Raw genomic sequence first — 54,748 nt, forward strand, 5'->3', positions numbered from 1 at the left:
TCCCAGTAATTACAGTAATGGCATATGGAGCAGAAATACTTTTAAATTTAAACAATTAATAAACAACATTTGACCTGTAATAGGAGTATAGTAAATGAAGGATTGAATCAATATTTTGATGAAAATGTATATTTTTATTTTCATATATGTATGAAAGGAGTTGAATGCAAAATTTTTTTACACATACTCTGCAGTAAAATTCATTGTTTATTTTGTTATTAATATAAAAATACAATACAATACACTCCAACATAATTCAATATAATAATACAATACAAATTAAAATGCAATATTCAAAGTATTTAAAAATACCAATAATATACATAAAAAAATACACTACAATACAGTCCAACATAATTCAATATAATAATACAATACAAATTAAAATGCAATATTCATAAGTATTTAAAAATGTTTAATTTATCATGTAATAATATTAATAAAAAAGTCCTCCCCGACTGGGAATCGAACCCCGGTCTCCCGCGTGACAGGCAAGGATACTGATTACTATACTACCGAGGACATAACACAAACGGATTTTAAAATTGACAGTTCTGGGTCATACAGTGATTTATTGAGATTATTATTTTGAAATATGTACAAAAGACTAATATAATTATGAACATTTAATAAATAATACAAAACATATCACATAAATAATAATATTAATAAATAGTTTATATATTATATATATATATATATATATATATATATATATATATATATATATAAAATATATATAATATTAAATATATATATATATATATATATATATATATATATATACAAATGGAACATTTTTATATTCGAGAGAGGAAGAGAGAGAAAATATATCTTCTGTCTCTCTCTTACTCATTATCTTACATATGTAATGATTTCACAGATTCACTCCCATACAAATTTCTAACGTGGAGCGCGCGTATAGAAGTATAACTTCAAAAACGAAGAGGTCAAGAGAAGAACCAAGATGACTGGCGTCATCGAAAGGATAGCCAGACTAAAATGGAGATGGGCAGGACACATAGAATAACGGATCAGCGAGGTTATTAGAATGGAGACCAAGGGAAGACAAAAAAGCGTCGGTCGTCCACCTACATCATGGATTGACTATTTAAGAAGACAAAATAAAAACTGGATGAGAATGACGCAAGATAGATGGGGTTGGAAACACGAGGAAGGGGCCTACGTTCAGCAGTGGACTTTTGGTTCAATATATTTTCCTTACTAAATTGAAACATAGATCTCTGTCCAAATAGATGTTCACGGACGGCTTCGATAAATAGTATTCTAGAATAATCTTTAAACAAACTGAGTCGCCGATGCTCGGTCCACAGCCACATTCAACACATAACAAAAAAGTTAAACAAGTAATTTTAAATATATCGTATCTAATTAATATTTGAATGTCTTTCTTGCTAATTTCTCAGTTCTACTTTAATCTTATAGCTTTGATATATCTTTTCTCGTGGTATCTGTGTTTTATTCACGTTGGCACGTTGGATAAAATATATGGAAGTAGAAAGGTTTTATGTTTTATTTATTTACACATATATAGTTTTTTTAACTCCGCCTACATGATCATTGAGTAGATTTACTATTTAAATGATCTTGTTGCCGGTCCCAGGTCCTTGTCTTAAAAAAAAGATATCCTGTTTTCGGTGCAGACGGTGAAGATTATAGTGAATTAAAAAGGTCAAAAACGATATAATTGAGAATGGAGACTACCCAATATGAAAATAAACAGAGAAACGTCTCGTAAAACCTATGAAACTTTTAATAAAACTGGTGAGAAATTAGACGACCCAACATGAAAATAATCAGAGAAACTTCCCGTAAAATCAATGAAATTTGTAATAAAACCGATGAGAAATTAGAAATGTTTAGAAAGGGTAAACATTTGTCATTTTGCCCTTGAAGTTCTTTGACGATATTAGTGAGTGAGTTTGTTTTTGGTACTACTGATCCTGAATTGTAAATAGGAAACCCTCTGTATTGGAGCAGATAATGCTCTATTGTTGATCTAGGTATTCTTGGCTGAGTTCATCTATACTTATCAGAGCTTTTGTTTTACTGGGATTTAGTTTTATTTCTGTTTAATTAATTCTTCCACCTTCAATTTTAAATTTGTTTTTTTTTATGAGATATCAAAATTATATCTTGAGCATATTTCAGATCATTCAGGTATATCTATATATTTTAATAGATCCTTTTTTTTTTAGTTTTACCTATATTTTCTGAGATGGTACAGATCCTTTGCATTAAAGTAAGCAATTATGTTGGTTTTGAGGTTGAGTAGACATATCTACTTTTAAGTCGCCAACAAAAAGGAAGTGAGGCACATCAGGCTGTGTTCAAACAAGGAGAATCTACTAAGATGGAAGATAGTTGCAACTTACAGTTCGGATTGCTTCGGAAATGCTCGAAGTATTAGTTTCATAGGCGTCTGATTTTTTTTAATGGACAGTGGAAGTGTGACGTCACAACTGTCAATTACTTTCCAAACAAAAGTTGAAATGCCCAATCTCAAGACTTTTTAATTTCTATAAAGTTAACATTTTGCTTCCTCTGCTGCTTTTTTTTAAGTATAGTGTTTTTTACAATAATACTATCATAATTTAGTGTTCTATTTATATGAAATATAGTTTAAAAGTTTAAATTAAAGACATTCTAACCTTACTTTATTGATACATTCATTTTATTGTTATTTTTATAAAACAACATGCTTTATTATTTACACAACCTTGTAAAATTATTGTAGTAACTATTAGAATAGTTAGATATTGCAAAAAGCGGAAAGATTCTGTAAAAAAACGAAAAAATAACGAAAAATACAAATTATCCACACTAAACAAGGTTTGTTTGGAAAGTGAAACTGACAGATGTCAATAAAATCTACGTCATCACTTCCACGGTCCATTTAGAGGTGTTTATTTTAAATAAAATAGTTCCACGTTTTAACACTTTTCATAAAAAGCGCCGAGACACAGCAGACTATCAAAGAATATAGACGCATTTAAAACCGTCATGAAATATACAGTTAGGGTGAAGTGCGAAAAGAGTACGAACGGAGCTATTTATTTAACTTATACGCTTAATCAAATTTCGACGCCATTGATTTGCAAACTGTCTTTTTTTGTTCACAATAAAAGTTTTATTTTTAATATATTCAATTTTAGTTTCAAATTAAGTTTTAATTTTAAAACTTAAAAAGGTGTGAAATTTACAATATTAAGTATTTATTTTTTTATTTCATGGAAATAAAATTTTATAACTTTAAATTAAAAATAGGTTTGTTCCAATACTACGAAAAACCGTCACGTAACTTTTTATTATACTGTTTTCCTGTCCAAAAATTAACGAAACATTTTTCAAACATTTCAAAATTTATTCAATCAAAAATTTCATTTTCTCAGGACTTTTCATTAAGCGTTTTAGACTATTTTCGAAATTATTTCATTAAACAATTGTCTTGTTCAAAAAAGTATTCAATGAAAATTTTTACTAAATTTTGAAATTTTCCATTTCGCCGAAACTTACAAACTTCCATTTCATCCGTAATCTTTTAATAACAAAAAGCATTCTTGAATTATTTTTGAAATATTTAACAGTAACTTTTAATGAATAGTCCATGTGAAAATTGTTACGCTGTATGGGTACTATTTAATCTTGTTTTAAAATAACAACTACTAGTAAAACATAATTTACACAATGAATAAATATTGGTGAAATTATTACAAATAGTCTTAAACTGATTTATATTTAATTGAAACTAAACTGATGACATTAAATAAAAATAAAATAAATTTTATGTATAAATTTATGACATTTACTAAAATATAATCTGGATATTATTTGGATCAATTATATTTAAGTTTGCTCCCTCCCACAGGCCCTCCATCTAGTGACTGATTAAATTTGCTTGAGCCCGATGGTATTCTCCCGAAGTCTTTCTTATCCTCGGGTGTTGCTGATTTGGTTTTCTTGGGATTTGCTATGGTTCATGTCCCAGCAGCCATGTTTGCCTTTTTTCTCATCTACCTTTGTTGAGCTCTAGTGAGGCGTTATTTGAGACTTACTTATTTATTTGTTTTAATTTAAAAATCCGAAATTATACTTCACAACTTCGAATTTTCAAATTGTAAAAAATAATTCTTTGATGTATTTGCAAAAAAGCTATTCTAGCGTACTAACAAGATCAGCAATTGTTTTTTGATCGAAACACCTTACAATTTTTTGAGCTTTCTCTTTCGGTGATTGACTTTTATTTAATTTTATTTATAGTTTATAAGAAGAGAGTTTTAGTTATAATATTGGTAGATTTGTACATATTTGAATTAAAAATTTGAATCATATTTTTTCAAAAAGATTCATTTATTAAAAGTTAAAATAATATTTTATTTTCTTCAAAAAATTTTATAAAACGCAAAAATTTATTGCTATTAAAAATATCTAAAGTTGCATTTGTTACCCCACTCTTTCTTATTTTAGAAGCAGTAATAGCGCTGACATGACCGTTCCTTAGTTGTACAAATCATGTATCAACTTCTGATTTTGTGTATAACCTTTGCCGACGCTAAAAAATGACAGTGAAAAATTCTTCTATATGGATCTATATTCTTTGATATTATCATCTTACTTTAGAAACATCTAATAAAATGCCTTTACTGTTTAAATTTTTTTATAATACAAATTTTCCATTAAAGATTCTCAATTTTTTGTTCTAATCACCTGGTCCTAAAACAACACAGCATATTTAAGAATCTTAGGGAAATTAAGGAAAAACCTTTCAAAAAAAATGTGTGTGCAGTTTTTTTAATCTTTTTGGGAAAACTACTTAAAACAAATGTTACATATTACGTAATTTAAAAACTAATTAATAAAAATTTATCATTTTAAGATTTTTCTTCAATGTGCAAACTCATACAATGTTTTTTTCGTAATTTTCTTAATTAAGAAAATTGCTTTAAACAAATTTAACAATTGTAACGCATCTCTTCAGTGTGCAGTCTCAAATACTTTTTTAAATTACCTTTTATTGCGAACTGTTTAAAACAAATTTCACACTTGTATGGTTTTTCTCCAGTGTGCAATCTCATATATTGTATCATACTACTTTGTTGAGAAAGGCGCTTTAAACAAATTTCACACTTGTAGGCATTTCTGCAGTGTGCAGTCTAAAATGTTTTTTTAAACTACCTTTTACTGCAAACTGCTTAAGACAAATTTCACAATTGTAAGGTTTATCGCCAGTGTGAATACGTGTATGTACATCTAAAGAACATTTATGAGTAAATTGCTTAAAACAAATTTTACACTTGTAAGGCATTTCTCCAGTGTGCAGTCTCAAATGTATTTTTAAATTACCTTGTATTGCGAACTGTTTAAAACAAATTTCACACTTGTATGGTTTTTCTCCAGTGTGTACTCTCATATGCTGTTTCATACTAATTAGATAAGGAAACTGCTTTATACAAATTTCACATTTGTATAGATTTTCTCCAGTGTGAAATCTCATATGTTGTTTCATAGTACTTAGTTGAGAAAACTGCTTTAAACAAATTTCACATGTGTATGGTTTTTCTCCACTGTGTAATCTCATATGTTGTTTCATATTACTTAGTTGAGAAAACTGCTTTAAACAAATTTCACACTTGTATGGTTTTTCTCCAGAGTGCACTCTCAAATGCTTTTTCAAAATTGTCTTTTCACTAAAATGCTTAAAACAAATTTCACATTTGTATGGTTTTTCTCCAGTGTGCAATCTCATATGTTGTTTCGTAGTACTTAATTGAGAAAACTGCTTTAAACAAATTTCACACTTGTATGGTTTTTCTCCAGTGTGCAATCTCATATGTTGTTTCATAGTACTTTGGTGAGAAAACTGCTTTAAACAAATTTCACATTTGTATGGCTTTTCTCCAGTGTGAATGTTCATATGTTGATTTAATAAACGTTTATGGGCAAATTGCCTAAAACAAACTTCACACTTGTAAGGCATTTCTCCAGTGTGTAGTCTCAAATGTGCGTTTAAATTACCTTTTAGTGTGAACTGTTTAGAACAAATTTCACACTTGTATGGTTTTTCTCCACTGTGCAATATCATATGTTGTTTCTTATTACTTATTTGAGAAAACTGCTTTAAACAAATTTCACACTTGTATGGCTTTTCTCCGGTGTGAATTTTCATGTGTTGATTTAATGAACGTCTATTGGCAAGTTGCTTAACACAAATTTCACATTTTAATGTATTTTCTTCAACTGATTGACTCAAATGGTGTTCTTTATTATATGTATGTACAGGTATTGTTTTCATACTTTCCAATGTATTCTCCTCTTGGCGAAAGCCTAAAATAAAAACTAACATATATTTTTTCGCCAAAAAATATAGCTAAAATATATTAAATCTAAATATTATTTACTTATTTACAGGCAAGTCCAATTCTATAAAAAGAAAAAAAAAGTTTTACAATAGAGCCGAAATACAATTAAAATAACAGCCTACAAGAATAATATTAAAATAAATTAAAATATCAAACAAGACAAAAACGTTTTAAAATCACAAAATATGATTATTTAAACAACAACACTGTTATTGTTAACAGTGTTTTTAACAACAATAGCAGTGTTGTGTAAATAATCATATATAACGGAAGAAATTATTTTTCAATGAATTATATTTTTCAATTAGTTCCAAAAATAGTGTAGTCTCCTTGTTTTCTTCAGCTCTCAAGAAAAAGGACGGTGACAAACAATGTAATCTATATTATATATATATATATATATATATATATATATATATATATATATATATATATATATATATATAAACTAAGGTACACTCGAGGAGTGGTGGGTTTTTTCGGTCAAAGTGGAGAAATAAAAGACAAAGAAGGTGGCTACTTCATCTATTTATTGAAGACGTTTCGCTTTCTGCTCAGAAAGCATCATCAGTTCATCTAAAAAGAACAATATGAAACCAAACATCCATAGAGAAGTTACAACAAAAGTGTGTTACCTTACAAAGACATGTAGCAGTCAATGATGTTAAAAATATGAAAAAGCTTACGAAACTGGACATTCAGAATTAACGTTGTATAAAACAATTAATTGAAACTAGGTATAGTTTGTAATTTAACAAAATTAGCACAGCAAAAGAACATGTGATAAACATACATGTATATAAAAAAGTTATTATAAAAACTTAAGTAAAAAACATTAAGGTTTATTTTAAAGTGTAAAGAACTAGAAAGATCATAAGAATGCACTTCCAACAAATTTATTTAATAAATTAGATTTTAATTTTAACTTTAGGTAACATTATAAGTTATATAAGATTAATAGTAATAAGATAAAATGAAGTTACCAGTCTTTAGCTTACTGAGTCTCGCCGATAAATGAATTTACAGGTTTAACACCCACGCAAACAACGTGAATAGAAGTGGCCTTGAGGTCAAAATGACATAAACAGCAAGGCAACCTACCAACCTCTATATAATAAGGCGGTATATTCAAAAAATGTGATAAATTTGGTTGACAGCTTGTCGTTAAAAAACCAAACAATGAAAGGAAAAGCTGTCAACCAAATTTATCACATTCTTTGAATATACTGCATTATTATATAGAGGTTGGTAGGTTGCCTTGCTGTTTATGTCATTTTGACCTCAAGGCCACTTCTATTCACGTTATTTGCGTGGGTGTTAAACCTGTAAATTCATTTATCGGCGAGACTCAGTAAGCTAAAGACTGGTAACTTCATTTTATCTTATTACTATTAATCTTATATAACTTATAATGTTACCTAAAGTTAAAATTAAAATCTAATTTATTAAATAAATTTGTTGGAAGTGCATTCTTATGATCTTTCTAGTTCTTTACACTTTAAAATAAACCTTAATGTTTTTTACTTAAGTTTTTATAATAACTTTTTTATATACATGTATGTTTATCACATGTTCTTTTGCTGTGCTAATTTTGTTAAATTGCAAACTATACCTAGTTTCAATTAATTTCATACAACGTTAATTCTGAATGTCCAGTTTCGTAAGCTTTTTCATATTTTTAACATCACTGACTGCTACATGTCTTTGTAAGGTAACACACTTTTGTTGTAACTTCTCTATGGATGTTTGGTTTCATATTGTTCTTTTTAGATGAACTGATGATGCTTTCTGAGCAGAAAGCGAAACGTCTTCAATAAATAGATGAAGTAGCCACCTTCTTTGTCTTTTATTTCTCCACTTTGACCGAAAAACCCACCACTCTTCGAGTGTACCTTAGTTTATTTTGGATTGACGGTCGTACTCCTTTTCTCGATATATATATATATATATATATATATATATATTGTTATGATTCATTTTATCAGCCAACGATAAAATTAAAATTACTAAATAGACCATCTAAATAAATTTTCAAATTATCCTGGAGGGTTTTTATGCTATGTAAAAATAGAAAATAATATTGGTTTGCTCTTAATATATTTCAAAGTATAAAATATAATAATTCAAAATATTTCAACTGATAAACTATAAAAGATATTTCGAAGAAATGAAAGTCCATTATCTTTGGATTACCTGTAGTAAACAAAATTTAAAGATATGCATAAATTATTTTCTTTGTAAAATATATTTGAGTGAACGTAGTGAAATAATGGAACAATGAGTGGATTTTCCAAATAGACTTGTACGCGATAAGGTGAATAAGACAATAGAATCGAAATATTTAAAATGTATAATTCTCCGTTAGTTTTTAAGAATTTGTAGAAACGATTAGCATGTTAATAGTTTTTAGGAAATTTATAATTGGAGGTAAAATTGTTTGTATGTTATCTAAATGGTAGATGGGGATACGTATGACGATCTTTGATTGAAGGAGATTAAAAAAGGTGGAATAGCTATGTAGGAATGAGAGTTTAGCTAGATTTTTGAGGGAGAAAAGATAATCAGTTGTTTTCCAAGGGTGCAAGGCGAACAGTGATTGGATAATGGAAGAAGTATTAATGGAATATTAAAATTATATAATATATTTGGTGATTGGATATTGGTATATTGAAAAGAAGAATAAATATAAATATATAATATATTTGGTGATTGGATATTGGTATATTGAAAAGAAGAATAAATATAAATGCTGTTTGCTGGTTTGCTTGGTGGTTTATAAATGCTTAAGAAGAAATATATTTTAAATTGGTGGAAGCTGATAATTGGAAAAAGTAATTTCACAAAAACAAGGATAACCGAAGCACGAAGACATTGAGTGGTGATTAGAATCTATATAGTGGAAAACAGTTCATTTAGGCATTCAGTGACAGAAAGGTACAAAATTTTGTTAATATAATTTAGTTAGTGTCATAACAATTTCAATTTTGAAGATAGTTTGTTTAAATTTTACATTGTCTATAGAATTTAATTAGTTTCATAAGAATTTCAATTTAAAGATAGTTTATTTTAAATTTACATTGGCTAGGTTAGATATATATGTGTGTTTCATAATAGATATAATAAAGATAATTTAAAAAAGTACTTACAAACTAATTCTTTGAGAACCGCGATAAAAACCCTATATTATTAAAAAACATTCATTGCTCATCATTCACAAACAATACATCATAACAGTATATATATATATATATATATATATATATATATATATATATATATATATATATATATATATATATAAAGGGACAAATATTTTCAACTTTTTTAAACCTCCTAATCTAGTTTAGCCTTTAGTCCAGATTATATTTTTTTAAGTTACGAGTTATTCCCTTTACGAAACCCAACTTTTTCATCGGTTTTTGTCGTACGCTGAATCTATATGACTATTAAAACTAAGAGAATTATAACATAGTAATACTTAAATCCCTGATGTTAAAGCATTTAATTATCTTTCCTGGGCTGTGGAATAACCTCGACGTGATGGAAAGACTGAGTAATTGCTCTTGGTCCCTACTAATGTAAGAGGAGCAAGACCGATGAAACCAAGAACAGTCCAAATAGCGTCCGGCGTCGATGCAGCGGATGGCCGCCGGACGCTGAAAGGCGCAGCAATCGTTCCCTATTACTGTGTTTTCGGCAACTGTTGCGAAAATCTGAAGCCGCTTAGGCCGTCACTTCCACCTTCCAAGTCTGCTGCACAATTTACAGCCACCAAATGGTCAGTGACCAGGACCAGTAACATTAGATCCGAACTCCGAGTACAATCAGAAAATATCATCGACTCCCTATCCATCCTTTATCCTTCCATCTCCCCTGTAGGATAAACAGCTATACTGAGGACCACCAGGCGATATAAGAGCGTTGCTACCACTAGTTCAGTCGATATGCCATTTAATCTTGCATGGCGAACTACCGAAAATTTTATTTTCTAACCTTTAGGTCTGTCAGTAGGGTCAATAGTAGCATAAATTTAAAATCGCGACTGAATTGAGTAAAAAAAGTGAAAAGAATTGAAATTGTTGTAAACGCAATTTCCTAAAATTTCTTCTTTGAAAATGCTTTCGTGTGGTCGATATTTTCCGAGTTAAGGGGGAAAATATTGACAATGCATACTAATTGAATTATCTCGTTTATTATCAACTTTACAACATAAATGTACATTAACACAAATGGAGATAAATATTTTATAAAATTTTGATCTTTATTTTTTTTGTTAAAATCAATACTTAACGTCGTAGGTAGGTAAGCGGTAAAGGCGCGAGCCTAAGACTGCAGGGATTTGTTTAAATGGTGCGCTCGTTTAAATGGATTTTCAAAGAATCCAGAAATTCACGGATACGAAGCACGAAGAATTCACGTGTTTTTTTTATATTGAGAAGTTCCTTATTTAAGTAATTTTAAGAAGTTATTTTGGGGAAGAAAACGTATTTATTTTTAGCCCTTAGTTTCAGTAAGTTACTATTTGATTCTTGCTCAGCCATCTGACAATTTTTTAAAACTTCGTTCTTTTTGCCATTTTATAAATTTTATTTCCTGTAAAATCAGTAACTTGGCATTTAGTTAAGTGCCAGTTTTTTCTGAGATTTTCTCTCTTTTTGCCGATTATTTCTATTTCCCTACTTTACAAAAACCTTTTTCAAGCGAGGAAGTAATAAGAGAGTAAATAAAAGGTTTATTTTTAGCTGGCCAACCCAGGGTACTGAAATCACAAAATTTAACTTGTGGATAAATTTGGGGAAAAATGTTTTTTATTTTTGGTTCTTATATTCGTTTGGGGATTTCTCCACTAATGATTCAATCCGACTTCCAGGCCGAATGAGCATCTGTCTCCTTTATGATCACCCCGTGATAAAGGAGATTAGACTGTGCCATTCCTCACCATTCCACCCCGGAATCGAGAGTCCTACAGGAACATATCACTGTTTTATAGTTATTAGTTCTATTTTTACCGGATATATTGGTCCTAGACGGTAAATGGTTGTGTGCACATTAGTCCGTTTCCGGAATTCAGTTTTTTATTATTGTTTTTTTATTAACGTAACTTGACTACACTTAGTACAAAAGTAGAACGCTGCAAATTCGAACCCCGCTTATCCAAACCGAAAGTCCGAAAGTAAAAAAAAAATCCAGACAAAAACTTAAAAGCATGTTTATTATACAGAGTAAAACCAGAAAATTGAACAATATACGATAAATAGGACTTTGACATTTAAAATTTCGTAAAAATGAATACATATGTACTTTATACGTAGTGCTTATAAAGGTTAAACATAAACTTATATCGGTTCTCTTGTAATTAACTTGAGTCCAAAAATATTGTCCACACTCTTGCGAAAACATTTGCAGCCCTAAGACCCATTCTTAAAGAAGTCGGTCACTTTCTTCTGAGGCATAGAGGTGTAGCGACTTGACGCAGCGGTGTTGAACCATTTACGCATAAACATTACATCGACCGGAGCCGAGTTCTGCTCCACGTAACATATAGCCACATCCAGAGCTTTAGTGGCATCTTTGTGTGACACTCGATCTGGCAGGGAAACTTCTTCCTCGCTTTCTTCTTCTTCATTAGGGTTGCCTTGAGGTTGAACCAAGTCTACAAATATCTTCATTCGTAAATTCCTGGTGCCCATTGTTTTCAGCTTCAATCCATTATGCAATTGTACTTTCTTCTTAATTGTTACATCTTGGAAGTTATTGTAGAGATTCTAGGTCATCTAGTAATGGAGCTTATTGAAATTGTAAATCTGGCCACAACCTCTTCCATGATTTTTTAATTAAAGTCTCAGGGCGGTTGTCCCAGGCCTCAGCCACCAAATGAATGACATCTTTTATGGTGATTTTTTTCAGGTTGTCAGTAATGGAACTTTTCTCATCTTTTAATACAGTCCCCAACAAATTTTTTCTATACTACAGTTTTATAAATTTTTCTATAGTACAGTTTTATAAACCGTGTAGCATTTCGATGTATCTTGTATATGTTAAAACACCGAAAAATATTCTCAATCTGTTTCCGTCGCTGAGATTGATAATATAAACATTTTTAGGATGTTTATATTAACACAAATTGCATTTGTTTGATCTTCATTCCGAATATTAGATTTTAACGGATCAAATAAACAGGACTTTTTCTGTTTATGTTTTGTTTATACCGAGTTGGTAGAATGATGTCGCTTTTCAATGAACCACGATAGGAGTCGGTTTCGTTGTTTATTCCAGATTTTTTTCAAATTTGTTATTCGTTTTGGTCATCTGAAATTCAAGTGTAGTGTAGTAGCAGTTAGTTAGAGTTGGGAATTTGGATTCGAAAGAAATAGCTTTCGGCGTGTAGTTCTTCAAAGGCTGGCAATTTTTTTTGAGTTGAGAGGTGAATTTGAGCTCAAGATGCTATTTGCCAGTCTTCGTTGAGCTAGTTAATAACCGATTTGTTGTGATCTGTCCTATGTGACGAATTTGTAAAACGGCGTTTCCAACATTTTGAGAGGTCCACATGGTTAAGCACGAATTGAGCGGCCGAGTTTTGAAGAGTGCATTTTGTTGTCATCCAGGATAATCCGAAGCCCGTTTCAGTGTTCTACCTATCCAGGATTTGTCCATTTTGTGTTCCATGGGTCGTCCCAGACCATTTGAAGTTTGTGTGATACAGTGTTTTTTGATTCAATTCCAATCACAAGAATTTTCTTAAAGGAAATACCAGCCAGTGTAATACAAGGTACTTTTTATTAAAATTATTCCAAGTAAACTAAACATTTTTTCGTTAATAAAAACATTTGCTTTCATGACAAACTAAAAATTATAAATAAATAAAATTATAAGTTTTATGGATCAGCTAATTGTCATATTTCTTTTAAATAAAGTTAACTTTAATATTTAATAAATATTTCAAAAAGGTTTGATATTTCATTTCGACATATAACAGTCAGTATTATCTTTTTCTGACGTTTGGTACATAACCATGATTTTGAATTCTGTTTTGTTCAAATGTAAACCCTAAGTAAGATCCGTTGAAAAATTTAGATATTTGTCATTTCTAATAATGATTTAAATAGTTACAACTTGTTATAAAATCGTTACAACTGTCGCCCCACTGTAAGATTTGTTGATAAATTTGGTTAATATTATGTTTAATAACTTTTGATGTAAAATAATAATAAATAAGTAATGCTTCTTTTTAAACCAGGAGTTTAAAATTATTTCCTTTAAAAGGAATTTCACCTTTTAAAATTTTTGAGGAAAGAAAAGCCTTTCTTTTTGTCCAGCAAGAGTGGCCGTTCGCAAACGTTTCGGTTTGTTTGCTTACCCTATTCCAGCCCAGTAATTGCTCAGTCCCCACTTTCAACCCCCTATAAGAAATTATATATTTGGGTTGCAACAATGAGGTCACATTTGGTGATAGGAAAACAGTTTTAATTTCATCACATACAAGTTCCTTTACTTCAGGGTGTGATGTAGCATTATCTAAGAAAAGTAGGACTCTGCTGGAAAGCCCCACTTCCTTATTTAATTTTGAAACGGATCGAACAAATTGTTTTTCAAATCATTCTTTAAAAAGTGCACTATTCATCCATGCTTTCCTTTGGGCCCTATAATAAACATGCACAGCGTTTAAGTTAACGTCTTTCAAAACTCGTGGTTTTTTAGATTTGCCAATAACCATTGGCATTTAAAGCCAGGTGCACAAGCTTCTTCTTCTGAGGCAAGATTTTTGGTATGCAGCAATTTGAAATTAAGTCCAGTTTCATCTGCATTGTAAATTTATTGCGGCTAATAATTGTTTATATCTTTAAATTCCAATACAAATGTGCTAGCGGCGGTGACGTCTGAGGATAACTTTTCGCCTGTAATTGTAAGTTGACGCGCACCATGCTTGTTTTCCAGCGACTTAACCAAAAATTACTTGTGGTAAATGAAGGACCGCCATTCATGAACTCATTAAGTTTCAATGCCTTTTCTTGTATGAAAGGACCACTAAGGGTGGCTCCCTTTTTGCCTTTCCTGAGTAAACCACAGGATAACTGCTTCGTCAACGAAATCGTGAGCTGGCACAGCAGAATTACGTCGTTTTCCTAATGTTTTCTCACTTGTAGTGCTTGAAAACTTTTCAATTTTTGCTCTGTTTTTCTTTCAGTCACTTATAGTGGCTGTACATACTCCCAATTCCAAAGCTATGTTTGCTGCACTTTATCCGTTGTCCAATCTCTTTAAAACTTCCAATTTTTCTTTCAATGTACAAAAGGTATGTTTCCGTTCAGCGGTGACCAAAAGTATCTTCTGTAGCAGTGCAATAAAAAATCAGTACCAGTGAAAAACAATTTTAAGTAAGATACAAGATGAACACAGTAACTACAGTATTAAACACTGCAACACTAATCAGTGAATAAAAACGTAATGAACTGTACAGCGCAGCGAGTTAGCGACTAAACACAAACAATGACACTGGCTACGTATCAGCATGTTACAATGAACACAAGGTATGATATTGCACATGACATTTGACAGCTGACCCAGGCGTGTGACGTAGTCAAGAACACTCGAACCCATTATTTGTATCATAGTTAACGAGTTTTCTTGACATTGTATCAATTTACCGAGTTTTTTCTTCAGTTGAAGCATTATAGTATCTTAAAAAGTACCTGTGGTGTTTATTTACTGTTAAGTTTATTATACTGTATAGTAGTTTTTTTGTAAAAGTATAAGTTTTTGATCCATCGCTATTTTTGAATGTCTGTTATGTGTTAAAAATAGGTGCTTTTAAAAAGCACCTATACTACACTATATATATATATATATATATATATATATATATATATATATATATATATATATATATATATATATATATATATATATATGTTACGAGCAATGTCCGAAATTGGACAATCCTAGCATTGTACAAAAAATCTTGTCCACTTCTAGCATTGTACCCCTTTACTGTACAATCTCCGAAATATATATAATCGGCGGACTTTGTATAAAAGAATTGCTGTACAATATTCGAATTTCAATAAGTATGCGTCAAAGTTTAAGATAATATATCAGATATCGATTCATATCGATTTTTACGATTATTCCCCATTTGTTATTAACGACAAACAAACATCAATTGAGGTTATAAATCCATAATTAACCAGCGTTATTGACTTTTGGATTCGTAGAATTAAATTATTTTAAATTATCATACATATCTCTAAAAAATCTAAGATGTTTTACAAACATCTTCCCTATATTATAGTGATGTATCTATCTCTTGAAGCTTTGAAATGTTTCACTAACAATATCTCTATTGTAGAACAATTTTTTCTTCGATTCGATTTTTCAATTTTTGATTTGGTGTGTCGCTTGTCAATAATAATCGATTCGAACCGATTAGTTTCGACAATTATTTTGATTATTTCGGACATTGTACAGTTTGGGGGTACAATGCTAGAAGTGGACAATAATTTGTGTACTTAGGATTGTCCAATTTCGGGCTTTGCTCGTAACATATATATATATATATATATATATATATATATATATATATATATATATATATATATATATATATATATATATATATATATATACTGTGATGATGTTTTGATTGTGTATAGTTTTATGAGCAATGAGTGTTTTTAAATAATATATATATATATATATATATATATATATATATATAGCGTTTTTATCGCGGTTCTCAAAGAATTAGTTTGTAAGCACTTTTTGAAATTATCTTTATTATATCTATTATGAAACACACATATATACCTAACATAGCCAATGTACATTTAAAACAAACTATCTTTAAAATTGAAATTCTTATGACACTAATTAAATTATATTAACAAAATTGTGTACCTTTCTGTCACTGAACGCCTAAATGAAACTGTTCTCCAAAATAAAGATTTTAATGACCACTCAATGTCTTCGTTCTCAGCCTCGGTTATCTTTCTTTTGTAAACTTGCCTTGCCAAATACTCCACAATGTTTGAATTATCAGCTTATACCATTTTAGAATATTTTTCTTCTTAATAGTATTTAAAAATCAGTAAAATATTGTTCTTTCCTCTTTTCTATTTATTCTTCTTTCTAATAATTTTTCTTTTCTCTTCTAATCACCAATCACTATATATTAACTTCAATCCAACATACATTAACTCCAATAAATATATCTCCAATCACAATATACATAACATAATTTTTAATCTTCAATAATATTCTCTTTGTTCTGTTTCTTAATCTTCATTGGACTTACTATATTGAACATCTGGAGCTTCTGACTGACTATCTTGAAAATCTGACTAACTGACTGAATTTCTGTCCTTACTATCTTTAAATTACTGAACAACTGACTTCACTATATTGAAAATATGACCGACTGACTTTATACTGACTTCATACTGACTGCTTACTGACTGCCTGACCTTTCTTTCTAAATCACCGAGTATTTATATCTTTTCAATGTTCCAGAATCATCTGGAAAGAAATCATATTCGAATTGTTCTATTTGCTAAATATATGAATGTTCTCGAATAGTCTATCTCGCAAACAGGGTTAACTTCTGTGTTCTAGAGAATTCTTTACTTTTCTATCGAGAATTTTATTGACATTTAGGCTTTTCAGATCAGAATATAAACTTATATGTAAATTAAACACCCCAAACTAATAAATCACACTATTTCAAATCCGCCATTATATGCAAACCAAACACCCCAAATCAATAAATAACCCCATTTTACACTCGTAACCACTACTTAACTGTCACTTATTCAGAGTATATTTGGTTGCCTATGCACATGGCTCACTTAAATATATCATAATTATTAAAAAAAAACTGTTTACACTTATTATATGCTAATTTCTTAAGAATACCCTCATATAAATAATTTTTATAATATTCTCTAGTATATAACTTATTAAAATAACCAGATACTTTCTCTAATTATCTAGTATATAACTTATAAATTATTTCTTTAATCACTATTAATTAAAAATCATAATATTATTATGCTAATTTCTTTTATATTTATTATTATCTCAATATGTATATATATATATATATATATATATATATATATATATATATATATATATATATATATATATATATATACCGATTCGGCAAGATTTCAACTACCGTATACGTTATTCAGTATGTGGAACAAAGATAACACTTAATTGTTTGAATACGAGTGAGACACAATCTACGCATGTTGGAGTAGCGAGTCTAATTTTTAAACAGTGTTGCGAAATTTCTGTAACATAACTCCTTCTAAAACATTAGTCGGATACATGAGTGTAACATAATGTTTAAATCCACTATAGTTCATTGTAGAATGAAAATTAATATTGCCCCAACAAACCTTACATCTTACATGAAGTAATCATGTAAGTGTTATTTTTTAAACGATTATATCATTACTTGATTAATTAACAAAGAATACTGAATTAAGAAATTGAGATGCGACAACAGCGTGAGCTAAATAAATAACGCACTTCAGTAGACAGACAAATAGTATAAACCATTTGCCCTCTCTATGACTTCTCCTCAAAAGAATAGGCGGTGCTTATCTGTACAGCAGGTTTAAGGTCAACAAGGTAAGGTCTATTTCTTTGATTTTTAGCTGTCCTGGTAAAAGGTTGAAAACAAATAATTAACATGCCAAGCGTATAAATTAAATTCCAAGGGAAAAACCAAATATTTTAAGTTATAGAGGTTTTAAGTTATCAAGGATCTATGTTGTGATGGATTAATATAGGTCAGAAGTTCATTAAAATATAGGCATTTATTGTACACTACATTACTACATACACTACATTCATTTATTATATTCGTTACAAAAAGTTAAAGCAATAATTAAAGGTATAGTCTACTAAAAAAGTCTGTGATTTTCTTTTGTTTTAAACAGTTCATAGATTCTAAATCGATTTGATTTTCAATAACATAGAGAAGAAAATACGTTATCTTTTATGTTGCTACACTGCTCTATAAATGATCGTACAGTCGTTATAGCACTCTTGCTTCGTTGATTGATATGCTCTTAAATGAAGTTTGTGGGTCGTCATTAAATTCATCGTCTTTATCACTTTCAATACAGTTGTTAACTGATTCGAATATTTCTTCCTCTGTTAACGTCCCTGCTGTGACTACTTTATCATCACAAGTAACGAAGTCGTCAAAAGTAATCCTTAACGCAGACATGTGGTTATTCCATTATTCAGGATCATTATTATCTTCCTCTTCAAAATGATTTCTTGAGGTTCTGAAGAAAAACCACAGGTTCTAAAGCAGTTTTTCACTGTGAGGAGTGTTACGTTTTGCCATGTTTTGTCCACCATCCTCATTACTTGAAGAACATTGATAGAAGAAATCCTATTTTGCTCCATATCAGCTATCATTCTTCTAACAACTTCTTTTCTGTATAATGTTTTAAAAATTTTAATTATACCCTGATCCAAAGGTTGAAGTTGTGATGTTGTGTTTGGTGGAAGAAATTGTACTTTGATTGCCTTTAATGGTGGTATGTCCCCGTTTGCTGTTCAGTTGTCGATGAACAGAATAATTTTTCTATTTCAAGTTGCCCTTTGCTAATCTATATTAATCAGCCATTTTTTAAAAAGTTCTGCTGTCATCCATGCTTTTTTATTGGCTTCATAATCCATGGGTAGTGATTTTAAACCTGCAAAACACCGAGGTTTTTTTGACTTACCTATATAATTAAAGGTTTGAGTTTTTCTGTGCCCGTAGAATTTGCACAAAGCAGAATCGTAAGTCGTTCCTTGCTGTGTTTTTCTCCATGACATTTTTCATTTTTGAATGTTAATGTTTTTTCGGGAAGACATTTGAAAAACAGACCAGTTTCATCAGCATTAAAAACATCATTGGGATCATAATTATTCACTAAATTATTATGCAAGTCAGATTTCCATTCTTGGCAGACTGATTTGCTTACGCTCGTACTTTCGTCGCACATTTTTTTTAAGGCTAAATCATTCGTTTATTGAAATTCTCTAACCAGCCATTGCTGGCTTTAAAATTATCGATTTTTAGTGAGTTAGCGAACTCTACAGCCTTTTCTTTCAGTATGGGTCCACTGATACTGATGTTTTTGTTTCGATACTGTTTTAACCTCGTAAACAAACTGTAGTGTCGTAAGCTTAGACAGTGTGAACCCGACCTTAGGGTGTTAGCTGACGGCTGTCTGGCAACCGTCAGCTGTCAACCTAAAAAAAGGACTTGTAAAATTGCTGTAAAAATATAAACATTTGTGTTCACCCTTTTAGCGGGTAATTTAGTAAAATAAAACTATTTACCGTAATTGTCGTATTATTACAAGGATACTACAATTATTTGGCGACGAGAAAAGTTGTGGAAGTTTGGGTGAAGCACAAAATATTGTATTTTTTTACGGAAAGTTGAATTTGGAATTTGCAAGTCATGTCCTTGAACCAGGGTAATTCAGAAAACGTGGTTTTGCCAATCCAACCGACTGTTACAGTGGTTAATACTGGGAACATTTCGGCATTAGCAGTTTTCAAGCAAGGTGATGATTTTGAAGTATTTGAAGAACGGCTAGACCAATTGTTTATGGCAAATATAATAGAGGGTTGAAAGGTTGCTGTTTTACTTACCTTGTTAAGTGAAGAGGTATACAAGATTTTGAGAGACCTATGTAGCCCTGAGAAGCCGAATGGTAAAGACTTTGATACTTCAATACAGTTATTAAGACTACATTTTAAACCAAGAGTGTCTATCTATCGCAGAAGGATTGTTTTCGATTCATTAAGACAGGGCCAAGTCTCTTAATGATTGGTATTTAAGGGTTAAAAATGCAGCTACACAATGTGATTTTATGGACAAACTGATGTATAGAGTCCAAGATAAATTTGTAACAGGCATGAGGCCAGGTCATATATTGGACCGTTTGTGTGAGGAGAGTCCGTCCAAAAGTTTTCAAGAACTGTTAGAGATAGCTTTGAACAAAGAAGCAGCCTTGAGAGAACAGTCCAGAAATAATGCTGAAGTGAATAAGCTACAAGAAGTTTGACAAAAAGCAAGTAGTACTTCTAGTAGTAATATTTCCAGAAATGGTGAGAAAATAGTGGAGAGACATAGTGATAAAGAGAGACATAGTGATCCAGAAGACTTAAGGTGTAATTTCTGTAACAAAACCAAGCATAATTTTAGTAAATGTAAGTACCGAACATTTATTTGTAAAAAATGTGGCAAAAAGGGTCATATTATGGCAGCATGCAAATTAGAGCAGAATCATTTGGTGGAAGAGGAAGAAAATGAGAATATACTTTCATTGTACAACTTAACAGACATTCAACAAGTTAATTTTATAAAGCCACTGTATATTCCAGTTGTAGTAGATGATAAGGTGTCCACACAGATGGAATTGGATACTGGAGCAGGTATTTCTTGCATGCCTCATAAGTTTTATTTAGATAATTTAAGCTACATTCCTTTGAATAAAACAGGTATTAAATTAAAAACCTACTCTGGAGAAATTGTGAATCCAGAAGGGAAAATTACTGTAAAAATTTCTATACAGAATGTTTCAAAAATTTGTAATTTTACAATAGTCAAGAAAGCTACTAAAATGTTGTTAGGTCGCGATATAATTAGTAAATTTAACATGTCTTTAAAAAATTCCAAAATAACAATTAATGACCTAGCTATTCAAAATAAAAACAATGAATTGGATAAAATATTGTCAAAATATTCAAAGCTGTTTCAAAGGGAGTTGGGTAGGTACAATGGGGAAAAAGTTACTTTAGAAATAGATGAAAATGTAAAACCAGTTTTCCACAAACCTCATCCCTTACCATTTGCTTTTCGGGAAAAGGTGGAGGTGGAACTAAAGCGGTTAGAGTCAGAGGGTGCTATTGAACGGGCAGATAATTCTCTGTGGGGAACACCATTAGTACCAGTTATGAAACCTAATGGCAAAGATATTCGTGTTTGCGCTAACTATAAAATCACAGTAAATAAATATTTAAAAGATTTCAACCATCCATTGCCCCGTATTGAGGACATTTTCGCCACGTTACAAGGAGGACAAAAATATTCAAAACTCGATTTTCTCAATGCTTATAACCAGTTAGTACTAGATGATACAACTAGTGAGTTATTATCTTGGAGCACACCTCTAGGTATATATAGAATAAAGCGGTTACCTTATGGCACGAAGCCAGCCTGTTCTATTTTTCAAAATGTAATTGAAAAGGTTTTGCAGGGGTGTCGGGGTACAGTAAATTTTCTAGACGATGTAGTAGTAACAGGGAAAGACGATAGAGAGCATTTAGAAAACTTGGAGGAGGTGTTAAAGCGACTAGAAAGAGCAGGGTTTAGATTAAACGGAAAAAAATGCGAATTTTTCAAAGAAAACATTTATTATTTGGGACACAAAATATCACAAAATGGGTTGGAAAAAGACGAAGAAAAGGTAAGGGCAATCATAAGTGCTCCTAGGCCCAAAAATATTACAGAGGTTAGGGCTTTCGCGGGAATGATAAATTATTATTCTCGTTTTTGTGAAAATTTACAAGGGAAATTAAAACCCTTATATGAGTTAGTAGGGAAAATGAAAAAATTTAAATGGACAAAACAATGTGAAAATGCTTTTCAATATGCAAAGACTGAGTTAGCTTCACAAAAGATTTTAGTACATTATGACCCAGATAAACCAATTCGTTTAGCGTGTGATGCGAGTGATTATGGAATCGGAGGAGTTCTGTCTCATGTTTTACCAGATGGGAGTGAGAGGCCTATATGCTATATCTCGAGGGTATTAAACAAAGCAGAGCGAAATTATTCTCAAATTATGAAGGAGGCTCTGGCTGTCTACTGGTCGGTATCTAAATTGTACCAATATTTGGCGGGACGGAAGTTCGAAATATTAAGTGATCACAAACCATTGAAATCGATCTTTGGTGAATATAAAAGCCTACCGTAAATGGCGGCGGGTCGAATTCAAAGATGGTCTTTATTTCTAGCTGGTTTTGATTACACTTTTAGGTTTATCAGAGGAGTGGATAACTCAAGAGCAGATGCGTTGTCACGATTGCCTTTACAGGATGATTATGAAAATGATGAGCCTGAATATGATTATTTAAACATGGTTGAGAGTTTAATACCTATAGATTCAATAAAACTGAGATCAGAATCAAGAAAAGATCCAATTTTGGGCAAAGTGTTCAATTTTATTAGATATGGATTTCCGAAGCATACAGAAAATGAACTATTGAAACCATTTATAGCTAGGAGGCAGGAGCTTTTTATTGAGCAAGGAATTATAATGTGGGGGTATCGCGCGGTAATTCCTGTTGCACTGAGAGGGCAGTTACTTAAAGAATTGCACAGTAATCATGAAGGTATGACGAAGATGAAGTCCAGCGCCCGTTCCTATTTCTGGTGGCCATCGCTAGATAACGAGATTGAGCAGCAGGTCAATAACTGTAAAGTTTGTTGCCAATTGCGGCCAGATCCGCCTAAGGCTAAGCTGATGAAGTCACTGGGGTCTCACTACATTTATGAAAAAATACATGCTGATTTTCTAGGGCCCATTAGGACAAAGACAATTTTAATTATTGTGGACACATACACTAAATGGCCAGAGGTATTCGTGATGAACACACCTGATTCAGAAAATACTATTAGTAGATTTAGGGAATGTTTTTCACGTTTTGGTAAACCGCGTATAGTAGAAACGGATAATGGGACCCAATTTACATCCGAAAACTTTATTGATTTTTTGAGTAATAACGGAGTTAAGTTTGTAACATCTCCACCCTCTCATCCCTCAACTAACGGGTTTGCAGAAAACTGTGTTAAATCGGTTAAATTAGGATTAAAAAAAGCTCTTTCAGATGAAAAAAATAAAAATGTGCAACTGGAAACTTTGATTTACAGATATTTATTTTCATATAGAAATTCGATACATGCTACTACTGGTATGTCACCTAGCAGTATGATGTTTAAAACTAAGGTACGTACACGTTTAGATTTATTGTCTCTAAAAGGGGTTTCATCAAAAGAAAAAGCTGAAAATCAAATTTTAAATTATAAAGGAAAAAGAGAAGATAGTTTTGTAGAGGGGGATAGAGTTTGGTGCAGGGACTATCGAAATCCAAATAGAAAAATATGGGTAGAGAGTGTAATAGATGAAGTTTTAAATGATAGGATTTATTTGTGTAAACTGATTCATGAGAATTTGATTTGGAAGAGGCATTTGAATCAAATTCGGCGGAATCAATCGGATGTAGTGGAGGATCAGGTTGAAAAAGTTTATAAGGAAGGTCTTGAAAATAAGTGGTCAAGTGGCGAACAGGGGCCTAGTGCTATACATTTGAATGTCCAACCAAAATTGTTATTAAACGAGTCAATAAACGAGCCCTATTCTCAAACCAATGAGACTCTGGGACAGGAAGAAATTAAAATCAATGAAAGTTTAGCTGATCAGCCTTATCCTCAGACTGCATCTGAAGTTACAACTGAAAAGGGTCAGGTTAATATAAGTGAACGACCAAAGCGTAATATTAAACCACCCCAGCGCTTGAATTTGTGAGGGGAGGTATTGTAGTGTCGTAAGCTTAGACAGTGTGAACCCGACCTTAGGGTGTTAGCTGACGGCTGTCTGGAAACCGTCAGCTGTCAACCTAAAAAAAGGACTTATAAAATTGCTGTAAAAATATAAACATTTGTGTTCACCCTTTTAGCGGGTATTTTAGTAAAATAAAACTATTTACCGTAATTGTCGTATTATTACAAGGATACTACACAAACACTGTTCCAAATTAGGGAATTCGGCAATTGTTGTCTCCTGATTCTTGTTTTTTCAATAGTTCGGTTTCTTTTTTTATGATGATTGATAATGTACTCTCGTGTATTCCAAACTGAGCCGCAACTTCTTTTCTTTTGAATCCATTTTTCACTGCTTCTATAGCTTTTAATTTATCAGCATATGTTAGCGTTGTTAATTTTCTTTTTGAACTCATTTTAAGCAAGGTATCACACAGTACCTAAATCGATGTTTCTAGAACAGTGATCAAAACTTATGATACAGTAAGCTGTTCAGCTGTCATTGGTAAACAATTTTATGTTATAGAGATTGTGGAAACATTTCTTTAAGTTACTGAGGGCCAATATTGATATTATTTATTTAAGTTATCGAGATTGTGTATTTTAAGTTGTATAGGTTTTGGGCTCCGATGGGAAGGGAACATATAATTTTTTGAAGTTATAGAGGTTTTTAAGTTATTGAAGTTTGACCTATCGAGGTTGTACTGTATTTTCAAGAAGAAAAGATTCAAATGGTGAAATGGTATGCAACTTGCGGTCAACTTCGATGATGTTAGGTTTCAACAGGATGGTTGCCCAGCACATAATGCCGAAGTTACAAATTATTTGGAACAAACATTTCCTGGACGAATAATTTCTACACGAGGAACAATAAAATGGCCCCCTAGATCACCAGATTTAGCACCTTTGGTATTTTATTTCTTAGGAATGCTAAAATCAAAATTATATCGGCATAAATTCGAACGAGCCACCAATTTAGCAGAATTGTAAGAAAAAATTGTTCAACTTTGTAGTCGAGTACCGTTCGCGTCATAAAAAACTGGTATAAGTATTATAACGGAAAATCGTGTTTTTCAAGTTGTGTAAGTTGTTCTTGTCACATGTGTCATTCTAATTTCTAGGGCACTGTTGCCAGTTAAACGAAAATATTATATGAAACCAGCTAAAAGCAGGGCTGTGTGACAGACCGCCAGTTTTGAGTATTCTAAAAACTAAAACATCGAGCATTCCCGATCAGTCAGTCACATTAAATTTGTTTAAACATGCATCCTAAAAAATTCTTATATTAATTTTGTAATTTTTCATCATCTCAATTAAGTACCCATACATTGATTTGTGTTTTATTATAATTGATGAAAATATTTTAATTCAAATATAGTGATAGATAAAATCAATCTAGACATAACTTTAAGTTATTATTAATAAAACATTACAGTGAGGTATTGGATTGTAACTGTCACGTTTTGAAAAGCGTTTTTTCGCCCCGGATAATTTATAGTTTGTAATCTACGTAGGATAAAGTATAATGTTAGTTTTTGTTAATGTTATCGTTCATGTAATAAATAATAAATTAATCTTGGTAGTTGGCCTGTTACTAAACTTATTGACACAAAATACAGTTCGTGTTCGGTAGGTAATTAAAGTAAAATATTACATTGATGCATTCCAATGTTCCCTGTGCCAATAATCTAGCTTTAAAGATCCTTCAAACATTTTGGATATTAGCTAAACCCTATCTCCGGTTATTAAATTTATTAGATACGGTTTTTTGTTGTTAATGATAAAAATAATGCCTATCTAAAAATTTTATACATTTTTAAACGTTATTTTTTTTATTTAGATTTAGTGCAATTCCGTTATCTATTATGGCAACAACGAATTAATTCACGAACCATTGTATCCAGTCTGAACCCAGGTTTACATTGGAAAAAAAAGTGTATCAGTTTTATATGACGGGAAGTGTACAACCAAATCAGTTAAATGCAATGAGACTTGCTTTAATTGATAGATTCGGATTTTGTTTAGCTTAAAATGGTGGTTTGTTTGAACATTTAATTGGTTAGAGATTTTTTAAAAATGCCTTTAATTTTAACTATTTAGAATAATTTTTTAGTTGGTTGTTTTCTTATAAAAATAATATTTATATTAAGTTAATGTTTGTTAAGTTAATTAATGTTTTATTTCCTAGCTACCACAGCTAAAAATCTACAAAAATTACATTTAAAACTCGAATACCTATAAGTGTTTGAGTTTTTCTTAAGATTTACCGACGGAAAGTTGGCGACGAAATAGTTTTATGCAAAGAACTGCACTCCCCATCAATGTCCGATAATTACTGTCGGTCATCGGTGTATTTTTATGCCGCTTCGCACTGTAAAAGAAGGCGATGCTTAAAATGTTACAACTTTTCAGGGGAATAATGCTTTGTTGCCACACAAAAATTACTTAAATCAATGTTCTTTGTTAACTAATTAAGTAATTGATAAAATCGATTAGAAAATAACAATTACGTGGCTACTTTATTTGAATTTTTTGGGACAATATTAATTTTCATTCTACAATGAACTGTAGTGGATTTAAATATTATTTTAGACTCGTGTATCGGACTAAAATTTTAGAAGGAAAGATGTAACAGAAATAATAGCAACACTGTTTAAAAGTCATACCTACTCAATCGAGATGGTGACTGCCTCTCACTTCTATTCAAACAATTAAGTGTTATCTTTGTTCCACATACTGAATAACGTATACGGTAGTTGAAAATTTGCCGAATCGGTATATATATATATATATATATATATATATATATATATATATATATATATATATATATATATATATATATATATATTATCACTTATCAAACCAGTGTCGTGGCGCGCTAACTCTACTTTACTTTATCTTTGTTATCTTGCATTTTTAAGCTGGCAACCCTAATTTGCGACCATTTTTTCTCAGACAACCTTATATCATATTAAGAAAAAAGCTTTTATTTGATATAAAACATTCACATACGTCATGAGCAGCATATTTTATCGCGACTGGTAAATTTTGAATGTATGTAAAAATGTAAGTTTGATTAATGATCCTGCAGTGGGATCTTGTACTATAATATTAATATGAGTTTGTATCTGAAATTGCAACATTTTTTATATTTAATTGTTGCAACAACGATGCTATAAAAACATTACCTAACCATCTAACCTAATCCCTTGTTTGCCTAGCCTAACTTTACATCACCTGACACAATCTAACCTAATCACACCAAACTTAACTCAGATCTCATGGCCTACTGTACTGTTTATTGCAGAGCAAGGATATCTATTGTATATTATTCCATAGTTTGGTCTAAGTTTCTTAAAGCTTTCTGCTCATAAGTACCTCTCACCTTATTTGTGCTTATTTTCCAGTTTTCCATAGTTGTATTCCTTTTCCTTGCCGTTTTAATATCATACCTCCTTAGTTGTTTTCTTCTACTAGTTTCTTAGCAATTTTACTATGGTATTTTCTTTTTAAGTTGTTGTTTTTCTTAATCCCATATTCATTCCTATTCAAGATCAATTTCTTGTAGCCTATTTTTGTCTGTTTCCCTTTGCTTTTTTCTTCATTTGCTATTTTAATTATTTCTTTCTTTATTTTCTTTTCTTTTAATGACAGATCATTATTTATGTAAATGCAATCTTCATGGTGCTTCAACTTACTTTTCGTATTTAATATCTCAATTTTATCTGTGAAGGTTTCTGTTTACAAGGAGTAGAATGGAATCTATGAACGCTTCCATGCTTTCTTTTAGTTTCTAATCAGCGTTAATATATATTTTTAAACAAGATATAATTAAACTTTTCTTTTAACTTGTTTTCTTCAGTTGTTACATTTTGTCTTGTAATTATATCACATTGTTTTTTAATTTTCTGTCATGTTCCTTTATCTCCTTTACTTTAACATAGTTGTTTATTACTTTCCATTTGTTCTTTCCTTGTTTTATTTCATTCATCATTTCTTCATTTTTGTCTATTAATTGTTGCATCATATTAATCATGACATCCTCTTTCAATTCCATTCTGTCTGTTAAGAAGGTGTTCACATTGTCATTTTACTACTGCCAAAATATTCTTCCTGGTCTCTTCTCTTGAGTTTCATTTCTTCATCTGTATCTACTTCACTTCCTGTTCCTTTGTTACTGCTATTCACTTTTCCTATTTTAATCTATTAAATTATGATATCAATTATTTAATTAAGTATATTTAATATTTTAATTTAATCGTAATCTTGTTTGTGATTTCTTGTTTGCTCTATCTGCTTTCCATATTCCAAGTATCAAATGCTGACATATAGGGCCTTTTATAAAATTTTTTAGCTCTCCACCATTGAATCAGATATCTGTATAGATGGTTGCCTACCTAGAATATTAACTTTTATCAATCTTCAACTCACCCACAATAATACATAATTTACATTTTTTCCAACAAACTGTCAGGGTAAATCACACTCTAAATTCCAACATATTGATGGTTGCTACTATTATAATACATCAAATTTTAAAACATTTAATTATACATAATGTTGGCTACAGTCACATTTAGACACATACCTCTGGTTACATCTACTGCTTTGTTCAGACTTCTGTCTTAATATCTCATTTTATTCAGTTGCTATTAAGAAGTCCTCACAGATACTTTGTCTAAGGACTAGCAATCCCAGTAGAGTAGCACTGATGATGAAATAGTGATTGCGAAAACATTCTGTGATGTAGCTCGATAGGGTTTTTCTATTAATATACCTTTTATAAAGGAATCTTTTAGAGAAAGTTTTTTTTAGTTTGAATAGTTTTCACAGTATTAATTATTAATTTACGAAAACTTGAAATGGTTAAAATGGTTCAACCTTACTTGTCTGATGTTATTTCTTTAACCCCTCAAAACCTACCGTCTAAATATTCATACGCAAAACATACCATTTTTGTTTAACATTGCAGCGAAAATACCGTGCTGGTTTCTGTTTATTGTGTCAAATATCAATTAAACAACGTAAGGTGTTTATATTTTACCGGTTATTTGGTGTATTTAGTTAAAAATATGGCTTCTAAATCAAATCAAAATGACGTGACAACTAAATTCCGTCAAAAGTGGGAGAGGAGGTAAGTCTTTATACAAAAATATTGATAAGTTGTTATGTTTTTAGTCAGATTCTTTGTTTATTTTTTCATTTAGAGGTTATATTACACTACTGTTTATATTTAGTGGTATACAGAATCACTTTGTGTTACCGAGGGTATTCAAAAATTAAGCGTATGAAAATTCATACGTTAGGATTTTATGACCATTAGTTTAGTAAGGCATTGTAATTTTATATTTGTTTTTTTTAGGAGACCACTCACTACCGAAGAGCTAATAGCATGTCTGGAAGAATCCGATAGTGACGATGAACTTGCCGGTGCACAATGAATAGACATACATTGTTTCCCCTTGAACACGACGGAGACACGGATATCGATGAAGTTCCAGAGGAAGAAAATTTGGTGAATACTAATAGCGTGAATTTATTGGGCCCTGGTCTACTAGCAGAGTGCTCTCAGGTGGAAATAATTACACACGACCGTGAAAGGATGGAATTGAATTTAGAACCCTCTACTTCAAACATGAGAACAGGATCAGCAAAGAACATACCTAAGAGGATTCTAATTTAAAAACAAAAAATCAAATTCAAAATCGACCTCAAATCATAAATGATATGATCGAGTCAGGAGGTCGCCCAATTGATTTTTTTAAGCTTTTCTGGCCATTGGAATTTGTTCAACAAATTTGCGAAGAGTCCCAAAAATATGCGAAGTACAAAAATGGAAATGAATCTTTTACAATTGCTTCTGAAGAGTTCTATAAATTTTTGGCTATTTTGTTGCTTTCTGGATATGTGAAACTTCCAAAGCGAAGAATATATTGGGAGAAATCGGCTGACACCTACAACCCGGCTGTGTCAAATGCTATGTCTCGTGATAGGTTTCTGGTTATTTTTAAATACCTTCATTTTAGTGATAACAACGAAACTGATCCACAGGATAAATGCAGAAAAGTAAGACCCATTTTGAAGCATATGTCATCAAAGTTTCAATTGTATGCAAACCCGTTACGGTCGTCATCATTTCAAACAATTCATTAGGGGAAAGCCCATTCGATTTGGGTTTAAGTTTTGGTATTTAAATACTCCTAATGGATACTGCGTTAAGTCTGAACTATATGAAGGGAAAAGCCAAATAAATACTAATATGCCTTTAGGCAGTTCTGTTACAAAAAGGATGGCTTTAGGATGTGTTCCTGAAGGAATTGAAATTTTCCTAGATAATTATTTTAATTCCTTTATTTTTTATTATTTTCCAAATTTATTTTGTTTATAATTTTAAGTTTTCTTTGTAAACGTTCTTAGTTTCGTTTCTATTATTGTATAATTTCTAATAAAAACATGGTGTTGTGAAAGCCTAGCGTATGAATATTTAGACAGCTATTTACGACCACCTAGGTATATTTGAAACAAAAATGCCTGAAGTATATTGTATCTTAATCCATTTTATTGTCAAATTAAAAAGAAAAACATTTTTGAATAAGTTTTAAGGGGGTTAGGTTTTGGGGGGTTAATATGCTACCATCACCTGTATCCACTAACTTTTAAACACTTGGAACTCTGTTGAATTATCTAACTCAAAATTCCCCAATTATTTGAAGTGTATTACTAAGTGAAAACTACTGTTGTAACTGTACTGTAAGAGAATATATTTTTTGGGCAATGCTACTATTAAAAAACTGTATCGAGTATGATAATTCATGATAAAAAATAATCTGTTAAATCAGAGGTGTTTTAACTCTGCAATTTAACAGCTGTGATTAGAAAATAACAATCACGACCTGTGAATAACAACAAAATATACTATGACTGTGATTTCAGACTTTTTCTAAATGTGAGACGTGTAACAGGATAACAAGAAACGAGATAGAGATAGTCTATGTAATGGCAGTATTGTGAAATCTCTTTCTAATGAGGAATGTAAAGGCAAAGATAACATTATATCATCTTTAGAGAAATATGATAAGTTTATTATTAGTATGTAAACAAATATTTGAACAAAATGAAAACAGTAATTAGAATTTCAGTTTATTGAGTTTGTGTAACTCATCTTAATAATTTGTATTCTCATACATTTTAAAAATGCCACCAGTACCAAATAAAAAAAGAAAAGTTTAACATATACATACAACTATTTCGTTGCTCTGTTAAATCACAATCACAGGTAAAAATCACGATCACAGCTATACCTGTGATTGCAAAAGCACAGTTTAGCCCATCACTAGAAAACTTATAAAAATAAATCACTAGCTGAAGCAGAATGCATGGATTATGTTTCAGGTTCATAGAACTCTAAACCTAGTACTCTTGTGGTTTACTTACCCCTTGGATTTGTTTGTCTTTCTAATGACGTAAGTTTATATTCCTCTGGTTCTATTTCAATCTTTATGGGAATTTTCGTAAAGGCTACATAATCAAATGTATCCTGTGTACTTTCTCTTTCAGGTTCCTCCTTAATTTCAATTTTACAAATATCCAAACGACCATCATCAACAGCATAATAATATTTTTCTGCTTGACACGTCTCATCACTATCTTCTTGTTTTACTTCCATTTGTATAAACGTCGGTTTTGTTACTTTTGTTTATCAACAATAATTTCAGAAATAAAAAGTAAGCAAAACCAAAAGGGTTAATGGGATGAAGTTAGCTACAAATGACATGTCCTTATTATGTATGTTTTATGCCTCAAATATGCTTTGACTCTGTTTGAAACAGTACATTTTTATTATATTTGGGTTTGTTTGTTTATCTGGGTACAGTTTCGAAGCGTCTTGGCGTAACTCATTATTCTCACGCGCATTTAATAAAATGTCTGTATATCTGCGCAAGTACGGCGTTATCTCAGGAATAACCGTTTCACAGTGAAACTCGCGATAATAGCTCGTAAGTCTTTATGCACATCTGTGGGCGTACGTAGCTTAAGTGAAAAGTTCAAATACGCCGGGGAATAACCGGTAGCTAAATTTGGTACCGTATTCATGGAAAAACGAATACTGGGTAGCACTTCATCCCATTTAGTATGGTCCCTTTGCACTAATATAGAAATCTGAATCTTTAGATCGCGATTTTTACGTTCCTCCGGATTTTATGGCAGGGTGATAAACAGGAATGAGTGATTGTTGAATACCTAGGCAGTATGTAAGCTGCTGCATTATTTTACTAACGAATTGGGGTCCGTTGTCACTTATTATTCTACGAGGGGTGCCGTATCGTAAACATATTTCGCTTATTAGTACCTTTGTACACTCCTCCGCAGTAGTTTGTTTTAACGGGAATATTTCTATCCATTTCGTGGAAGTATATTCCACTGCGAAAATCCATCTGTTTCCTTTTTCAGTTACAGGTAGTGGACCCACTAAATCAATTGCAACGCATTCAAAGCGTTGTGCCAATACAGGTGTCTGGATCAGACCTGCTGGTTTCAGATTCAAAGGTTTATACCTTTGGCAGTCGATGCATTTCTTTATTATGCTTTATGACATCTCGCCTAATAGTAGGCCAGTAGTAACGAAGAGCAATTCTTTGAATTGTCTTTTCAACACCATAATGTCCTGCGATGGGCATATCATGGCACTCTTTCAAAACATCGGCTTTTTTACTTTGAGGCACTACTAACTGAGCGTCTTCACATTGAAGGTCTTGATTATATCGATACAAGACTCCCTGATTCATGACATAACCGCGATCAGTATATCGGGTGATGTCTACTAATTCAGGTTCTTCCGATTCAAGGCAATCAATAATTATTTTAAGCTGTGAGTCAGTGAACTGTTCCTCTCTAAGTTTCTTATTACTCATCGTTGGTACATCCATTGCGATAGTACAGAGGTCACAAATATCTTTCGTGTCTGGACCACAGATAGGCCTTGATAACATATCGGCGATACGATTCGTTCGTCCGGGAACATATTCAATTCGTAGTTCATAACTTTGCACTTCCAATGACCATCTAGCAAGGCGGCCAGTAGGAGATTTTAGTGACATCAACCATCTTAGTGGTTGATGATCTGTTTTGACAATAATAGGCGAACTTTCTATGTAACCCCGGAATTTATTAATTGCATATACTATAGCTAAAGCTTCTCGCTCTGTCGTACTATAGTTACGTTCAGCGGCTGTGAGTAAGTGACTTGCATACTCTATCGGCTTTTCATTTTCTTCCTTCCCCTGGAGGAGACATGCGCCAAGTGCATATGAACTTGCGTCTGTTTTTATCTTAAAAGAGTTTGTAAAAGTTGCTTGTTGCAGAATAGGAGCTTGCGAAAGCAATCTTTTAAGAGTTTCATAAGCCTGGTTTTGTGCCGGTCCCCAAACAAATGCTACATTCTTCTTAGTTAAGTCTGAAAGAGGTTTGGATATACCTACGAAGTTTGGCACAAAACGTCGAAACTAACTACAAGTTTGTAAAAATGATAAAACATGTTTAACATTGCGTGGTATAGGCATATCAGCAATTGCTGATATCTTCCCAGGATCAGGAGCGATCCCATTGGGCGTCAGAAGGTGCCCTAAATACTTGACAGAAGAGCGCACAAAAGTACAAAACGATCAATAAGCCTTTGAAAAGTAGCAGGCGCGTTTCGGAGACCAAAAGGCATACGATTAAATCTAAAAATACCAAAAGGAGTAATAAAATTTTATCTCGATCTGATGGACGAACACTTATTTGATGATAACCACTTTTCAAATCTAGTGTTGTCATAAGTAGTGTCTGTGTTGTCGCATTCAACAGATCGTCCATCCTCGGCAGAGGATACCTATCTGGTACAGTTATTTCGTTGAGGCGTCTGTAATCGACGCACATGCGAAAAGACCGTCTTTCTTAGGAACGAGCACAGTAGGTGCAGCATAAGCTGAGTCGGATTCATCAATGATTTCAATTTAAATAAATGATGGATTTCATTTTTGAGTATTTCAGCTTTCTGAGGAGTTGTCCTATAAGGAGGCACAGCGATTGGAATATCACTGGTAAAATTAATACAATGTTCAACAAATAGTGTAGGTTCATTATGTTCCATAAAAACACCACTGTACTGATTTATCAAGCATTGTAAGGTACTACGATGAGGCTTCGTCCTGTCGTAAAGTGAGTTCAAGAAGGTTAACTGAAGCATTGCAGGAGTTAGGTTCCCGTAATAATTTATGTTGAACATTAGGAGAATCAGCAAATGAGAATTTCATTTGGGGGATATTAATAATAATATCAGCATTTTTTAAGAAGTCTATGCCAAGAAGAGTTTTAGCTGATGTGTGCTCAGGAAATGCAACAAAAGTTGTAGGTATGGATCCATCTAATAGGAGAACCAAACATTCAAAAATATGAGCTGTTACTGTGCGGCTTACGCCGTCAGCAAGCACTAGACTCATTTTCTTGGAAACATAGTGTAGACCTTTGTTTACAAAATGATTGTATAGCTTATTTACAGCTATAGTACATTTTGCTCCAGTATCAACATATGCGCAACCACTCAAACCTAAGACACTTATTGGTAAGAGGGGGCGATTATTCAAATTGTTAGTTTCTGCTAAAAGAACCTCTACAGAAGAGGCTGCTTCTGTAGTAATAGGATTTACAGAAATTTTACAGTTAGGACAATTAGTTCGAACATAACCAGGAGTATTGCAACCATAACAAACTACACTGGAAGAACGTTGAGGAGGTACATTTGAATTGCTAGGATTCGTATTTAGACGACTAGGAGGTACATACGTGCTAACTGAATCATTAGAATTAGATTGCTTAGTCTTTTGACTAATATTGTTAAATTTTCTGCATTCTGACTGAATATGGTCAAAATGTTTACAAAACCTACACTTCGATTTGAATTTTATTTTGCAAAGTTCCTATTCTGGATTTGATTGAGGTTTTTGTCGACGATCAGAGTCGGTAGCAACTAAACCTTCCTTTAAGGATGCTTCGATTTCTCGAGATTCCATTAAAAGTTTCTTAAAGTTTTGAAATTTATTTCTTGGTAGCCTTTTTCGTAATTTGCGTACCAGTAAGCCATAAACCATATCCAACTAAACCTCTTCAGTTAGGGTATAAGGTAATTGTGCAAGCAAAGCTGGAATATGGGAAACAAATAATTCAGTAGGTTCACTAGAATTTTGTTCACGCGAGAATACTTCTCGAAATATTAAATAAGGCGGAAGTTTTTTCGAATAGGCATCTTCTACGGCCTGTACAGCCACCATGTAGCACCAAAACCATTAAGCAGCATGGATAAACCACGAAGAGCATTCTCATCACTTATTTGGGAGCAGTCCTTAAAAGTGATTATGTACATTGTCAAGAAAAGTTTCAACATCAGCGTTAATAGTACCATCAAAACGAGCAGTACATTTAACGAAATTTCCACCTGGCATATGTGTAGGAGTTCTTGTAAGATCTCTGATTTGTAGCAAAAGATCTTCAGATACTTGTTTATTAGAATTAGTAAGTACTAGATGATTGAAAGTAAAGATTGAAACTGATCTTGAGACATTGTCATCATAGTAGGAGCAGAACACTCTCCTGTAAGATTTTGTGAATTGGCTTTCGGCATTGTTCAAGATATAACAGACAACCAAATATCACTAAATATGCAATAAAATTATTTTATTGTAAAACTGAAATGGTTATATAAGCAATAAAAGTTATTTTATTGAAAAAAGATATATAAATATGAGCAATAAGTTATTTTATTGAGAATGGGATATAATTATATGCAATAAAAGATTTTATTGAAAGAGTTATATAATTATATACGTAATAAAAGTTATTTTATTGAGAAAAATGTATAATTATACGTAATAAATGTTATTTTATTGAAAAAATTGTGTAATTATACGCAATAAATATTATTTTATTGAAAAAGTTGTATAATTATACGCAATAAAAGTTATTTTATTGAAAAACTTGTATAATTATACGCAATAAAAGTTATTTTATTGAAAAACTTGTATAATTATACGCAATAAAAGTTATTTTATCGAAAAAGTTGTATAATTATATATTTTAATAGAAAATCTGAACAAATTGGATAAAATGTTACATTTGGCAACAAAATGTTGAAAAAATTTGAAGAACTACGAAATTATGTTAGACATAGGCAACACTGCGTAGAACGACAAACGAAAACGAGTATTCGCTAGAATAATCGAAATGAATCGATTTCCGTACTGTCATGATCACGTCGATGCAAAATCGATATGCCGGCATGGACAAGCGTAAAACCGCGCGAAATGGACGGTGCCATGCTGTGAAAGTAGGGTTAATGATTCAAAAAAATACTTACAGCGAAATCTACGGTATCAAAAGCACTTTAACACTTACGAAATAATGTTCATTCTCGGCCACTAGTTGGGACGCCAGGTTTAAGGGGATGGTTAGGTTGGGATGTGATTCTCGAGAAATAAGGGTTCATTTCGTAATAACTTCACTGCAAATAGGTAGAAACGCACAGGTTGATGTAAATGATAATAAAACACATTGCTTGATGTGGTGTATTCAGATGAAAAAATAAAACAATAGACATTATTAAAACTACATTATACAGATAAACACATGTTGATTGCTATGTAGATAATATGACAATGCCAATGAATTGGCAGACAATCGTTGACAGCATCCTACGTCACAATGGTTAACAGGGTTGCCAAGTATAATCTTTATTTTTCTACACTTTTGATTTAATTGTATAAAAAATATATAAACCACTCAATATTAACTGATTTTATATAAAATATATTTTAATAGTATTATTCTCATTGACAAAGTTGAGTACTCACCTAAATCAGTTGCTAACTGTGTAAATTTTAGAAGAACAGCATTTTTTCCATAATAACTTTCTTTGGTCACTTTGGTAAATATGTTCTACTGCAAAATGATGCTGGCAAATTACCCTCTGTTTCAGGTCACTGATATCCATCAATATAATATCAATATTTCCGTAGTTTTTTTGCCAAATTTTTGTGCGCTCTACGTCTTTCAGGGGAAATTTAAAGAAAGATATATTATTATTTGTTCCATCGTTTCTTTCAAAACATCCCGCGTAAACACACTTATGCGTTACAGAGGCCATTTTATCTAAAATGTGAGTCCTTTTTTTTATAAAATTCCGCTATAACTTGTCACAGATAATACACCTATAGGGTAAGTTCGGCCCTGACACTACTGCTACCGTCCTACCTCCTCGCAAGTCAGAGAGAGAATGAGAAATCTCGATACGGTTTTCGAGTAGCGCATCTAGTTGTTGATACGTCTTTCGGTTATCACCAGGTAGGCCATCTAGTGGGTGGTTTATAATCAATGGTATTAGTTAGTTACTGGAATTTGTCAGATCTTCTTTACATTCATCGAACTACATTTAAATTGTGTGAATTTGTGTATTCTATAAACAAAATTTCAATTTAAAATAATGCCTACAACAATTTTTGAACCAGAGAGGGTGTTAAATGTAGAAGAAATGTGGGAAGAACGCCTTAATTTAACATAAAATGTGAATAACAAAGTAAAAATATATCGGCAAAGATGTTTAATTAAATTTAAAAACTTAAGAATTTAAAAGTTTAAAAATTAAAGTCAATTTAAATTAAATTAATTGAACTTCTTTTAAAAACTTAAAAAGAATGTTTAGTAAGTAAAATTAATCTCTTTCGTGCTCTTTCGTGATTTATTAAAACGACATGGCAACACTGCCAAATACAAAACTTTCCCTCATTTGTAGTTTGTAGCTTGGCTAACTTCACCGGCACTTTCTCTATACTTTTGCTTTGCCGCATAGTACAATGCTTTTGCCCCTTCTGTCTTTATAAGGAAATTGACTGAACCATGGTGATTTGTTCCATTTATTGACTATTTTACTATAAAACTACCCTTTTGATCTGTTTGAATTCCATTCTTTTTCCTATCGAGTCCAAATTCACTTTTTAATATGAAATAAGTAGTTTAAATAATGCAATTTAACTTTGTCTGGCATTTTTAGTGTTCTTCCTATGTTTGCCAATTTGTCTGTAACACAATTGCCCTGGAATCCATGCCAGAATAATACTGATGTTCTGTTGATTGCCCCTTTTGGTCATGTTAGGGGTATGTTCAGTTTCCAATCAGTAAGATGTTTTCCCTATCTTTTGGATAGCACTCTTAGAATCAGACAAGATTAAGGGCCTCTTGATATCCTTATCCAAGATAAATTGAACCGCATGAGTAATTGCAATAATCTCTGCAGTGCAAACTTAAGTCTGTGTAGGGAGTTTACTAGAGTATGAGTATTCAAAGTCAGGACAAAAAACACCAAATCCTGCTGAGCCCTTACTATCAACTGACCCATCTGTAAAGATTATAGTGTAAAGTGGATTGTCAAGTGAGGTTCTTTGAAATTGAATTAATGCATGCTCATCACCTTTATTAGATTGCACATTCCTAATAGGGATAGAAGGTAATTGACACTCTAAATTCAAAATTGTGGCACAGAAATAACTCACTATACCTATAGAAATAAATATAGAAAATAAATTTAGGGTATGCTGGAATTTATTCATGATGGAAACTAAGAGGGGAATACTTTTTTATTCCAGTAATTATGATTTTTCTGCATTGATATCTGTAATTGATTCAAGGCAGAAATTATTGGATTATTAAGTAGCATAAGATTTTTTAGGAGGAATTTAGATTTAAGCCATTCCCATCTGTACTTGAGAAGAATTTGACCACTTTCACCTAACAATGCATGAATAGGGGTAGGTCTCATACATCCTGTTACGATACGAATACTCTTATATTGTAATTTACCTAACCTGTTGATTAGCGCCTTAGGACAATCTGATATTTGACATCCATAATCTAAACGACTCTGTATCAAACCATTATGAACTATCTGGAGAGTTTTAGGATCACTACCCCAATATGTTCCACATAGAGCTCTCATGACATTCAATCTACAACTTACTTTTAATTCTATTAAATTCACATATGATTTCCAGTTTAGGTTTTTTTAATAACTACCCCTAAATATTTCACTGTGTCCACCCATTTAATTACATGATCCCTATTTCTTACGTTCAGAGGATTAAATTTACAATTCCCTTTTTGAAATATAATTGCTGAAGACTTATTGTAAGATAGATTAAAGTTGGGTTCTAATAACCAGAGATCCATCCTTTCCATTAACAAGTTCAAAGAATTAATTAACTTAAGTAGATCAGCACCACTAACCAAAATAACTAAATCATCTGCATACTGTATCAGATTACAATCGTTGGGAATAATCTCATATAAAAATAGGGAATACAGATTAAATAACATTGGACTTAGAGGGGAGCCCTAAGGTAACCCCTGATTAGTTTTTCTTGGACCATGAATTTGACCAGTTTTGTCCTTTACATAAATACTACGATCATTTAATATAGAATAAATGACATTTGCTAGTTGAATAGGAATGCTATATTTAATTAGTTTAGAGTATAAAAGAGAGATGTTGACACTATCATAATCAATTCAATTGATTGCATGACAACCCTTGTAGTATTTTATAATTTAGTAATGAAATGAATTCCATGCAACCTCTAATCCTTGTAAAACCAAGTTGCAATGGAATTAAAATATGATTATGTTCTAACAACCACTCAATTCTGTTTTTAATGAATGTTTCCAGCATTTTACCAACGCACGATGAAAGAACAATTGGCCTATAATTAAATGGGTCAGTTTTATCCTTTCCATGTTTAACAATAGGTAATAGGGCGGTTTGTTTCAACGAGATAGGAACCTGTCCCTTCCAGATACATTCAATAAAGAATTGAATTAAGAGTAATGATCCAGAGTGCGGTAAATTGTTTAACATAAGAGTATGAAACCTGATCAGGACCCACAGCAGAATCAGTTTTAGAAAGAAGAGTATTGTGATATTCATCAAATGATATGGGATTCTCAGAATACTGCAGAGGACTGAAACCTCAGGAAATAGGTGAGAGAGATGTTAAAATTTTCTGGGATACCTCCTCAGGTGGCAATTGAGATAAAAGAGACAATTTACTACCAGCAACCTTGATAATTTTATTCCAAATATCTTTAAGGGGAGTATTTCTATTTAGTTTGCTACAAAAGGATCTAAAGCTTATTTTTCGCTTTAATTTTAGAAATTTGCTAGCTTTAATATAATATTCTCTATAATATTATGTTTGACTATTGGAAATTATTATGTTGACGTGCTTAGTAATTGTATTAAAGTGGTTTAAGAGCTACTACATACCTACAATTAAATAAAACAAGGTAATTAAATAAAACAATAAAACACAGTTAATCTTACAAGGGAAAATCGAAGGTAGGAGAGGCCGGCCGGCCGCAAACAATTATCCTGGTTAAGGAATATTTTAGAATGGACAGGAATACACAATACAGGCGAGCTGTGTCACGCCGCCAAGAACAGAATTCTAGTAATGAGATAGTCGCCTACGCACTTTGGTGTATGGCATGTTAAGAAGAAGAAGAAGGTTCAATTTGTCTTCCTTATCAAATTAAAAATCTGCCCTCATAGATACCCACAGACAGCTGGTAAATGGTATTCTAGGAAAAACCTTTAGTGATAACACAGTCGCCGGCGCTCGTTCCACAGTGATGTTCGACGGCTATGTTTCGGTAGAAACCTAAGACTAGTAGATAACACTGAATCTTTCTTCTGTAATATCAGTTATCTCGGCTCTTTGTGTAGCGTCTTTCATTTCCGAGAAAAATAAAATCTAAAATTTTTAGCAATTTCAGAAAGTTATGGAGTCTTCTAAATATGTAAATTTCTTTTTTTGTTTGTTAATTTCTCAGTTATGCTTTTACCCTATCTTTTTGATATATCTTTTCTGGTGGCATTTTATCTAGATCGTTTATGTCGTAGTTCTTTATAATGTTAACACGGTTGCGTGTTGATAAAGTATTGCGGGATTTGTCTGTTTTAGTAGATAAATATCTTTCAAGTAATACGAATTACATTGTTTTACTTAATACATTAAACACATATTGACAAGTTTTTTTAACTCCGCCTACATGATCATTGAGTAGATTTACTATTTCAATGATCTTGCGATCAACGGTATCAACGATGCTGCTAAAACATTTTATCGGAAGCAGTTGCTCGAACAGTTTGACGAAGATTCTAGTGACTTAAAAAGGACAAAAACCATCTAATCGAGAATGGAGACGATCCAAACTTGAAAATAAACGGAGATACTTCCCGTAAAATCTATGAAACTTCTAATAAAACCGATGAGAAATTAGAAATATTTAGAAAGGGTAAACATTTGTTATTTTGCACTCGAGTTTTTTGACGATATTAGTGAGGTAGTTTATTTTTGGTACTGTCTGATTCTGAATTGTAAATAGGAAATTTTCTGTATTGGAGCAGATAATGCTCTATTGTTGATTTAGGTATTCTTGGTTGTTCTTTTGTTTTACTGGGATTTAGTTTTATTTTTGTTTAATTAATTCTTCCACCTTCAATTTTAAATTTGTTTTTTTATGAGATATCAATATTATATTTTTAGCATATTACAGATCATAGATCATTCAGGTATATATATATATATATATATATATATATATATATATATATATATATATAGATATATATATATATATATATATATATATATATATATATATATATATATATATATATATATATATATATATATATTGTTATGCTATGTAAAATTGAAAATAATATTTTCTTGCTCTTAATATATTTCAAAGTATAAAATATAATAATTCAAAATATTTCAACTGATAAACTATAAAAGATATTTCGAAGAAATGAAAGTCCATTATCTTTGGATTACCTGTAGTAAACAAAATTTAAAGATATGCATAAATTATTTTCTTTGTAAAATATATTTGAGTGAACGTAGTGAAATAATGGAACAATGAAAGTGGATTTTCCAAATAGACTTGTACGCCGATACGGTGAATAAGACAATAGAATCGAAATATTTAAAATGTATAATTCTCCATTAGTTTTTAAGAATTTGTAGAACCGATTAGCATGTTAATAGTTTTTAGGAAATTTATAATTGTAGGTAAAATTGTTTGTTTGTTATCTTAATGGTAGATGGGGATACGTATGACGAGCTTTGATTGGAGGAGATTAAAAAAGGTGGGATAGCTATGTAGGAATGAGAATTTAGCTAGGTTTTTGAGGGAGAAAAGATAATCAGTTGTTTTCCAAGGGTGCAAGGCGAACAGTCGTTTTTCTTTGGCGATTCACAAGTGATAGTAAGCATTAGAAGTGAATGTTTGTGAGTTTTCGTGGACTAAGTGTATCCTGACGGAAGCTGATCCAGTAAAATATTGTAAGTCATACTTTTCTACTTATATATTCCAAGAGTCACTGTTCGGGCCGGAACGAGAGATTCAGTTTATCGAGAGGAGAAGAGGCTAGCATCTTTTGAACGATACGTGCATCTGAAGGAGATCATTGAAGACGAGAGGCTCGCAATAATTTGTTGTAAGATTGCTGATTACCTAGGGAACTGCTAAGAATGGATAGTGTAGGCTACAAGGAACAAGGATTTTGGACAACTCATCATCAGAGAGATAGTTTTTTTTACTGTTGTAAAAACAACCTGTATAGTATTGTAATCGTAGTATAGGTATTTTATCAAATTGTGCGCTCAGCTCGGCAGCTATCGTGTTAACGTGTGTGCGACTGATTTCCTAGATCAGGGACCCGTGCTCCCCTCGTTATGTAACTTAAGACAGACAGTGCCAATTTGCCTCTCGGCAAGTAAAGGCCGGGTGTGTGTGATCCCGAAAAGTGCGTGGTGCGTAAGTGATAAATGCGCTTGTAAACCCGGTGTTTTGTGTTAAAACGTATATAGTTGGTCTCTCTCAATTTTATCATTTCATGTATATCTGTTACTGCCTCCCCGCACTCACTGTAAAGCTAATATTTGTATAACTCTTTATGTAACTATCAGAATTGCGATAATTGTCAATGTTTGAACCAGCCCTTAAGTCTATTGTGTAAATAAATCGAAGGAAAATACATTTTAATTGTTTTATTGCTTCAGTGGTCCTTAATAAATATTTTGAAGTAATTAGGTGTTCAAATACGCCTCTCTTAAATGTGGATAGTTTGGCAACAAAGTTTACCCTTTCCATCCATTTGTGGTCCTTCGAGCCGGATATATTGTTTATCGCAATTCCCGCTCTGATTTATCTTCATAAATCAAATTAATTTTCTCTTATTTTAATTCTTTTCCCACAAAAATTAAAATAAAATTCGTTACTAAGTGCTCTTCACAAAATAGAACTTTGCATAAGATAAACAATCTCACGGCACATGGAACATTACGTCACCACGCAAGTGTTTGAAGTGTTTCCACCCAACATTCTTAGATTTATCGTTCTTCGCCGTTATCAAGTAAAATTGCTGACAAGAAACATGTGATGTGATTATGGATTTATGGAGTTTTTACGATTCATTTCTACTTGGTGAGTTCGTTCCAAAATATATTTTTATAATCGCGTACAGGGACTTTCAAAAGTTCGAACGCATATTATTAGTATACAGGACGAGTTTATATTTCGCAGGATTCGTACAGACATTATTTTCTGAGACTCTTGTTTATTATACGGGGTGGACTAAGCTGTGTTTTAGACTCTAAAATTTTTTTATTTTCTCGTGTATCTCTCATAGATAAATATCTCGCAAAGCTTTCGATACATCTATAACCGCAATGGATCAATTGAAGAAACAACGCAAACCGTTGAAATCAAAAATCTCTCGTATCTCTAATTGGTTAAGGGATAACTCTGCTCAAGAAACGGATCCCTTGCAGTTCCAACTCCGTAGTACTGAACTAAAGAATTGTTACGCCAAATATGATGACCTCATGGATCAGATTGAGGAACTGGACGAAGCAAATACTGAAGAACGCGATAGGGAAGACATTGAAGAAAAGTACTTCTCAACTCTAGCAGGTCTTCAACATAGAATGGAGATGCTGCAACCTCTTTCACACCAGTCCAGTTCCACTTCTCCACGTTTAACTAGTGCTAAAGTGACTCTTCCCGAAATTAAAATTCAAACCTTCTCAGGATGCTTCTCAGAATGGAGTGCATTCTATCAGCTCTTCGAGACGTTAATTATCAACAACCCGGAACTCAACAACGTCCAGCGTTTTGTTTATCTCAAATCTTTTCTACGCAACGAACCTCTCCAGTTGGTAGAAAACATCCAAGTTTTAGAAGAAAACTTCCAAATCGCGTTAGACACTCTTCGAAATCGCTACGAAAACAAATCGCGCGTAATTAGTTTGCTTATACAGCGTCTTTTGAAAGTTCCATCCTTAGTCAAAACTAATGCAAAGGCCTTACGTGAATTTTTGGTCACCGCAAAACAGACCTTACTCGCGCTGAAAAATATGAATGTACCCATCGAGCATTGGGATCTCTTATTAATAGAAATATTTTTGCAAAAAGTGGACTTTACCACTCACCGGTCTTTCGAATACGAGTTAGGGTCAAAAGATATTCCCACGCTAAATCAATTCTTTGATTTTTTAGAAAAAAAGTGTGACATTATGGAAAAGTTAAACTCCTCAGATAATACCGATAAAAAAGTTATTAAAACTCACGCTAAAACGGTTCTCTTCTCTTCGGCAAGTAATAAAAATAACTCATACTCCAAAACATGCGTATTTTGTAATAATGCTACATACAGTATTTATGCATGCACAAAATTTGCTAATCTTTTCTTACAGGATAAGTATAAATTTGTTAATGAAAACAAACTATGTCGCAACTGTTTAGGAACTAAACACTTCTCTCTAGATTGTTCGTCTCAACGTTTATGTAGTATATGCAAGAAAAGGCATCACACACTCTTGCACAATGACCATCAAAATAGCTCTTCTTCTAGTAGATCTTTTCAACGACAAAATCACGCAACCTCTCGCAATGTACAAAACACTTGGTCTGATGGTGAAGCCGGTCCAAGTAATTCTGTCTCTCGCTCTGCAACTCAAACCTCTCAGGTCTCAAATGTGATGACTTCTCTCTCTGCTCTGTCAATAAAGCAGGATGTTCTGCTGGCAACCGCTCTAGTCACTATTTATTCAAAGCATGGCGTAATCATACACGCTAGATGTATTTTAGATAGTGGATCTCAGTCGTCATTTGTCTCTAAAGATTTGGTTCAAAAATTAAATCTCTCTCCTTATAGCAAAAGGTTACAAATCTCTACTATCTCTGAACATAGTTTATTCTCGAACAAAATGGTTGATCTAGAAATTTTTCCATACAGAAGAAATGGTAATGGTTTCAAAATCTCCTGTGCTATTTTAGACAACATAACTTGTAGACTCCCCCAGGTATCCATAAACAGAAGTAAATTTAATATTCCCTCTACAGTCACTCTCGCAGATCCCACCTACTCTGTCCCTGGAAATATAGATCTTCTTCTTGCCAGTGACATATATAGCGAGTTGTTATCGGATGGTTTAATACGTTTAGGTAAAGGACTCCCTGTTCTCCAGAACACACACTTAGGGTACATTATGTTTGGTTCTTTACCTCCTTACGCACTTCACAAAGGAATTTATCGCTCACAGTTGTCCCCTACACAGTCAAATGTCTATTTATTTGTCCAGTCCACATCTGAGGAAGATAAGCTCGATAATATAATTCGACAATTCTTCGAAATCGAAGAAGTGACCCCCTCTGTTAAAATCTCCTCCTCTGAGGATCTGGCTGAACAAATATTCACTGAAACAACTCAAATTCTACCTTCTGGCCGGTTTCAGGTAAAGCTTCCTCTCATTTCTGAAACAGCACATAAAATGCTGGGCAATTCTTACAATATGGCTAGGAAAAGGTTTATTAGTTTAGAAAATAAACTCTTAAAACACGAAAATGTATACTCTCAATATAAAGCATTCATCAATGAATATGTTTCTCTTGGACATGCCAAAAAAGTTCCTCTTTCTCTCACAAATGTGCACTTAGAAAATAAATACTTTTTACCTCATCACTCTGTCATAAAAGAAGAATCATTAACTACCAAATTACGGGTGGTTTTTGATGGCTCCATGAAAAGTTCCAGTGGCTATTCTCTTAATGACATCCTGTTGAAAGGAAAAACTCTTCAGCCTGAACTTTTCGACATTCTCCTTCGGTTTAGATTGTATACCTATGTCTTCACTTCCGACATACAAAAAATGTACAGGCAGGTACAAATTCATCCTGATCACACATTCCTGCAGAATATCCTCTGGCGGGATTCTCCGGAACAGGACATCGAATGTCTTGAGCTTCAAACCGTAACTTATGGAACAAAAAGCGCAAGCTTTCAAAGTACTCGTTGTTTGATGGAATTAGCTAAAACTCATCAAAACAACTACCCATTGGCCTCCGATGCTCTCTTAACAGGCTGCTATGTAGATGACATTCTATATGGGGCCAATGACACGCAAACTCTTCTTAAGGCTCATAATGAGATAACTGACCTACTCAACAAGGCATGCATTTCTCTTCATAAATGGTGCTCTAATTCAAAAATGTTTTTAGAAAATGTTTCTACTCTCTCTACAAACTCTGCCTATGTTATTTCACCAGAGAATGCTTCTAATAAGGTTTTAGGTCTCTGTTGGAACCCCAGTACTAATACATTTTCAATTTCTGTACCTCAATTATCAATAAAGGATAATTACACAAAAGGGGAAGTACTCTCTATTATCGCTCAAATTTTTGATCCACAAGGGCTCATTAATCCCGTAACTGTTCTTGCTAAAATTATTATGCAAAAAATTTGGATTTCTAAAATTAATTGGAATGACTCCGTGGATTCAAATATTTTAAATGAATGGTTGAAGTTTATAACTGATCTCGCTGCTCTCAAAGACATAAACATACCCAGATGTCTTTTCTCATGTCATGAAATTTCTTCTACTGAAATTCACTCTTTTTCTGACGCAGGTTTGAAAGCATATGCTGCTTGTTGTTATATACGGGTTATCTACAAATCAAAAAATGTCTCGTGCTCTCTCATTGCTTCGAAAAGTCGTATTGCTCCTTTAAAGACCATAACGCTTCCAAGGCTGGAACTTATGGGTGCTTTATTGGCTAGCAAGCTCACCACAAAGGTGGTTGATATCATAAAGGATAAATTGCCCTCTATAAACATGTGGAGCGATTCTGAGATAGTTTTGGCGTGGCTCAGATCACATCACTCCAGATGGAATCAATTTGTCGCCAACAGGGTAGCTCAAATTCAAGAAAATTCTTCTCACTCTCATTGGAGACACGTAAAGTCTAAAGACAACCCTGCTGACATCCTCTCCAGAGGAATGATGCCCTCTAACATACTCAACTCCACTCTTTGGTTTCACGGTCCTCAGTTTTTGCAAACATTTGACCTAAATTTGTCTGAGTATAGTCCGAAATTTAATTCTAATAAATTGCCTGAAGAAAGAAAAGTTGTTCTTCACACTCGAAGTGCTCAATTTGATTTCTTTGTCATGCTTTCTGAAAGGTTCTCCAGTTTCACGAAATATGTAAGGACTATAGCTTATGTACTCAGATTTGGTAATAACGCAAAGTCTGTCACTCAAAAATTATCCGGTGCACTTGAAGTATCTGAACTTCAAAATGCCGAAATGAAAATTATAAAATTATTGCAAAACTCAAGTTTCTCCTCAGAAATTGCTGATCTCAAAGGCAATAAGATTATTTCTAATAAGTCTCTCTTACAATTTGCTCCTTTTCTTGACAAAAATGAAATGCTCCGTGTAGGTGGACGTCTTAGGTATTCCGAAGTTACCTTTGATCAAAAATATCCTCTCCTCCTCCCCTCGAAAAATCATGTTGTTCGTCTAATTCTCAAAAAAGAACATCTTAGGCTCCATCATGCAGGTCCTCAGAATACTCTCTCTCAAGTTCGCCTTAGATATTGGCCCTTGAATGGTCTACGGGAGATTAAGAGGATAGTCCACGAATGTCATGTTTGTTTCAAGTTTAATGCCAAACCCTTAGCTCAAATCATGTCTGATTTACCTAAGGAACGCTTATGCTCTGCTCAAGTTTTTGCTCATGTAGGTTTTAATTTTGGTGGTCCCTTTCTAATAAAGGCCTCTAAACTTCGTAAAAGTCCCTTGATAAAGTCATACATAGCTCTATTTGTCTGTATGTCCACACGTGCGGTTCATATAGAATTAGTCAGTGGGCTCACAACAGAAGCGTTTCTTCTTACTCTATCAGTCGAAGAGGTCTCCCTCAGACTATATTCTCTGATAATGCGACAAACTTTCTTGGGGCTAAAAATCAGTTATTCGAACTCTATAATTTCTTGAAAAATAAGGAAACTAACTCTTCTATTCAGGCATTTTTAGCCTCCTCTCAAATTCGGTGGAAAACAATACCACCTCGATCTCCTCATCATGGAGGACTCTGGGAGAGCGCTAAACATCATATCTATAGATTGTTGGGCAATCTCAAAATTACATTCGAGGAATTCAGTACCGTGCTTACCCAAATTGAAGCCGTACTTAATTCTCGGCCCATTTGTGCCCTCTCTAATGATCCCTCCGATTTCACATATCTTACCCCTGGTCACTTCCTAATTGGAAGGTCTCTCACCTCGCTACCCGACCAGGAGTATACATCTATCCCGGAAAATAGACTTAGCATCTGGCAAAATCTTTCTAAGCTCCAGCAACTTTTTTGGAAAAAGTGGTCGACTGATTATCTGAATCGACTTCAAAATCGTCCAAAATGGTTTCTCCCATTCAAAAATTTAGAACCCAATGACCTTGTGTTAGTTAAAGAAGATAATCTCCCTCCTCTCTACTGGTCATTGGCACGAGTGATGGATGTCTTTCCGGGTAAAGATGGCCGAGTGAGAATTGCATCTGTTAAAACTAAGGATGGGATTTTCAAACGCACGATAACAAAATTGTGTCCCCTTCCTAGCGAAGGATTATGTTAATGTTATTAGGTTTAGTACTTTTACTCATATGTTGTTTGTACACTATTACTCATATTGTTTTTTTATGTACTCTTTTCTTTTTTTGCTTTTTATAATGTTAAAGCTAGTGCTTCAACTGGGGGCAGTATGTTGTAAAAACAACCTGTATAGTATTGTAATCGTAGTATAGTTATTTTATCAAATTGTGCGCTCAGCTCGGCAGCTATCGTGTTAACGTGTGTGCGACGGATTTCCTAGATCAGGGACCCGTCCTCCCCTCGTTATGTAACTTAAGACAGACAGTGCCAATTTGCCTCTCGGCAAGTAAAGGCCGGGTGTGTGTGATCCCGAAAAGTGCGTGGTGCGTAAGTAATAAATGCGCTTGTAAACCCGGTGTTTTGTGTTAAAACGTATATACATAGTTGGTCTCTCTCAATTTTATCATTTCATGTATATCTGTTACTGCCTCCCCGCACTCACTGTAAAGCTAATATTTGTATAACTCTTTATGTAACTATCAGAATTGCGATAATTGTCAATGTTTGAACCAGCCCTTAAGTCTATTGTGTAAATAAATCGAAGGAAAATACATTTTAGATGTTTTATTGCTTCAGTGGTCCTTAATAAATATTTTGAAATAATTAGGTGTTCAAATACGCCTCTCTTAAATGTGGATAGTTTGGCAACAAAGTTTACCCTTTCCATCCATTTACCATTCGTCAGTTTTTCTTTATCAACAAAGTTTTTTTTTAATTGTTTCAGAAAAGATAGAAATATTTATCAGGAGATATAGAACAACAATTTTGATTTGAAATTTTAATTTATATAGTATATAACATTAATTTTTGAAGGTTCACGTACGTAGAACAAAATTTTGATATTCATTGTATGAGATATTTTTTGTTTAAGATATTTGAGTGTGAATTTTATTTCAATATATAATTTTGTATCATATATGTTTATTATTCCGGTATCCCTCAGACCTTACCTATCATATGTAAAGCATAGATATTGGAGCACGAATATAACCCTGAGATAAGAGAATTAAATAGTGTGATAAAATCATAATTGCATCATTTAAATAAGTTTAATTAATTAATTAATTAGTTAATTAATTGCTTGGCGCACCTCTGACTTTTAATACCACATTAATATATATATATATATATATATATATATATATATATATATATATATATATCTACGGCATAAAGTGGACTCCGCCCATGTTAAAATTCAGGTTCAATTGAGCTCCGTGGTCAAGTGGATACCGATATACGGAGCTCACTTGACCATTCCATAATATTGGTTCTGTCGATTCATCAACATGTATAGTTTAATAATTTATAAAAATTTTTTGGAGCCCGTAAATACCCCTGTATCATAAATGTATATCGTTTAGTTCACGTGTATATATTATAGGGGTCGTACAGATCTTCAATGTATATTTGAACCATACGTTTATCGGTTTAAGTAAGCTCTAAGAGTTTGGCAACTGTGTGATTAAACCGTATATTTTCAACACATACCCTGAACGGTTCATATGGGCTCTTTATTTTTATCTACTGTCGTAGACAGTGCAATCTAATACGCATTACACTGAGTAACAGAGGATATCTTTTTACCTGGTATAACTACGTACTAAAAGGGAACTGGTTCTTTAAAAACAGGTATATAGATACAAAAGGATTTGGGCTTATTATTTAATGAAATATTCGCTTGCATAGGAAATTTTATTTTTCTGCATTTTTAAAAATGTTGTTCTTTTATTTAATATAATTTTATTAGTTCAATGCCGAACTCGATGTTTTTTTTTAATTACAGAAATTTCCTAATATATTTTGTTTACGTGAGTATGTCTATGTACGTTTTATGTAAGCATCCGATTAATAAAAAGTAATTTTATTTCATCCAATCTTCTGCGATATCTTGTATAAAGCTTTTTTATTATTTTAGTTCTGGTCTTATTTGTGTACTACATATGATATCTCGATAAAAGGTTATCTCAAAATAAATATGGTTAAGAGCTACAATAGATATTTTTGTGTTAAAATTGGTAGTAGTGTGCACAAAAAGAAAGAATAGTTAATTTGTCTAAAGTGGTATATTCGGCAGCAGATGCATATAGTGCAAGCGTCTATGTTTTAAGGGCGGAAGGATGTGCACCTCATTTTTAGCTAACAAGCTTGCGAACAATATTATTTCTGGTCCTCAATTTACCTTTTAGTTTTAAACAATAATCTGTGACTGACCCCGTGCGATACAAACTATTTTCAAGGAATTTATAGGGAGTCTACGTTCAACAATTTCATGACATTATTGGATGTTCAATTTTGTGAAAGCGTCTATGTTAGGGAAATTGAAGGAGCACACACGAGCTTTTCAGGGGTTTTGGCTGAAAATTGATTCATAGTTTATTTGTATTGTGCAATAATAGGTGTATCGTCTATATAATAGAAGTCCTAGTATCTACCGGTATGGATCGTTCGTTTGTGTAAATGTTATACAGTGTAGGTGTCTTTATGCTACCCCAAGCGAGACCGTTTTTCATCTGCTATTCTTACCATTGAGTGATACAAAAAATATTCTCTTGTGTAGGCATACGCAGACAGTATAAGTGAGTTTGTTATCTAAGGGGATACCATATAGTTTTTGAAAAAATATTCTCTAAGTTAAGGTGTCGTAAGCGGCATTTAGATTGAAAAATACCACCACTGATACCCGATATTATTCGTACCCATCTTTGATTTAGTATTTGTGATGTACATCACTTTGAATAGCTGACAAAATAAAGATATTGGCCAATAGTTTTTGTGGTCGTTGGAGTTTTTGCCAGGTTTAAGCAAGGTAACAACTTTGGCTTGTCTCTAGACTTTGGGTATCTCCTAATTTGAATACAGTTGTTCATCATCTGGATAAGCCATTGTAGTGTTTTTGGTCCAGATTTCGTAATAAGCTTTGTGCTCAGATGCTCAATGTCGGTATTTGTATTATTTTTCATTAAATATGTAGATGGTAGATCCAAGCTCAAAGCTTTTTCCGATAGAAATAGTATGTCTATATCTATAATGTGGTTTTCAGCGATCAGCTATATACCAAATATCCTAGGTTAGGCCCTATATGTGTTTCCTATACTAGAAATTAGTTAGATTCGTGTTTAGCTCATATGTCTGATAAGTTTAAGTAAAGTAAAGTTTCTTGATTTTTAGATATACCCTTAACAGTTATAGACATATGTTATTAGAATAGTTGGTCCTAAAAAGAACCAATTTGACAAAATCATATTAAAGGGGTGACTGAAGAATTAGCCGATTAATTAATTAATCATTACCCGGGGTATGCCCGATTGCGGTGGTCTTATTAGTACTTCAATCTTCCTAAAGGCTCGCTTTTTAAACCCCATAAGTAATGCGTAATCTTTTACTTTTTATTAAAAATTTAAATTTTACATGCCGTGTATTACTTTTTGAAGATATGTCAAATCAGATTTGTATAGTAATAATTTTAGGTTCTAAAGAGCCTCTTTGTGGAAAATAAATAAGTTTGTAATATCTGTCACAAATCATATATAGATAATAAAAAAAAACAGTTAAAATAAGTGTAAACAATCTTAACTACATACATCGTCGCCACTGTTCAGGTGAGGGTTTATCACAGATATCAAAGGTTACATTTTAATTCAATGTTCTATTTACGTATCTTCAATATTAAAAAAGTAGAAAAACACATGTTTATGCTTTTATTTTTTTTAATCTATTCTATTTTCTTTCTAGAGTTCCGTCTTTTTTGAACGACCTGTGTTCTTTTTTCAATTGGGCACTTGTCCAAAGCTATGACAAATACTCCTCTGCTATTTTACATTAATATGACATTCATTATTTTCTCTAAACACTCTGTCCTCTGCTATTCTACATTAATATGACTGATTTATTTTATCTTTCTTGCAACTATTTTAATGTTTATCCTGTGTATCTTCTTCTTCTTCTACTATTTCTTTTTATATAGACATAACTCTGTCTGTTTTTCAATGTGCCTCCAGTAAGTTGCCTTTCCATCGTTTTCGTGGTCGTCCTACTGATCGTCTTCCTATGGGTTAACCGTCTCTTGCCGTCTTTATTGTTTTATTTGTTGTCATTCGGCATATACGATCGTTTCATTCTACTCTTCTATTTCTTAACCAGTTCTTGATGTTCTTCACCTTGCATCTACGTCGTATATCTGTACTTCTAGCTCTATCCCATAGTGTCTTACCATCAATTTTTCCAAGTGTTTTCATCTCTGCTGTGTCATATCCTTTTTGTCCTCTCTGTGTCAGATCTTGTTCCTGCCGCGTATGTCATTATTCGTCTGATGACTGTTTTGTAAATTCTGCCTTTCGTTTCTTTTCCGATATTTTTAGTTCCTCATAATGTTTCATTTAGGCAGCCTGTGGCTCTGCTTGCTCTATTTACTGGGTCTTGCACTTTAGTTTCGAGCTTTCCGTAGCTAGATAATGTGATGCCTAGATATTTAAGCTCTAACACTTCTTCTATTATAATGACCTTCCAGCTCCAATTAACATCTTAGTAAATTTGCTGTTGTAACCATGCATTTTGTCTCTTTTGGGGAAATTAACATATTAAATTTTCTGGCGGTTATATGAAATTGGTGCAGCATACGTTGTAAACCATTTTCACTTTGAAAGAGTAGTATTGCGTCGTCTGTACAGCAGATTATTTTTTGTTCTTATTTTTTATTATTTCATCCATAATCAGGTTGAATAATAGAGGACTCAGGTAATATCCCTATTTTATTTCATTGTCACCTTCAATAGGGTCGGTTAGTTCTTCTTCTACTTTTACTTTTATTGTGTTGTTTTGGTATATATTTTCGATCGTTTTGATTTTTCCTAGAGGTATCTCTCTTGCGTACAATAAGGGGATAACGTTTTTTTAATTTGTGTATCTTCTGTATATCATTATTTCTTTTGTGTATTAAAAATTAAATTTTGGTTATTATTTCTTAATATTCTCTTATCGTGTTTATTAATTGTCTTGTTATATGTGTATCAAGATATGTGTGTCATAATAGATTGTAATGCATATTTCATTTAATGTAATTAAAGTGCTCTTTGCGTTTGCCAATTACTTTCTCACTTCCTCAGCGATAGGTCTTTTTTTCCTCATCAATAACCTTATCCTCGCTCGATACAGCTATTTTTACCCTCTATAGCCCCGTGTGTACTTAAGGCAACAAAAGAGTTTTTGATGCAGAAAACTTTTTTAAAACAATTTCCGACTCTAGTATGCCCTCTGTTAATTTCAGACAACATTTGGTTATAAATTTTAATACACTTTGTGAACCTATGATGAAACCTATATGGAAATGTTTAACAATATGTCAAATGGACATGACTGCCTTATTAGTTTGTATTTTCGATCGTGATTTATTGTTATAAATTGTGTACAATTTATATAAAAATACATACAGAGGCATTATATCAGCATTTAGATATTGATTACCGTTGACATTTGTTTATTTTATTGTGTTGTTTCAGTACTGTGATAAAAACATGTATGTTGCTTTGAATCCACGCTGGACCATATTATTTTAAATTATTTCTTTAAGATGGATACAAAGACGTTCTACGGGAAAAGCAGTAAATATCCGAGGAATACAAAGACTCTGACTTTGATAGTGATAATAAGAAAGTAATAA

General features: G+C 32.4%; 2 protein-coding genes across 2 annotated transcripts; one reads left to right on the plus strand and one right to left on the minus strand.

Annotated features, from left to right (window-relative positions):
- Nucleotides 1-809: 809 nt before the first annotated feature.
- Nucleotides 810-31,825, minus strand: LOC140436783 (uncharacterized). The gene is made up of 2 exons (XM_072525870.1): nt 31,441-31,825; nt 810-6,345 (listed from the first exon to the last, which is right to left on the minus strand). The coding sequence occupies exons 1-2, from the start codon at nt 31,670-31,672 to the stop codon at nt 5,132-5,134; spliced, it is 1,446 nt and encodes a 481-aa protein (XP_072381971.1). The 5' UTR covers nt 31,673-31,825; the 3' UTR covers nt 810-5,131.
- A 12,001-nt stretch (nt 31,826-43,826) lies between these two features.
- Nucleotides 43,827-49,072, plus strand: LOC140435779 (uncharacterized). The gene is made up of 3 exons (XM_072524497.1): nt 43,827-46,607; nt 47,169-48,179; nt 48,467-49,072. Exons 1-3 carry the CDS (start codon nt 43,827-43,829, stop codon nt 49,070-49,072), a joined length of 4,398 nt encoding a protein of 1,465 aa, XP_072380598.1.
- Nucleotides 49,073-54,748: the final 5,676 nt, after the last annotated feature.

The sequence above is a fragment of the Diabrotica undecimpunctata genome, chromosome 3 (assembly GCF_040954645.1).
Source record: "Diabrotica undecimpunctata isolate CICGRU chromosome 3, icDiaUnde3, whole genome shotgun sequence".
In the NCBI taxonomy this organism is placed as follows: domain Eukaryota; kingdom Metazoa; phylum Arthropoda; class Insecta; order Coleoptera; family Chrysomelidae; genus Diabrotica; species Diabrotica undecimpunctata.

Coding starts and splice junctions, on each gene's coding strand:
- LOC140436783 (XM_072525870.1), bottom strand. CDS start 31,672: ATGGAAGTAAAACAAGAAGATAGTGATGAGACGTGTCAAGCAGAAAAA. Junction 6,346..31,440: donor AAGACAAACAAATCCAAGGG/GTAAGTAAACCA, acceptor TTTTTATTTTAG/GCTTTCGCCAAGAGGAGAAT.
- LOC140435779 (XM_072524497.1), top strand. CDS start 43,827: ATGGATCAATTGAAGAAACAACGCAAACCGTTGAAATCAAAAATCTCT. Junction 46,608..47,168: donor TAACTGACCTACTCAACAAG/GCATGCATTTCT, acceptor GCTCCTTTAAAG/ACCATAACGCTTCCAAGGCT. Junction 48,180..48,466: donor CTGCTCAAGTTTTTGCTCAT/GTAGGTTTTAAT, acceptor TCTTCTATTCAG/GCATTTTTAGCCTCCTCTCA.